Consider the following 72,089-nt stretch of genomic DNA (forward strand, 5'->3'; position numbering starts at 1 on the left):
AAGTTCATCTCGCTGCTATTGTAGAAGTTTTCACTGCACACGGTCCAATGGGCACTCAAGTGGTACGGCTTAAAATACCACCCGATGCTAGTTGGCAAAGTTGTATGGAATAGGGTGAGGTGGAAACGTCCAGGCACTTTCTTCTCCACTGTCCGGCTTTTGCAAGGCTGAGACTGAAACTTCTCGTCAATTACCCTTTCGGCGGACCACAAGATTTGGCCGCAACTGATATTGGCCATCTCAACAAGTTTTTCATAGACACAAAGCGCTTTTTCGACATATAAGGGTCTTTTGATCCAGCCTTAGTTTTTAGGTACCACAACGAACCGGCGTTTCAGCTGTCTAAATGTGATCCTTCATAGGATCGACCTCCTAACCTAACCTAGTCTAACTGATCTACTAGTCCAAATATCCCCGGATATTTATTTTGATGATGAAATTGATGAGTGGCTAAATAACGACACGATGATCAGATTGAAGAAGTCGATTCGTCAGGAGCAGCCAAGATAAAAATGAACAAGAAAGCGTTTAACACTTGTTAAATACGCTAAAGAGCTGTAAATTCTCGTTCGTGAAACTTTGAAACTTGTAAACCTAAGATATGTTGCATACAAAAAGAAAAATGAGAAAAAACTTCGTCAAAAAAAGATTACAAATTTCTTTGAAAAAAATTAAAATTATTCATAAAATGTATAAAATAAAATTTTGAAGTGAAATGAAATAGTCTATTTTTATTTAGAAGTTGTTTTCCGAGTTTTTTTCCACATTTCGGTAATCCGGACATTTCAATATTTCGGATACTGCTTGGTTTACAATTGGAATATCGAGATTATACTGTACCAACAGATTTTAATGATCCCGAAGGCATTTTCATATGCGCAACACATTAGTTTATGCTCCAACATTTTCGCCATCATAATAGAAATCAAAACTAATGTCCAGTTTCCCTTTCGTGAGTAATAACTTTTTCCGTTAATTTTCTATTTAAAAGATTTTAAGTGATTAGCACATATATCTGTCAAATCCTCACTTTTTAAGTTTGGCAGCATCAATGAATTTCGACTGAAACTAGTTGAAGTTCGTAATACCAAAAGATTTTTGGGTTTCACCCATTTGTGCAGTGTCTAATAGGAATTGGGTAATCTCAAACACCAAATTTGGTTGAAATCGGTCGAATAGTTCCTGAGATATAGGATTTGCATATTAATTTGCGGCTTAGTTATGGCACTTTAAAAGTTTTCGTTTAATGGCATTTTGTGGGCTCCAATTCCGCGCATTTGCAATACCAACCTCCCTTGGGTGCCAAGGACTATGTGTACCAAGTTTCATCAAGAGATCTTAATTTTTACTCAAGTTATCGCTTACACGGACAGACAAAACTATTATACTCTGTGGCAACATCTTTCAAGAGTACAAAAATGTTTGACGAAACTGAATGGTTTACAATCAAATTTTTACCTTATTAACTTATATTATTGGTCATAGATTAAATTAGTTTTATAACTATATTTTACTTATTTTATCTTAATTTTAATTTTTCCCTCATTATATAAATGTTTTTCAAAATGTATTATTTCTTTTTGTTATTCCAAAGAACATCTGCGCATACATATATATATTAGGCGTTCCTTTATAAGGTGGTGAAAATTTGCTTGGTACCTTCTTAGAGTGGTGTATTTTGTTGAGTTCGCTTATAAAAAGGGGGGGGTTTCTTTTTGACGTGGTGTAATTTAATTTTCGAATTTGCGCATTTTCGATGTTTCCTTTTAATAACTTACATTTTATCACAGCTAACATTTGCGCCTTCTCTATTTATTAATTCTCTACTATTGGCATATACTTCCTCTAGCAGAGAATGTTAATAAATTTTTTATATATATATAATTAACATTCTCTGGTTTCGGTAAAAGTTTTAACAATTTTAAAGCAAAATTTAATGTTGGCTCTTTGTTCGAAGCTCATTTTCGCACCGATGACAAAAACATACTGACACTTAAAACGCAATAACGTCACTTCCAATAGATGAAATGTCATGAAATTTTTACTGAAAGTCGATAAAGGATAGCAGATTCCAACGCACTAGTCGACATATAGTTGGCGCCACTTTACTTTGTTACTTTGTTACTTTTTTACTGTTTACTTTGGAACGCACCTTGTATTACACCTCAAAGCTTTATATGACATTATAAATTCATTTATTTGGTTTTCCTATAAAAATCTGGACAACGTTCACAAAAAATACAATCACTTACATGATCTATTGGTTCGGTCCAAATCGTTGGTATAGAAAATGGCATATATCTGGGTTCTTGTTTAGCCTCACACACGTTACACAACAATTATGTGGAACCCAGGACTTGTTTTAATTTCTCACAGAAAATCTGAAATAGTCTGTTCAATTAATGACGTGAAATTACGGCACAGAGATTTAAAAGTTAATTCTACACCCACAAAACAAAAACTGTCGGAATTGTTAGAACATTTTCGTGCCATGTTTACGATGTAACAAACGTATAGGTATATGATGTAAGTTAGTCGAATGCAATAGTTATACAGTCGAATAAATGAAGTCATTTAAAAAGAGACACGTATATGAGGTTACAAATGAATATGTAGCTGTCACTAGTTGTGATTGAAACAAAATTATTATATATTGTTAATGAGAGTACATCCACATAAACAAAAATCACCACAACGTTCGTGTGACAAAAATAGTGTTTTCCAGTAAAGTTTATGAAAATGTGTGTTACATATTTCCCTTAATTGGTACCGTTATATGGGGAGTGGGCGGGCTTGTCACCCAATTTCATCCATTTTCACAATGTCGATGGAGATGCTAAAAATAAAAATTAACTGCAGATGCCCCTCCCTAATGTAATCCTGTATACCAAATATCAGCCGTAGTTATGGCAATTTATTTGTTTTTGATTAATGGCGTTTTGTGGGCGTGGCAGTGGTCCGATTACTCCCATCTGCAATACCAACCGTCTTACGGTACCAAGAAACATGTTGATACACATATTCATAAAGATATCTCAATTTTTACTTAAGTTACATCTTGCACAGACGGATGGACGGAAGGACGGACAGACAGTCACCAGGATTTCAACTCGTCTCTTCATCCTCATTTTTATATATATAAGCCTATGTCTAACTCGATTAGTTTTAGGTGATACAAACAACCGTTAGGTGAACAAAACTCTTATACTCTGTAGCAACAGGTTGCGAGAGTGTAACAATATAAAACCGCCTTTAGATCTTGAGTGCAGCGTTTTTTTTTCTATTTAAGAGTCTTAAAAATCATTGTATATTGCTTCATAATAGCTTGTTTCCGACTTTGCGACAATTCATTGCTAATTGGCTTGATATTTAGTAAGTACGATTTAAAAAGGAGTATCTAGAGAAACCGTAAGAATCTTACAATATTACTTATTTCAGAAATATTCAGTAGATTTGGGAAAAAATTAAAATTTTTTTCTTCAATTGCCCAACAAATATATAAATACCTAAAATACCTATACTTTTTACAATAACCTTATACATATAAAGATATCGACCTTTTTCTCATTGTTTGGTTTATATTATTATTCCTATATTTAAACACTTTATGTATACAGCGTCACAGACACTCTTTGTAACTAAATAATCCGGTTAACTTAAACCAGTAAGTAACCGACACAAAACCATGAATTTTTCTAGGATATGTAATTTCCATATCTAATGAACATATGTATGTAACCAAAAACACACCAGGTTATCCTATAACTGATTTCGAGTTGTTAAAATAAAACATTAGAGGACACTTAGTATAATATATTAATATGTGCATATGTATATACATATGTATATTTAGTAAAAATAATGACGTTTTGTGAAATAAATTAGAATTGAAATTCGTTGATCTTTGTAGAGTGATTGAACCCTTTATGGAAGGTTTAAAGACTGAGTATGGAGTCTCTCCGCTATATAATAAGCTTGGTATAATTGATTACCTATATATAAAAATAGTGGTCATTGATTTTCTGAGGTCCCATTCCAAAAATGTAATAATTTCCAGCCGTTAAAATGGTATAACTGTTATTAATTTTTAAGAGCATCTACAAGTATTGTTCCTTTATGACTACTGCCAAAATGTGCCTTTGAATAATCATTGAAAAATCAAAAAATAAAAGAAAGCTGTTTTACAGCGTGTCGAATTATATTTTTCCTTTTTTGTTATTCTCAGATTTCAGCTTCTAAACTGCATCTGCTGCAAAGAATACCATACGAACTCATGTTAAGAACATAATGTTACTCATACGCCATGTTGAATGTTAATTTTCTTCTTACCAATGTTAATATAACGATTAAATATATCTTCGGTTTATTAAAATTTCTCTCCCGCTTTATTGCATCCGTACATTATGACTGCCATAGATAAGATTGGCGGAAAGTAAAATTGTACAGAGCCGACGTTAACTCTGGCAAAATAAACTAATTTTCAACAATTCAGTGTATAGTTGTTGCTGAATAAAAACGTAGCTCGTTGCGATCCGAGTTTAAAAGTGACAAATTATCAAATACAAGTTCTGGTCAGCTATTGATATCGAAAAAATATACTAAAATTGATAAAAACCCAAAGCGTACTTTCTTTCTTTATATAGCAAATTGATATTCATTATGAGTCCGACGTATTTTGTAGCTGGCGGTGTTGCTTCTGTAGGCGCCGTATGCTTTACCCATCCACTAGAGGTGAAAAGGATTAACGTTTTTCAAATATTAAACTGTATTCAAAGCTAAAAGCAATTTCACAGGTTGTTAAGATACGCATGCAACTACAGGGCGAATTAGCGGCGCCCGGTACCTATGCCGTCCCCTACAAGAACACTATGCATGCGCTCGTGACGATTTTTAAAAACGAAGGTTGGACTGGGTTGCAAAAAGGACTCGTGCCAGCAACGTATTTTCAGTTTATTTTGAATTCAATACGGTAGTATCAGTTAAATACAGTGGCATCACAAATATTAACATTACTTACAGGCTGGGCTTTTACCACACAGCTGTTCGAAATCAGTGGACTAGCAATGAAAGCGGTGGAGAATCCTTTGGCAAGAACCTGTTATTAGCCATATCGGCTGGAGCTGTGGGAGCCTACCTTTCAAGTCCATTTTTCATGGTTTGTTAACCCATATATTTTTTTTTTTGTTGAAGCTTGTATTCCATATTACATACAAGTACATACCATAAATACGATAATCATCTGACACTTTCTTTTCATGACAAACAACTGAATATTGGCAGATAAAGACACAAATGCAGTCGGAAGCTCCTTCAAAACTGGCCGTTGGCTATCAACATCACCACACTGGTATGTTCAATGCCATGCGAAAGATTTATGTGAAGAATGGGATTGCCGGATTATGGCGTGGTTCCTTCGCCTCCATACCGCGTGTTACAGTTGGTTCGGGCGCACAAATTGCGACCTTTGCCGAGATGAAGGCATTGCTGCGTGAGCACAATTTAGTGGTACAACCTTCATTGAATACAGTGTGTGGAGGTTTCTTAGCTGGCGTGGTAGTTTCAATGACCATTACACCGCCAGATGTAATTGCAACACGTCTCTATAATCAGGGTGTGGATGCACATGGTAGAGGCTTATTCTATAACGGGTGGTTGGATTGTGCTTCAAAAATTCTACGAAAGGAGGGTATTTTGGGACTATATAAAGGCTTCTGGACGACTTACATACGATTGACCCCGCAATCAATATTGGTTTTGCTGTTTTTCGATGAACTAATTGCTCTAAAAAATAGGTTGTAGCATCTATTTTCAACTGTTGGAAATGCTATATAATTTTTTGTAACTGTGTAGAATTATAAAGGAAATATACAATTTCAATAAAAAGTTTACGATTACCCAACCGAATAATATCTACAAAACAAAATTCTTATAAACTTATATCGACAGTTAAGAACTATCGAATTATAGAATCAGCTCTAGTCGTATGTTTCCCACTGGAAGTTAAATTTTTCTCACCTTATTACAATAACAAAAACGTAGCGTATTATATTTATTATGCTTCAATTCAACAACTTTTTTTGCCTCCATTGTGTCGATACCCTCCTAATTTGGTTCAAATTTTTGCCCGTCGAGTGATTTTGAAATGTTTAGAAACAAAGTAAAGTCACACGGAGCCAAATCTGGATAGTACAGTCGATGGCAGTTCGTACTCTTTTTTGACCAATTTTTTCCTTCGCCAAATGGCGAGTCCAGGAGTGGCTTTACAAAAACCTATGTGCGATCAAATTGAAACTCGTTTCTCCAATTTTTGAAAGTCACTTTCTTTGATTTCGTTGAGTAATCTCGTTTCCGAAAATAAGAGTTGAATCTCAGACCGCGGAAACTAACTCTTTCACTTCGAGTCTGATTAGAATGAAATTTTACAGTAATCGTCTACGAGAATGTACCACACCATAAATTATTACTGTTGGGATAGTGGCGCTTTCGGTGGGTGAGGCTAAGCCAATATCGGAGCGCCCTCGTATGTTGATAAGCTAGTATGAAGTTCTTGAAGATTCTTGATTGTTGAGGACATGTTATAAATTCTAAAATATGTTCTCTAATCTTCATAATGGCAACTACACTTGAAAATGTGTTTATAAGGAATGACTAGAAGTTGCAAGATTTTATATATAGGTAATTAAAAAATGCTTGCAGGATTTGGACCTAAAACTCTCTACGGAAGACTTTCTCTGGAAATTTAACCACATTCCTATCACGCAGTATTTGAAGGCAGAGGCAGAGCCCAAACTCCAACTCCTGTGGGTAGATTGTAATTTACTAAAACTATGTCAAATTGGGCCGAAGATTTCCTACATAAGTATACCTCGATTAAGTTAAAATATTAGTGGATGAACAAACACATCGACCAAATAAGGTATTTTTTGATGAAAAATATATCATTTTCATATAATATCACAGAGCACCGTTACAGCTATAGTCCAATCTACATACATATGTATGTATATAACTAGAAAGAAGCCGGTTGTATATCCGGCAAAATATTTTTTTTCGGTAGATCCAAAATTATTGTTTTACATTATCGCAACAAACACGATCAATCCGTTTCGGACAGGGTAATTTCTAACTAACGCTAATTAGCTTGAATTGTCTATATAATTTTTATAGAAATTAAATTATATTGGTCTACATAAACTTTTAAATATGTGGCTTATGAGAGTGTGCACTTGTTATAAAATAACTATTTATTATACTTAAATAAATGTACTAATTTATATTGGATATATTTTCATTTTAATTGTAATGTGCACACATATTTGTTCTACACAAAGATAATTCATTTATTATCAATTGCCTGCCTAACTATTATTTGTCATTTACTGATTTTCATATTACGCTTGTTTTACAGCTGCGAGTAGCTAGCTGTAGGAAGAACATAAATGTTTAAAATTGCTTGTTTACACGTACGTTTATATGTTTAAAAGCCGCAGCTAGTTGCTCCTAGCTGAATCTAGCAGTTCTTTCTGCTTCTTACATTCTCAATTTGTGTCCTCGTCTGGCAATTTTTTGGGCTGAGAAACGCATTTCCAGCAGAAACTCGGCTAGCTAGTGATAGATAGCGGTTATGAAATAAACCTATTTGATAATTTTCACATTCATAGATAACAGCTGTTGCTTATAACTTCTACATTATGTTGATTGCAATTAATGGAATTATATAGTAGGTAAATATACATAATGGTTGGCTGATTACGACGATTCAAATTAGGGTAATATTATTTTAGATTTTATTTAAAAAAAAATTATATTTAGTTTATTTGATAGTGACGCCCTGTAACAATAAAAAATATGGATATCTCTGACTTCATGATTGGAGGTTTTGCAGCTATGGGTGCGATCTGCTTCACCAACCCACTCGAGGTACAAATGTTGATTTTTGTTGATTCATTTTTTTGCGTTTGCGTTTTTGTTGTATATGCGTATGCGTTTTTATATTTGCTTATTCAAAGTATACAAATATGTACCCTTCCGAACGGACCCGGATTTTTTTCCGGCCAAGGACTATCAACTCGGCAGAATTCTGCCGTTACAACAACAACAACAATATACAAATGAAGACAGGGATTGCAAGATAAATGCAAATACATTGTAAATATAAGCATACGTCATGCATTTTTTATATAAATTTTATATATGTATGTATAATATATACATATGTACATCTATTTCAAAGGCAAATAGATACTAAAACTAAAAGATTCAAAACTGGTGTTAGCAGAACTATGCTGTTTTTACGCTGTTAAAGCAACTGTTGATGCTTTATATTTTCAGGTAATAAAAACACGTTTACAATTGCAAGGTGAATTAGCTGTACGAGGATCATATGTAGAGCCTTACAAGGGAATTTTCGACGCTCTAATCACTGTGATAAGATGTGATGGTTGGTCTGCTTTAGAGAAAGGGCTTGTGCCCGCGTTAAATTTCCAGTTCATATTAAATTCAGTTCGGTGAGTTTTTATCGCAAATGATATCACGCAACTCGTTAAATATTTTAACCAGCAGCATCACAATAAAAACTCAACTTTCCCTAGATTAGGTGTATACAAAACTGCTATGAATAACAAATGGATTCATAATAGAAATGGTGATGTTTCCTTTTTTCGCGGTATGCTATGGGGTGCCGCCGGTGGTATTACTGGCTCATTTTGTGCAAGTCCATTTTATATGGTTTGTAACCCGTAAATATTTACGCACATAGCTTGGTATTAAACAACTTGATTTTTATTGTTTATAATTGCAGGTGAAAATTCAATTACAAGCCCGCTCTAATAGCAAAATTGTTGTTGGTTACCAACACAAACATACTGGGATTATAAATGCATTTCAAAACATTGTAAAAGAAAGTGGGTTTTTTGGTCTATGGCGTGGCGCCACCGGAATGTTGCCCCGAGTTGCGATCGGATCAAGCACGCAAATTGCAACTTTTGGCAAAACAAAATCAATGCTGCGGGAGTATGAAATTGTCACGCAACCCATTCTGAATACATTAATAGCTGCATTTGGAGCGGGCAGTGTGGTGGCTTTGGCGATTACACCACCTGATGTAATTTCAACAAGGCTGTATAATCAAGGCACTGACTCATTCGGTAAAGGTATATTTTATAAAGGGTGGTGGGACTGTGCCCACAAAGTATTCAGATTCGAGGGAGTACAAGGCCTATATAAAGGATTTTGGGCCAACTATTTGAGACAGGCCCCACATTCAACACTTGTATTATTGTTTTTTGATTTACTTATCTCGGCTAGAGACAAATATCAAACTAGCTAAAGCATTCAGTGACAATGTTAAACAAAACGCAATTGATTTGATTATTTAAATCATATTATTTTGCAAAATTATTGATATATTCTATATATTAAATTAAATACTTATTACAGTGTTTTCGATGTGTTTTAATGTAACAAAAATATATGTATGAATGTTTGTGATGAATCGGAAAATCATGCTAACTATTAGATTATACTCCTCCATAACTCGAACATCGATGTCACACTTTCAATAGAGTTCTATAAAAGAAAATTGGTAGCACATGTCATTGCCTTCCTTACAAGAAAACAGGACACACAACAAAATATATAACCGCACATTAGGAACACCTCAAAAAGTCGATGCTTTTAGCAACACATTTCCCTTAACATATTTCAGTTTCGCCGTCACCGTCCTCATCAGTTATCCTTATAGGCACGCAGTGTGCGGACGATGAACTAACGAAACAAATCTCCATGCGAATTGCTTACTGAGTTTCCCCTTGTACACGTACAAAGCGATTCAGTATTGCCAATATGCCGGCCATAGCATTAACACGGCTGTCGGTGGGCAGACGCCGTAATTGTTCTACCAAGTGTGCAGCAAATGCTGTATTATCCTCAAAGTCGGTCAATTCCAATTGCAGAGATTTATGTGCACGATAAGCAGCTGTAAGTGCGTTCTTTTTTGCCTCAGTCATTATTGTGTGTATATTCCTTCAAAGAATGAGGAGAAGTCCAGAAACTAAACTATAAGAATGTATAACAAGTGTACACCAGTAAGATGAATCTATTTAAATGAAAAATAGGTTAACAACAATAGTAAAATCAAATTATATTATTCACCTTTTAATAAATATATTACTTTATTTTATTGGATATTTAATATTTTTCCTTGCTTTGTAACAATTGTTCAAACGAGCAAAAACTGGCAAACTTTTTTTTTAACAATCCTTCAATTACGAATAGGAACGTAAACAAAAAGTGACGTTTTGGAAATGAAGCAAATGACGGAACAAAAGTGCTGCCAGGACGTTCCTTTCTATAAATTTTTAAGTAAACACCTGCAAAGACTAGGCAAAGTTGTGTTTGTCCAAATAATATATAAGCTCGATTCAATTAGATTTGGTGTTACTTAATGGAGTACTTCTTCTCACGAACATATTATTTAAAGCATAAGTCGTATACACTTTTTTTGTTTTTCTTATGAATTTCTTGTTTACATTTTGATGATCTCTAACCTATTCGTATTCAGTTACAAGTCAAAAACGCATTATTAGTCATAATAAAAGCAAAGCAATTTATCTGGTTTTGACATTATGTGCTCGGTATCCGTTAGTTTCGGTTAGAATTGTCAATTAGGCCCTAAGAAACTCATAGAATCTTTGAGTAAAATCTCTGATAGCGCGGTCGGCAATTTAACCGCTGGAACGTGCTTCCTGTTACGCAAAATTTTTTTTAATCCATATTGTCAAAATTTTTTTTCTGTTTTTCTCATAAATTTACTGTTTAAATTTTGATGAATTTGTATGATGTACACTCTATTCGTCTTCAGTTATCAATCAAAAACCATATTTTCATTGGTAACAATCTTTGAAATTTTTATTTATTTTGGAACATAAAAACACAAAAAAACGGCTAACATCGACATTAAGAATTAAAACAATTTTGACAAATTGTTGTTTTTGGGTTATCGTAACAACCTTATATTATTTAATCATGTGTAGAGATGGATTCCAAAAAAAAATGTTATGTTTGCCACGATAACATAATAGTCAGTCTGATATAGAACAAGTAAGGAAGGGTATAATCTCGCAATGTCCGAATAAATTCTTTCCAAATTTCAATAAAAAATATCTGAAATGTTGACCAATATTTTCGGTAAAAATTTCACAATAAAAACTGGGGATTGAATAGTTTTGGTTCGATCTGGACAATTTTTGGTCATAAAAGCACTATTCGTGGAAAATTGTATCCGGGTACATTGATTGGTTCTTGAACTGTATACTGGAAAGTGAAAAATCAGAGGGAATTTAAAATTGAATTGAATAGGAAATAGGAGTTTTTTTGTCTGATTACGCCAATTTTTGCACTGCGACAATATTTACACTGAGCGAATATGGCTATTAAAGTCAATTGGTTGTTAGAGAACATGTGTACCAAGTTTCATAAATATATATCAATTTGTACTCAAATTATCGATTGTACGGATGAACAAATGGACGCACGGGCAGACGGACGGATGAAGAGACAGAAATTCGGAAATTCATAACTCAATATATATGTGCCTCGATTAGTTTAAGGTGATACAATCAACCTTTGGGTGAACAAAACTATTATACTCTGTAGCAACTTGATGCAAGAGTAAAGAATATTCATAAACTATTCGCAAAAACAATATAATTGAGATTCGTGTATTGTTTTCTCAGCCTTTTCTAAGAACACCAGTGTAGTTCTTCATCATTGATATTATTTCACCGTGGCAACTACCAGAAGCAAGTGTCTAAAACAAAATTGAATTGCAACATATGACAATGAAAGGATAAATGAGAATTATAAAGAAATAAACTGAGTAAAACAAGGGAAAATTAATAAATAGCTCTTGTAAAACAATGTTGTATCAACAGAATTTGAAAACATAATTATAACGTCTTTGAGTGTAGTAAATGTGTGCACAAAATGAAAACAAAACCAAATCTTTCAATACCCTATTGGGCCATTTTGCTCATGAACGCTTGTAGTTTATGTGAATGCTATAAAAACAGTAAGTATAAATTTCAATATTGGAAACCAAAACAATTTATATTTATTTCTTTTTGAAATAGTTATCCTAAAGGACTATCTATGTGCGGACAAATTTTTGTTAGATATTCAAAGGTCCCTTCATGTTCATCCCGCATTTACTCTAACTGAAGATCGAGATTCTGCAGCCATCATAACCCAGGTGTGGAATACAACGTTACCTGGCTATTACTCGTCTAACAAGTTAAAATACGATTGTTATTTTCGCGTACAAACACCTCATCGACCACCGCGCGGAATTTACACTGTCATCACACGTCTTAAATTTCGACGTGATCCTGTTAATAATGCCTGTATAGATTATATTCAATTTGTTGGTGGTAATCGTCCGGCATCGGAAAAGATATGCAACGAAATAGCAATAGATGGACCGGGTCGGTTAATATTTGATGAACGTAATCGTGAAGTTAATATTCACATTTACATTGATAAACGTGTTTCGATAAAGGAACCACTCGAATTGCGAATGGTGATGACAGCACACTCTGAATGTAAATACACTGGAGATTTTCTTTGTGATCCGAAAGACCAGTACTCGTGTATTTCCCGTCATTTTGTGCGCGATAATATAACAAATTGTATGTATCCATGTCGAGATGAAATATCATGCTTTCATGATGCACCTACTTCAGTGGAAGCTGACACCACCTATGTAGCACTCTCAGCGCTAACTTCGTTAATTTTTACAATGTTGGGCGTTGGTTTCTGCATATGGGTCTGTTGGAAATATTGGAATTGCATAACAGTACAGCAACATGCACACGAAGCTTCAGCGGCTGCACATCGTAGGGGGCAAAGGGTTAGTACATATTGTAGTAAGCTTTTAACGAATTACTTTATGTTCTTAATGAGTAATCATTCTTTTGTGATTCTGTGTGTGATTGTGTGTGATACCTTCATAATTAAGTAATTATTAATTACAGGAAACCCCCGCAGTTGAGATACAAACGGTACCGTCTTTTAGTGATGCTATTACTTCGAGTATTGGATACGAACAAGACAATCAACATCATCGACCACAATCACCAAAAGATCTACCGCCAAGCTATGAATCATTATTTCCAGAAAGATAAGCGGTAGTGTCGGCGTTGTAGTCAAATTATTTAAAAATGTTACTGCTAGACGCAAGCCAAACAATTATTATCTACATGTTTAAGGAATCTCTTTTTACAAATGAATCAAATGTGGGTGATCCAGTTTTGTGAATTAATTAACACCAAAGTGTCAAACTTGTGCCAGCAGCTTTTTGTATTTTATTATGATTTTTGTTCTTTTAAATTTTTTGTTTTTGTTATGTTATAAGTCGATCAAATGAATGTCTATAGTGCCGTCGATGTACAGTTAAAATTGTACAACTGCATTTAGTACTGATATCATTTGACAATTTACCAACTCGAATAAGATGTATCTATTGAAAATTGTAACTGCCTCAAAATATGACCATTCAATTATAAAATGTTAGAAATCAATGTCAACCAACACAAAGTCAATACAATATACAACATACATGTAAGATACTTATTTATAGAAGCTCGTAATATATGTATCCTCCATCGTAACAATGTATTACAATATTAAAAAACACGAAACAACAGTATTTCCCACACCGTTTGGTGTAAATTAAATTTGATTAAGTATCATAAAACAACCGAATATGAATATGAAAATTTAAAATGTGTACAAAGAATCTTACTGTCTTCAAAACTCAGTTTTTATTTATATATATGTATATATGTAAGTATGACTGTAAACAAAATGCAAATTATAGCCAGTTGGTAAAGCAGCTGTGTTGAAAAAATGTAATGTAATCCCAACTTAAAAAAGTCAACTAACCCTTAAATGCTTATTATTTACCCTTAAAATAATATTATTCTATTTTTAAATTTCGAATATTTTGTATTTACTTACTGACTAATTTACTATTTATCATTCTATGTTCCTTGTTCTAAGTCTATAAAGTTTCTAGCTGTCTAAATGCACACGAATTTTAAAATCTTATCATATTTGATTTATATGTGTTATAATATCTAATTGTTTACTATATTTTCTACTAATATAAGAAAACCTTATTGGTATTAAATTAATAGTAATAATGTGAAGTTAAAATTGTGTCACTTGGTTAGTGTGAATTTACCTGCATTACAATTTATTTTATATTGAATGTAAGAAGAAAAAATCGGTAATAAAAAAATTAGAAAGACAAACTTAATAAATTTAGCGGATTGCAAACAACTCTTCTTTGCATTTGTTGATGCAAATCTTAGGTCGCTGTAGTTGTAGTAGCATAAAGCATTCCTCATACAGCTAGTAAATGCCAGAATTATGGTAATTATTACTGTTAATTATTAAACCTTAATAATACTTGCATGGTGGAAGGTGCTTTGCTTTCGGTTTATTTGTGACTATGTAACAAATTAAGTGGAGTGGGCGCGAAAAGTGGTCTTTAGTGTCAAAAAGGGATTATTTCTTTAGTCTAGATATTTAGAAGTTTTATATACTATAATATTATCAACGTAACTGCGAGAGCTCCTAATTAATATTAATTTTTTTGAAGCTAAATAAATAGTTTATTAATTAGTAGATGCGTAGCGCTTCAGTACGGTCCGTCGGAATTTAGTAATTTTTAATCGTAAAGTTTTGTTCGTGGTGATCTTTTTTTCATCAATTTGTTGCTGTTAACTGTGATTTAGTATTGTGAAGTAAGACTTTATTCTTGTACATGAAAATATGTACTTTAAAATAGCAATTTCTTTTTTATTTTATTTTTATCTTACGAGTGTTCTCCAGGTTAAGATTTTTCAGTTACCGTTAAAAGAACCTCAATTTAAAAAATAGAAGTATTTCTAAAAAGAAGTTAGCCCTTGTCATGTAAAATTTTTATTGCCACCACACTACCTTGTCGAATGGATGGTAAACTATAAACAATAAAATTGTCCTCGACCCTTCATATTTTTTTTCAGTTCCAAAGGAGTAAGTACATAAATAGTTTTAAGGATTTCTCAGTTGTATTATGAAGTCATCTTTAAATTTCAAAATGTGGTTGTTATGGATGGAATATGAAGCAATATAAAGGAAAATTTGAAAACAGTCAAATGCCAATATTGTTGAGATTGGCTATCTCGGCAATGATCAAAGTAAAAGGGTAGTATGACAAAATCCAACATTAAGCTCAGTAAGATTCTGTCGATCTTTCCGAGCAAGATTCATATGTGAGATAATAGATGGGGCAAAAGAAAAAATCACCTACAATGAGAATAATGTCGAAAACTCAAATAAACTAAATGTAAATCTTTGGAACAATGGCATTAAAGTAATGGACTCTTTATTACTTACTGTGGTGGACTGGAAATTCTGTAATGTAGCTACAAATATAGGTCAGAAATAAACACTCCTGAAGATAGAGTAGCAAAGATATCCTAATAAATTTACCACGATTTTATTGAGATGAGTTGAAATCCGGTTTACTGTCTGTCCGTTCGTCTGTCTGTGGAAACTGTAACTAGAGTAAAAATTGAGATATTATCACAAAACTTTGTACAGGTGTTCCTTGGTCAAATCAGGAGGACCAGTTCGTCGGACAAGACGTCGAACCACTGCCACGCCCACAAAACGCCATTAATCGAAAACCTATAAATTGCCATAACTAAGCCACAAATGAATATACGAAACTGTAATTTGATACAACGAATCAAAGTCGCTAGGGACACCTGTAGTTTGAAAATTTTTAAAAAGTGGGTGTGCCCCTGCCCTCTAATAGGTTTAATTTAAATATATATCTCCAAAATGGTTCAAACTATATCACCCAAATTTGCACAGGACAATTCTTTTCGACACTGCGAAAGTATGAAAAAAGCTGAAATCGGTTGATAACCACGCTCACTCCCCATATAACGGTTTTGATAAAAACTACTAAACGTGCGATTACTCAATATTTTAATGCATCGGATACATTAAATTTTATATCCAGGATGGCACAAGAGGGCTTTATAGGAGCAGGTGTCAAAATTCATCAAATCAAAATCATGTGACACAACTTTAAATTCCATCTGATTTTTTCACTTTCTATATACAAATCAAGCACGAATTAATATATCGGGATACAAATTTGGACGAATATTTACCTTAAGGTATGCCATCTCAGCTTAAAAAGTTTTCAAAAACGAACCAAAACTATTCAACCCCCCCGATACCAGAAATGCGGACCCAGAGACTATGGCTGACTTTTTATCGAAGATATCGGGCAATGTGTGAGATATATAATTGAAATTAGGAGAGAATCCTTTCCTAATAATACAATAGTTTGTCAAAAAAATGGATTGAATCTTAGCCTGCATTTACTTAATAGAACGTTTTTTGAACTTCCGTCTAACTTTATGCCCATATGGAGTCGTTTAATATGTGAGTTATCTTAATTATATTGAGTGAGCATGTTTTCCTCTTAACGGTGCATCTCTATGGCTAAAATGGATATAATCGTGGGAAAACCATATAACTAATATCAGCATTTTCAAACATCCGGTCTTTACTTCTCATATATTGGTGATGGTATGAGAGATACATTAATGGAACTCAGAGAGCATCTTTTCTGTTAATAATATTTAGTTATGCCAAAATAGATTATTTCAAGTCAATACTACGCCTATCTCCCATACACCTAATACAAGATTTTCAAACTTCCGGTTGGCTTTATACCGTATATAGGTATAAGTCTAAACGTAAGATATCTTAGCAAAACTAACTGTACGTATAATATTGGATATACCATAGTTTAATACCAAAAATATTCAACTCCCATATACTACAATTAATGATTTTCGTTATTTTAACAAACCTTATGCCGAATATGCCGGTCAGTGTGTGAGTTATATATTTAAAGAATTGCTTAAAAATATTTTCTCGAGTATACCTGAGTAATATAAAAAATTTGTGCAATCAGCCCGGACCTTTTCTGTCACCAATATACTCTATACAGTGATTTCCGACTTCCCACATGTCTTTAAACCGTTTAGTTTGGCAAAATATATAATATTAGTATATGAAGATATTTCCACGGCTTTGATTCTGGCATCATTCCACATTTTTGTCAAATTGCTGATCGATCCTGAGAATGATGTTATTCTGATTTTCACAGGTTATTTACTCATAGTTATCTTCTTTGCAGCTATTTGTTTATGTCGTCTACGTGATGCTACATCATTAATCTAAAATATGATTGGAAGGAAGCGGTTGTGTGTTGCTTATTTGTCAGTTCACCAATACAGTTTTGATAGTGTGATGCAGGTTGCGTCGCCTATGTACATACTTGTATATAAAGTTATTAAATATCTTAAGAAAACGATGTAAGCGGGACTTGACTATATGTTATATATTTTGTCGCCATCAGTCCTGTACATTTTAAGAGAACACACCAAGTACTGAGTTATTGATAAGACAAAAATAATAATGTTTTTAGCAGTATACAAGTTCATTAGATACCACCGGCTTTTGTTTTCAGATGTCCAGGAAGGCAGGAAGTGACCAGATGAACGCGAATTTTTTCCCTCTAAACATCAACACTGTGTAACTTTGGGAAAATTTTTATTAAACTCGATATATTAATATTATAAATATGCGTATCGGAATACAAATACACATACATACATATGTATGTATATAATTTATATCACCCCCTAGTATTTCATCATAATTGTTTTGTTTTTTATTGCTGACATTGCTTAATTTAGAAAACTTAAAAGTCAATGATAAATACTGGTACTGGTCAAAAATACTTGCATATGCTTGCGGACTTGTTTATAAATAAAAATTCGCATTAACACAATTAAACAAAAGAAGATATGCTTGTTATCGTCCACGTGAGTGCACTGACCAATAAATCGATTGTTGCTGAAAACGTTACACATTTTGGATTATCAGCCAGCTTGATCGGACGCAGGCACCTTGCGTAATGTATTTATATAGCAATATAGTATTGTATATGTAAAAACAATTGTGTTGACAAAATATTATTTAAAAGTCCCTAGAACGCAATAACCAGAAGGGGCTTACAATTAAGGTGAAGAACTTGCAATCGTTATGTATAACTAACTATTAAACTGTTACCTCGAGTTATATTCTTGTTTCAATCAAAATTGAAAATGTTGGTTCTAAAATTATTTCTTATGCAGAAAAAACTATACATAAACGATAAAATTGTCGCAGAGGAGTAATATAACATTATATTAATTTTTGTCTATGTACAAGTAGATTTTGCGTCATGAAATTCGACTTTATTTCGGAAATACTTATGGGTGTGTGGCTATGATTACAAGCTGTACAAGATTGAGTAAAAACTAAAGCGGAATCTATGGGTTCTGTGACTCCACCGAACAACTTATCGATTTTATAAGAAACTTTTCTATGCCGGCAGCTCTTACCTTAGTATCGAAACACTCATTTCTGATCTAAAACAGCATTAAAAAACTATTGCTTCATTATTCCCCCGAATCCTTCGAAACACTCAAAAATATCATCAATAGCAATTTTTTTAAATTAAATATAATAGTAATAGTATTCAAACATAACAATATCTATTAGAAATAAATGATGATAATTCTTTTACACAAAAAAGCAGAAGGCACCTTTTAATAAGATTATTTACATTATCGAAGGGCATATGTCTAATTGAAAGTCTAAGGAAGTGTTTTTTTCCGGATATGTTTGCGAAGAGGCATTTTTCTTTAAAACAATTTAATGTACTTTAAGACCCAAATCGTATTATAAAATATTGAGTTCTCTGCCTATAGTCCTATAATTTCCTGAAAATTCTCACTTAAAAGCAGGATTGCAAGTAATGAAATTTTGTTTGTTCTCACTTAAGGATTTTTTCTTATGATTCAAAGATTTTCTAGAAGCAATGCCGTCAAGAAATCGACGCGCTAATATATGTATATACAATATGATAAAGTTATATCACCATTGACGACAATGTACTCAGGGGTATAAAAATAATGTTTTTGAACTTTTCAATTAATGAGTTCAATTAAAGTAACGCATACTACCGGCTTCATGCAGCTTGTTAATGACCGTGCTTGTTATTAGTTGTGTGTCGCGTTTGTTCAAGCATTTCGAAAGGTACTTGAATTCTCATGCTTTCAGACAAAATTTAATAAGGAAATGATTATTATTGTGAATAAGAGAGTATTTATTGATATTTTAAGTAATTTGCTATCTATACAGATCTGTAGACTCATGGAAACAGCCAAATCAGTTTACTCCCTCTAATATATATGCTTATGTCTATAAATAAAATTCACGGTTTTCAGCAAAAAACTGCGATGATGAAGAAATAATTAGGGTATTAAAGAATATGGCCGAAACTGTCCTCAATAGCAAATATAAAATAATTATTTTTATGGCAGCGGTGATTCTTTATAAAGAAAAAGTTTAATTGGAAAGTAGTTTGTTTATATATTTTATTTATATTAGAGTGGGTCAATTTCGCATGGCACCCTGAAAAATAGGACACCTCTAAGAAGTCTTTCTAAAAGTTATAGACTAAATTAGTTTTATAACTATATTTTATTTCGCGCTAGCGAAAATTATATTAAAATCATCCTCAAATAAGACATCTTTGACATAAACTCAATCGAAGAGGCCCCTTAATTTCACTAAAATTTATCACATTTTGACCAACCTAAACTGTTTAAAGGGAAGTGGGAAATTACTATACAGAGCATATTAATTTTATATATTTTTGGCATTACTACATATTATTAACAGAAAAAGAGACATTCTGAGTTTCATTAAGGTATCTCACCTACCATCACCAATCATATGGAGTAAAGTCAACAAGATGTTTGAAAATCCTGATAATATTTATATGGGGTCTAGAGAAAGTTTTCACCAGATTTTATTTATTTTGTGCACAAAAATACATCTTTATTGGAAAAATACGCTATCTCAATTTAATTAAGATAATTTAAATGTAAATTTTTTCGATAAAAATTTGACAATAGGAACTGAGTTCCATATATTTGGTTCCTGGGGGCTTGGAAATTTTTAGTCTGTTTTGATTTTTTGGACATAAGCTGGCACATTTTAAAGACAATATTCGTGCAAAGTTTTTTCCCGATACATTTATTGGACCCTCTCCCATGATTTCAGAACCGTTATATGGGGAGTGGGCGTACTTATTATTTCATCCATTAAATGTCTTAGGGACGAGGCCAGGCCGAGTTTTTTAAATTTTTAGCTCACAGGTGCCCTTTGCTACTGCGGTCACTTGTGCCAAATTTTATACGTTTTAGTTTAATAATGTTTTGTGGACGTGACAGTAGTCCGATTACGCCCATCTACGAACTCCTCCTCCATTTTTGGCAGAGGAACACATGTACCCTGCTTTACGATATCTCACATTTTATTCAAGTTACAACTTGTACAGACGAACGGACGGACGAACGGACAGAGAGTCACCCGAATTTCAACTCGTCTCTTCATCCTGATCATTTATATAACCTTATATATATCTCGATTAGTTTTAGATGAACAAATAACCGTTATGCGAACAAAACTATTATACAACATGTGGCAACATGTTGCAAGAGTATACAAAAATGTTTAACCCTTAATATCTTTTAAGCGGTTAGGTTTACGAAAAAAGAGCATTCAAATTTCCTACAAAATCTATGAAACGAGATATTTTTTCAAGCAGTTGGAAGCGAGATTTGAACTTTTCTATCCGATAATAAAAAAAAATAGAAAACTCATACTTGGAGAGACTTTCTTAGAGGTGTCTAAGAATCTACTCTAGATGTACCAAGCGGAAAAAATTGGTTTTTTGACCCAACCAAATATATATATATTTATACATTTTTTAGTCTGAGGTACATCGCAAGAAGTTTGCTTTTAGCCTTCAGTGAGGTAGTTTTTCCTAGTTGTAAGGGTTTTAACTGGTCATTGACCAATGAATACCGATTAATGTTGTAAGTAAAACCTTAGAGAACCCCAGTCTTAATAGTTGTTTGCAAGAAGTGGTAATAAGTTCGTCTCAATACTTCCTATAATTATCGCCCGCACCATCAGCCATCCAGGAAAACTGAAATAGGGAAATGGGAAATAGGGCCTAACTTAACTTAGGAACGAGGCGATTTTTCCTTTCGGAAGCCGATTTCATATGTTTATTCAAAAACTTATAAAAAATATACATATCTCTAAGCTGTAAGCTAATTTCCCGTTGCCGGGAAGAAAGGTGAACTTTATCTTTTCTGACCCTTGTTTTTATTTGTACATCTTTGCAGCGAATTGGGGTAGCTCTAGATTTTTATGATAGTAATATACTAAAATAACGCATTTTTAAAAAGTACAAAACAAATGTAACAAAGAACAAAAATTATTGAAAGTCCAAGCCAATTAGCTGGTGGAAGTTAACGGTAAACTACAATTAAGTTGAAATATTACAATATATAATCTATAGACTTTAAGGTAAATAAGTAATAAAAACTTAAATTAGGAGAATTTTTTCACTGGTTTTAAAATGCGCTTTTTGGAAAAAAAAGATTTTAAGTGTTTTATTAATTACATTTTTATTTTGTAAATAAATACGAACTCAAAGTAAAATTAAATTAGTCTCTAAATCCATTGTTCCACTGACTTGATCTATAAAACATAAACTTAGTTGTCAAATCTTTTTCTGTAGTTCCTTTAGCTTGGGAGGCAAAAGTTCAAATTATATTTGAGAATTTTATAAAACAACCTAGTGTAAATATAGCAAAAAACAAATAAACTGTATTCGAACATGTGTCAGTGTGTTCCCTAACAAGGTAACTGCCATACAAAACATACAAAAGGCAAAAAATAACTATGCACTACGCGATACGCCTGATATACAGCTTCTCGTAATTAACAGACTAAGGTGATCGAATTTGAATTAAATAAAAATTGATGAAATTTAAAGTTTCTTTCGAAATTCTTTAATTAAAAGCGAACGAAATTATATTTAATATAACTCTTGTCTCTTAAACTACTCACTTAACTTATTTTCTGGCGGGAATTGTTTCATAATTGAACAAAAATAGTGTGCACGGTGTAAGTATACATTTTGGCTGGGAATACATAATACTTCTTTCTAAATATAATATTACCACGATGTTTGTAAGACCCGAAATGAAACGTTGGAGACTTTATAAAGTATCGATCTGAGGTTTTGTACAGGGCCATTTTTCCCCAAGAAGCTACTCATTTGTCAGAACCGTTAATATCGAACTACTATAGCATATAGCTGCCATTCAAACTGAACGATTATAATCAAGTGCTTGCTTGGAAAACATTTTGTTTTGTGAAGGGTATTATAGCTTCGGTGCTATCGAAGTTAACGGATTTTCTTTTATTTGCTTTGCTTCGCACACCAATGCAAAGCATAGTATTCTCTTTTATTGTATGAATCCTTACAAATAATACAAAAATTATTTAAAACAAAATGATTTGAAACGGTCTTTGGAGTTTGTAAATACAAGTTTGATTTACTTGAATTAAAAGCATACAAAAATGCTTGCTTCTAGTTGCACATCCGACAACCCTATTGCGTGCTGCTTGGAGATCGCCACTTCCACTGACAGCTGAGTGAACATCTGAGCTCGACTTGCCGTTGCGGGCTTGGTCATTCTAAAGCGTGACTCCACTTAAAGCGGGTGTGTCGTAGAAAAGTACCCACAAGTACGCTAATAGCAAAGTAAATGATATTCGGCTGACCGCGTGTGAGCATATCGGTAAATTTACGCAAATTGCGCAAACGAAAATTGGTGCATTGGCAACGTTAAGCGAAATCAAATAATTAAATTTAAAATATAAATAATTGTTTTTTTCATCCACATTTAAAAAGTGATAGGAGAACTCGTGTGTGTGCCTAGTAAATAATGCAAAAAAATATTTACATTGGAAATCTCTCATAAATAATTTGTATTGCTAACATATTTTACAATTATTCTTTTTATTATATACTATACTATGAATATATATATCCACATGCATAAATAATTCTGCTAATTGAACTGATGCATATTGTTTGATATACACATGTCATTAGTGTGTTGCTAATGATAAGATTTCACGGTGTTTAGCTGGATTGCATCCAGGCTCGTGCCAAGATATTTACATATAATATTTACTCGAACAAATGCGTTCATAAAGCAATCAGACGTATGACTATAACCGATCGCAACAAACACAAAAAAATTATAATCGCCAATAACTATTGCAAGCAACAACAAATAATATAAATATAATATATAATTTACTGTATAAAAGCTATAAAACGGCAGTTAAGCTATGTATATAATATATATATATATATATGCATGTGTGTGTGTGTGTGTGTGCAGTTGAGCCACGCACCTTTGACCGATCGATCCCAAGCCGCGAACAATTTTTCTGTTTATAATGAGCGCGATTTTCTATTCTAATGCATCCATTCAAGGCGTGTGCACACGTACTTGTATGTAAAAGTGTTAACTTCGACTCAAAAATCTTTGAAAGTATGCTAATATATAAACATCATTAGTCACTCGGATTTTTCGTACGTTTTTCTAAAGAAAAGGCTAAGTTTCGTCAGAGCCGCCGTGGTTTTCTCACAAGTGATTCAGTTTACATTTCAGGAATTCCTAAACATCACTGCATTGAGTTCGCCACGCTTGGCTGAGGGAGGTCCCCTCAACTGCCCTTTTACTGTTGCGCTGTACACTGCCGAAGCTCCCGCGCATGCAATGAATCGTTAGCGGCGCGAGATGACCAACCGAACTACCGCTTTGTATTGATCTCTCAGCCGGTTTCGTAACTATTCGCATTTCAGTCGCTCACTGTAATTGTCATGTGTCGCTCATGACCAATATTTTAAGCTTGTTTGCTTTTTGAGTTGCGCGTGAGTGCGCCAAGTATTAACAAATGAATTAAGCAAATTAAATTGTACATAAAAATTATAATTTTGTAATTAAAAATAATTTATATTGTATTTGTATCACGAGCAGTGTAGTTGTGCGCGTCGATCGATTCGGTGTTCGAACGAGTGATCATTTTGAGCGTAACGAAAACTAGAAGTAATCTGCATCAGTTGATTAATATAAGTGCAGCTTACACAAACTGAAACTAGACCATTAACAACAACAACAACAACAAATAGCAAAGATGCCAACGCACGCCGAAAATAATCATAAATATCTTCTGAATCTAATCACAGGTAAGAACCGACAGCAAATTCAGACAAAGCTTCTACTTATGGCTAAGTACACAGGCATACATACTAACATTAAGATCATACATATAACACTAATTTGGTGATTAATATTGCATCATATACTTAAAGTGAAATCCCTTTAATCTGGGCAATCAACCCAACGAACGATAAGGGCTGAGTTGATTACTTAATAAATGAAATAACTAATTATCTGTATTAACCCAGTCTAGACAAAAATGATTTTGTAAATGTTCTTGTTCAAATTAAAACCAGGAAAAAACGTTAACATCGGCTGCACCTTCACAGGTTCAAGTTTTCTTTCTAGAGCTTGATTTTGATTGGTCAGTTAGTATGTCAGCTATATGCTATAGTGGTCCGATCTGTATATTTTTATCGCATATTGTATTATTGTAGGCAACAAATAATAATGCATGTCAAATTTTGTGAATATACCGCGGGAAATAAAAAAATGTTCCATACAAGAACTTGATCTTGGTCGTTCAGTTTGTATGACAGCTATACGCTATAGTAGTTCGGTATCGGTGGTTCCGAAAAATAAGCAGAATCTTGGTGCGAAAAGGAGGAACTATGTAGATTGCGTATTTACTGACAGACAGACAGACGGACATAGCTAAATATATTCGTCTCGTAACACTGATTATTTGTACAAGTATAGTAAGTATATATTTTATACGGTCTCCAACATTTCCTTCTGGATGTTAGAAACTTCGTGGCAGACTAAGTATACTCTGTTCAGGGTATAAAAAAAACGCTACTCATTTTCGGAAAAATATAAGTCGTGTGCTATTTACATGCAATAAGTGCCATTATATAGATAAGCAGGACTTTTCTAAGTAGACACTTTTATTAAATTTTTAATTAGTTCTCTTGCTAATATAATATTTGTAGTGTCATTGATGTAGCTCTACTCTACACATGCCTCCATACATATCTACACCTTCTTCAATTGATTGCAGTGTGAGAGTAGTTTCGGTTGAAATTTCCAAGTAGTAATGCATCTAAGGATGAGCTAACCGGCAATTTTCATGCGAATGTTATGATTTTACGGAAATATTAAATAATTTTTAATTAACATACAGACATTATGTTTAAAGAAATGTGAGTAAGCGTAGAAAGCAGAGGCTTTTCCAAAGAAAAATTTAGCCGTTTATCGTAAAAACTTTAAAAGGTCGACAAATATTCTGATCCCGAATGAGCATTATTAGAGAGATATTCATTATTGTTGTTATAGCTGCACAAAACAATCTGGAATAGTGGCGAATAAAAAAGAATTATTTAAAATTTTGATCTACGTTCAATTGTGTTACCTAAATTCTACTAAGTGTTGGTTGAAAAGACCGTTATAAATTAACATAGTATTTAGAGCCTGTCACAAATTTGTTGAGGTACCTAATATATGGATATTTCCACTTCACCTTCCTCGATACAGCCTTACCGCTTGTACGTCTGTTGGACAAAGTCTAGGAAGAAATCTTACGACTACGGCATGATGAACCTTGTTAAGAGTACTTCAGTGGATCTCCTGCGTTATTCTACCAGAAGGATCTGGTAGTCATACAGGAGTTAGTTGTTGACCAACGCCTGCAAAGCTCACGCGACATCTAAATATACAGCGCTAGAACGCAAGAGGACAACGGAGACCCAGCTTGTTCCCAATCTGATGTAATTGGGACAAAGGTGCTCTCTAGAATGGTTAATCCAAAATCGACAAATTTGCTTTTTTATAATGGAGATAGATATATATAATAATCTGGATGACGAGATTATATGATTTCCGGATATCTGTCTATCTGTCCCTCTGTCCGTGCAAGCAATAACTTTAGTAAAAATTTAAATATATGCATTTAAGTATTTGTATTTAAGGCACACATTATGCAAGATTTCGTACATTTAAGGTTTGAGAAACCAAGGTGAAATGTATCTTTCCTCTAATGACCCCTATTTTGTGTAAGAACACTTTTAAGTCCGTTTTATGAGATCCTAGTTATCTAAGTGATAACCGGCGTTTGGTTTTTAACGTTATGTCGACCAAATAGAATGCTTACAATATGTTCAGTCTCATTTTTTCACTTTTTATTGATGATTTCTTATAAGTCTTGGTGATCTTGAACTTAAAATACTTACAATAAACTTCCCAAAACTTCGTATACTTCTGTCACATGAATTTCATGAATTTCGGGAGTATTGGATGTTCCGACATTGTTCTCACCAAAGGGTGTCTTGTGATTTTGAGCTCTCTCTAGTCGGTATTTTGCATCGTTCGAGAAGCATTAGAAAAATATTTTTGAATTCTTTCGCGAGATTGCTCTTGCCTTATTCTCTGGTTCCCTTCACCAATTTTGTATTTTGTATGAATTTGTACTACGGCGATTGTAATTTGAATAATCAACAATTAACTTCCTTATAAAATGTTGACAATGAAATTTATAAGAGTGTCAATGAGTTATAAACAAACTTTGTGGAATGAAATGGTTTACAAATATGCACATACCGATTTAAATAATCAAAAGTAAAGCTGAATGTCAATATAGTTGAGTATACATTTTGTATAAAAATATTTACAAAGATGAAGTGTTGTTTTGTTATAAAAGTACACTCAGTTTATAATTTCGTCAGTTCTCAAAGATGTTTCCATATATTGTACATATTTATCTATATACTTAGGTATCTAAGTGCGGCAATTGGAAAATGAAAACATTAATTTGACGCATTTGGAGCTATCTCCTGCGGGCACGGCTAACAGTTCTAAGCGTTTCTACTAAGTATAACTGGAATTCGGCGCAATTATTATTATTATACCTGCATTGTGCTAATTACGAATTCAGACACTTTATGAACTCCTCGGTGCTTATGTATGTACCTATTTATGAATCTACATGTTTCTCCTTATGTATTCATGTATATGTGTATTTTCCTTATATGTTTCGTCCAGTAAAACGATAATTGCTTAGATAAACAAACAAACCAAATGAAACGGAGCAAGCCGTACCACACCGAGATAATAAAAAAAGTACATATATAAGTTGAAAGTCAGTTATATACATACATACATATCTACATGTGAAGCGATATAATCTAGTATGTAAATCATGTTTGTCATATATTTTATATGGCAATTAACGGCAGTTGTTGGCACCAAACCAACCGTTTGTTGACACCATCAACAGATACTGTCAAACGATCAACAGATACTGTCAAACGATCATGTGATGAACAATTGCTCGAAAGTGGTATGCTGTTGATAATTGTAAACAACCCCAACATTAAAGTTTAAGTGCAACTCTAGAAATTACGTACTTCTTAGATCTTCGACTGCTCTTGACAGCTCCATCACTTGAGAGTTATCATTAGCGCAGCTTTCAAGGCGACATCAACATTTGTGTAAGTGTTTCAGTAAATATGCGTTAACTTAAGGAAAGTTTTAAAAGTTCTCAACTTTAACTTAAACTTGATTCGCAAATTGATCTCAAATATTTGTTTTGAATAGTCCAATTTTCATTTAAGGCTCTTCGCATCGCTGAAAACTTCGCATCGATCCAAAGGGAGCAAACTACTAGAATTTACAAGAAATGTTAGTATTGGTAATTGAATAAAAAGGTATTTCGTGTTTTAATGAAACACTAATTTTTGACGATAAAAATTCTGGTGATACCAAAATCAAGCCATGAGTTTTATTTCATCTCTGCGCCAGGCGAAGCGACCATTCGTACCATAAGTGGCTTGCTAAATTCCATAAAGACCGTATGAGCATTGAAGTGGATGAAGGCAGTGGGCGTCCTAAAGTGGACGAAAATATAAAAATTTCCAAAATTATCTTGGATGACCATAAAATAAGATTTATCGGAATAGCCGAAACTTTAAAGATATCAAAGGAATAGCTTGGACTAATCGTGCATGATAATTTGCATATTCGAAATCTCTGTGCAAAGTAAGGGCAGCGTGAACTCATAAATTACCTCAGTGTCACATATCAATGAAAAAGAGGTCCACCATATTTTGAAGCGAATAAAAATTGTATTGTATGGTATCTAACAGTTGGATGCTCGGTATAGTTGAATTGGGTATATTAAGTATGCCACGACCTATTGTGACTTATAAAATACGACGAGGTGAGTCGTCTGTAGGTATATACGCGAACTAGTCTCTCAGTTTTTGAGATATCGATCTGAAATTGTTCTCACCTTTTTTTCCCTCCAAGAAGCTGCTCATACGTCGAAACTGTTGATATCGGACTTTAGCATATTGCTGCCTTACAAACTGAACGATCGAAAAAATTAAGTTCTTGTAAGAAAATTTTAACATGTGAAGAGTAGCTTCGGTTGCGAAGCTAGAAAATAAAAAATAGTTAAAATATGGCCTTAAATTTCATTTTAAATTTTAAATATAATTCATTGACCAACAAGATTCAAATTTTTGTGCCTTTCATATTGTTGCCGAGTGTATATACTATCTTTAATAATATTATCGTATTCCGAAGGTATTTCCATAACAATTTTCCACTCGACACTAATGTTTTTTTATAGAAAATTAATAAGAAAATCCAATTTGATGTCTGGATGACAGCGTGCCCCATTAATTTAACATTATATATAATTTATAAATTTTGTACATACATATATAATAATAAAAAATATATACTCCAATTTTCTGGAGAGATAACTGCCATTTTAATCTGCCACATATATTATTTTTGGTTCAAAGTTATATCGATACGATGATCTTCATAAGACCCAGTCGCGGTAGTTATTTCCGGAAAACATAAAAAAATAATGTTGATTGTATTTTAAATAAAATAAAAGTTTTTTAACACTAAAACCAAAAAAGGTGGCCGAAGCTATACCCCCATCATAGGTGTATTTCTTATAGCATAAAAGGGTATAAAAAGATGTTTATCATAATTTTGATCGGTCAGTTTAAATGGGAGCTATATGCCTTGGTAGTCTGATCTAAACAATATGTTCGGAGATTGTTGCGATGCCTTGGATAAGAATATATGTAAAATTTCTTCAAGATACCTTGTCAAGCAAAAAAGTTTTCAATACAAGGATTTGAATATGACCGGCCAGTTTGTATGGCAGCTATACGCTATAGTTGTCCGATATCGGTGGTATCGACAAATGAGAAAGCTGCTGTTTTTCAAATCGATATCTTACAAACAGAAGGACTAGTTCGCGTATATACTGACGGACAGACAGACGGATATGTCTATATCGACTCAGCTTGTCACGCTGATAATTTATAAATATACTTTAGGATATTACAAACATAGTGGCAAACTTAATCCGTGGCGAAGTAGCAAACCTAACCCCGTTCAGGAAGTAATGTGAGTGTTTAGATTTCATCTACTGCTCTCTCATTCTAAAAATCATTATGTCACCGCTATTTAGGTTGCGCAATCTTATATCCGTCGTTATTGATACTAACTAAAAAATATGAAGATGATCAGTTGAAAATGTAATGAATATAAAGTGATTTGTCAAAATCAGTTGGGGTATCAAGTTTTCGATCTTGTATTCCAAGAAGTTAGCACATAAAATATATAATTGTAAACTGACAATAATCTCTCACGAAATCACGGCGACTAATTTGCATATTTGTGGATTTTTAAAAGAACCATTAAAAAAAAATCCCAGTAAGGGATCGTTTGCTTCATTACCAAATACTGTTATACTTACTGCATTTCATAGTAGAGAATCATTAGATAGTATCCATTACCTCAATCAATATACTCGTAAATTAGCTTGATAACAAGTATCGAGCAACTTATTTTATTTGTGACGAAATAGCCAACTGATTACCCTCAGCAAATCGTAGTAAATTGAAGTGTTTTATTTGCCTTTAATGTGTCAATACAATTAGCTATAAATGCATGCATCACTTACTAAAATTATTTATCTTGCTAATGTTGTTTTCTTTTGTAGAAAAGTTGTTACTATGAATGTTGCGCTTTACCCGCTTTACATTATTATTTTTTTTTTCTTAATTTAAGTGGAAATATTTGGTGAGACCTTAGAACATACATATGTACTTATACAGCTTTTTACAGACTTTTTTTTATCAGGTTGAGGGTTGTTATCTCTTGAGTATAATATAATATAAGGCCAGCTTTGGTTAGGCTCTTGATCATTAGCCTATAGAATGCGGTTAACATGATTCATGTCTAATAACTTTGAATTCGGATAATATTTTTGTTTCGATACCTTTTGGCTCGTTATCTGTTCGTTATTATATACTAATCTTCAATCTAGTGCAGTATACAAAGTTTAAACACGGTAACTTCGAATCGCACTTAACGGAACCTACAGATGTACTGTACTTACATATTTGGGTACGTACGTACCTACTCAAGCATTGCCAATTTGCATCTGCTGCGATTCGTGATGGGCGCGCTATGTTTACCTTTCTTATCACAACGAAATTGTTCGTGTTTGCTATCGAAAGAGCTGGCTAAGCAGGTGCGGAACATACTAGCACTAGTTAGCTGAACACATTGCCCGCGCTGACACAGTTCACCCAGACACGTCAATCCAGAACGGCTGCGTCATATTGTCGATAGCCGATTATATCAGAAGAACCTTTGCAAGCGTTCTATTTTTTCGCATAGATACAAAAAAGTGTAGGTTTCTGATAGTAAACCTGATGGAGACAAGAAGACTGCAGTTGCGACACTAGTACAGCACAGTTGTAGTTCAAATGAGCATATTATTATTGTAAATTTGTATTACATTTTAACACATGCTTATATTATAGTATTATGTCTCTGCCGTAAATGGCGTTTATTCACCACCCAGCCATTGATACCGTTTTTCTTTGTTTTAATTTAAAATCCACCTCAACATGCATATCATTGTGCATAAGCATTATAATATACATACATACAGACTTTTTTTATCATTATTTTTATTTTGTTATCATCTTTTTTCATGAGTTTTTAATATTGATTTTCGATATGCTATTTCATTTCAGTTTTAACTGTTCTAGTGCAAGGAACGTGTGGTCAATCGTTTTTGCTCAGTTTGGGACAAAATCAGCGAAACTTTTTTTCGGAAGGCAATTCACATGAGACGTTTTTGAATCAACCACTTAACGAACGTCTAAATTATACGGATACAGTATCAAACATACATTTTGAAACCCGTGAAGAGTTTGACGATAACAACACCACGATAATTGTTATTAAGAGTAGTGAGTATCAGTGCCTAAAAGTACCACTTTAGTTTGCGGAAATGGGTTAAAACGATTGCAGTGCAACTACCGTTAAATTTAAATTAATTAAGAAATATTGACAATGTACTATTTAAAGTTTTAAATTTAAAATTGCACTTTCGCTTTGTTTTGATAGCTGTTTGTGTTATCGTTCTGTGTAGATGCACGGCAGAAAGCTACATACATATGTATATCGCATACGTGAAATAAAGAACGACGCCATTTCCTATTAATAAACCGTAATCAATAATATATGTATTATCAGAATTAGCTACTAATATTATTGATGAGAGTGTGTAATTTTTGAAAGAGCTAAATCAATATGATTTGAAAATGTTTTATTATGTCTTGAACAGGGTATATTTAGTTTGCCCCGAAGTGTATAACACCCAGAAGGAAACGTCGGACACCCTATAAAAAATATATATAAATCATATATATCAGTGTGACGAACTGAGTCGATTTAGCCAAATCCGTCTGTATACCATATAGCCGAAAGAGTCCCTTAGTTTTTGAGATAGCGATCTGAAATTTTCCACGCGTCCTTTTCTCCGCAAGAAACTGCTCATTTGTCGGACTTACCGTCGATATCGCATCACTATATCATATAGCTGCCATACAAACTTAACGACCAAAATTAAGTTCTTGTATAGAAAATTTTTTTATTTGACAAAATATCTTCACGAACTTGGCATGTACATATTATTGTTCAAGAAAACGGCGTAATCTCCGAAGTAATTGTTAGTTTTGAAAAATCTTTTTGTTGAAACTTGTTTATTTGTGAAGGGTATAATAACTTCGGTACAACCGAACGTTTTTATTGTTTTTTTCCTGAAAATGCAGCATAATTACATTTTGTCTAAATAAATTCCTCTTAACTTTTATTTCTTTCGAGAATAAACAGCCGATTTGATTACGAATTCGGTTTCACGGAATTTGAACGAAATTATTCAAACCTTATGTTTGTTTATTAATAACTCTCTAGGTAACCAGTAAATATTTATATGATCACTTTTATTTATATTATGAAGTCACAACATATTTTGTACCATTATGTGTTAGGTGGTCTTTATCAACGAAAACTTTTACCCATTTCACCTTTATAGGTATAGTGCTAAAATATATTAAGGACAGATTAGATTAGAGTATGAGAAAGCGGGCGGTCATTTAACATGTTGGCATCATTATTTTACATAAGTACAATATAATATATAATATATATGTATATAAAGCTTGAATTTTCGCTCTGCCAATAAAACATTCAATTTGAAACTCAATCATTTTTAGCGCCTGTCACTCGTTCCATATTTATCGCGCTTATATCAATTCGCAATCAATCGTGTTTTTGAAACAAAGATATAAAAAATGTTTATGCTTAATTAGTTTTTAAATTTCTCATTCGTTTTTTACAAAATGTCAGAAGAAAACTGAAGAAAAGCGGCTATGTCTTTGAAAAAAAAAATCAAAGACAGCTTTGGTATACAAAATATGCTAAACGTTCAATATTGAACGCGCGACCCATAATCCGCTATTTGGATTTCAAAATATTTAAATATCAATCAATATTGCATATTTAACTAATAAATATCGTGATCCTGGATCGCAGTATATATTGAAAGTGTAGCAGTCACCTTTCCCTAGTTGGATTACAAACTACTCCATGTGATATGACATTTAATTAATTGTGATTAAAAGATAAGCGCCTAGTTCTATAATTATTGAAATTTAAAAATATTCTTATCAAACGGTAAATCGCGGTTTTAGGTACTTCGCACAGTACAATGACCTTCACGAGTGGACCATATATGTCAGCATACGTTAACACGCCTTTTAAAAGTCTGAAACGAGAAAAAAACCGTTGAACCATAAGTATATGCATCCGCCGTATTTTCCCTGTAACCAGTTGTGAAACTCTTGTTAGAACTAACAAAAAAAAAATAATAATAATTCAAGTGCGGCTTATGGTATTTACAGTAGAGAGTAATTTTAGCCAGTCAGCGCGCGCTTCGTTTTCAATTTCACAATAACGGATTAATAGTAATCACTAACTCGTTTTCCAACTTGCGATTCACGAGTCAAGTCATTATGGGTCGTAGTGTGAATTCCAATGTACACCTGAACTTGTACTTGTTTTTACACAGCTTCTATAATTAAATTTGACTAATTATTTACTATACTTTTTATATAAACCCTTTAATAATAAACTTGTTTTTGTGTTTACTTTCCAGCAGTACACGAACAATCCAACGAATTGTCACAAACTGCCATGGACATCATAACCATTGTTTGGTATGTGGCCACATTTCTGGCGCTGGCGGCTTTCTTCTTGCTCATGGCCTGCTCGGACAGACGCTGCACAGAGAACAGAGGCAATGTGCTGCGCAACGAAGTGCCCATTGCACCGCCCACACCCTCCCCATCGTACAGCGAATTTGCACCGCCCAGCTACGAGACAGTGATCAAAATGCAACACGACGCCAAAACCAGCGTGTTCGTTATACCTTTCGCGCCCATCGATCCATCAGCGAACAAAGATGTGAGCAATAACAGTAATGGTGGCGGCGTTCACACACCGCAGACACCAACAACGCCAGCAATAAATTTCTACACAGTGAATGAGTTGGAGAAATTCAGTTGTTAGTTGGACAGATGGACTAACGGTCGCCAATATGTACACATGTATATGCATTTAATCGATTTAAATGTGACAGCATGTGTCAGTATGAATCACACCAGGCGCACGTAAGGACACACTTAAGAACAACGTAATGTAACGTAAAGCGTTTTCTTATATGACAAAGTCAATTTGTGCCGTGATAGCGCTATCTGGTAGCTACTTACTTGGAGCATATATATATATATTTACATATTTACAACGTAAAACGAATAAATTTTTCTCAAAAGAACTGTGATATTAGTTAAAGTTGCGTCTAATTGTATTTTTTAATACATATTTAAGCAAGCTCTGTTATTATTATGGATTGCAAGTGAGTGGGAATAGCAAAAACAACAAAAATAACAATAGCCATAAGTGCACATATGTATATAATTACAATACTTTTATAAATGAAAAGATAGACAGCACATGTACATATATATTTCTTTGTAAATAATATGCTTACAGATGCATCGTTTCTATTTGCGTAGCGTCAATTACGTTACATAATACCATGAAATCGCTAACTATGTGTATACATAAAACGACTTAGAATTACTTAGATTTGTAAGTATGTAAGCAAAAGACTGAATTATTTGCGAAGATATGCAAAAACCATATTTTTCACTATAATTAGTCGGTGCTTTAAGTTTTGCTATTTATAAAAGTGTTTATTTGAAATGAAAAAACAAATATGTTAAACAAATAATAATTTTTACTTTTTGTATTTAATGCAATTATGTGCACAAGGTGCGAACAAGTATTATGTAGTATTTTAAGAAAAGATAATGAAATGAATTAAATTGTATATAAATAAATTGAATGATAATTAAAGATGGCATATTTTTGTTTTGTTATGGCTGAATATCGGTGAATGGTTTTATGTAGGCATTCTTTCCCTTTTAGTGGGGGTTAAAAACTTACGGATATAATTGATCTGAAACTACACATTACTTATTCATTCATAAATAAGAACTATCTGTGCTACATATTAATACGAATTAAATCGTATGATTCATGAAGGTCTAATAAGTTTGGTATATTGAAAGATATACCGAAAAGATCTGGTAAAATCCATCTATTAAAATATCAAATTACTTACATAAGTTAAGATAACTTTTTAGCCCGTTTTATAGCTACTACTCTTAAATATAACATGTTTTTGTATTCTAGCACCATTTTGCATAAGAGTGTTACTTAACGTACATATATTTAAAACAGATTAAAATAATAGAAAATACTCGATAGAATTCGATATATCAAAATAATCAAAAATTGAACTATAGACGTGTGAATACACTTCTAAATCAAACTTCAGATGCTGAAGCTACTTTTTCAGAGCTTTCTTAGTGAAGTTTGAACAACGACGAAATTTGATCACAACCATGCTTATTTCCTATTGAAAACAGGTTTCCGTTCCATTAAAATATTCGACTATACCACATATAAGTCAAGCATCAAAAAAGATATTGAAACAAAATAATTATTTGACATTCGGCAATTATTTTATGGTAATAGGCGGAACCGATGCTTATATTCTCTTAGACGGCCATAATGTCTGTTCCTAGCAGCCAAATAACGGGTGTTTTTTTAAGACTTGTTGTTTTTAATGAGGCAATATTTTTTTGGAGTTGCTCTTTTTGGGGCTGTTACTTGATTTATACTCAGTTCAATTGGCCATTTCATAATAAACATACTAGAGAACAACGTTTGCAAATCGTGGAAATTTCCTACCAAAATCGGTTCGCGGGTCGCATTTTATTCAGCAATGAAGCACACGTTTGGTTGAATGGGTACGTTAATAAGCCAACTTATCGCATTTGGTGAGATGCCTTACATCCTCAAAAAGTCACTGTTTGGTGTGATCTATGGGCAGAGAAAATCATTGGTCTATATTTCTTCATTAATGAAGACGGCCATAATGTTACGGTCAATAAGGAACGCTATAGAGCTTTTTTGTGATGTGGACACCCTTTGGTTCCAACAAGACGGCACTGCGGAACAATCAATTTACTGAAGGAAACTTTTGGAGAGCGCATTATCTCGCGACGTGGGGTTTTTTGGGGTTATGTGCAATCGCTTGTCTATGCAGATAAGCTGAAAATGTTTGACGTCTTGGAAGATAACGTTCCGAGCGCTATTATCGACATACGGCCTATTTGCTGAAAAAAGTGATCGAAAATTGGGCCACTCAGCTGGAACTTATTCGAGCCAGCAGCGACTTTATCTTTATAATATATAACTCATTTAAAGGAGAGTTAATTTCGGGAAGAACATTAATTACACACTCTCGGCCGATTTGATTTATGAGTAGTGTTCACAAAGTAACGGTTTCGTTTTTTGAAAAATGTTTTTACTCATTTGTCTCACATACATGCATTAATGTTGTCGCTTTCAAAATATTCCCCATTCGATATTATGCGCATATTTTTTGAACACACATCTTATTGGCAGTAATGGAACTCGTACATTCCTTGTTTGAGTATCGACCGATTTAGTTTAGATTATAAGGCGATACATACTTGTAGATAGCAGGGTTGCGAATTTTATAATTAAAAAATTTGAGATTAAAAATTAGAATTAAATTTTTTAATCCCAGATGTTTGGGATTAAAAATTGAAAATATTAATCTTTTATTCTTCTTGAACATAAAAATAAAAATATGTTAATTCAAAAACAAATAATTTTTGTAATTCTTAATTATATGCTTAAGATTGAAATTTTTTTTATTTTTCAATCCGGTAGTTGGAATTAAAAATAATATTTTACTTTTTAATAAAAAAGAAAAATTTCTGTCTTAAGCATATAATTAAGAATTAATAAAATAATTTGGCTTAGGATTAACATTTTTTTGAGTTCATTCAAATCAAAAACTAATATTTTTAATTTTTAATCACAAATATCTTGGATTAAAAAGTGAAAATCTAATTTTAATTAAAAATATATGACTTGATTTCAGGGACAAGGGTACCTACTTTTTTTTATAAAAAAAAATAATGATAATAATAGATCTGTAAATCTGCACAATAGGTTAAGATTGGTGACGTGAGAACGTATTTATATAATTTCTCCTTGTTATTGTATAGGGGCACTTTTAAATACTTTTCCAGTTTATCTTGAACTGAATTCATTATCACGTAAGGATATAAAAGGGCTAATTTATCATATATTTTTTACTGTCATCTACTTGATGTTTGTTTATAATTTTCAATAGCTTCCAGATTCTTATATATGTAGCACAACTGTGAATTAAAATACTTTGCACATAAATGAAAACGATCCAAAATTTCAATGTTACTGGGCGTAGGTGATTATTGCCTTAATAAAGTAATTAGTTTGGGTTATTAGACTGATATTTGCTTAGTGAGAAAAGTGACAGCTCCATAAAATAACCTGAATATAACCAAAAACATGAATTGTTTTTGTTTATTCATTCACCGCCCAATTTAGATTAAATTTCATATGTGTGTTCATATTTGTAAGACAGATGCAAATTGTCTTGCTGATAAGATTATGATTTGAAACTGAAGCTATTTGGCTTGTTATAATGGTAATAAAGCACACCTTACTTTTCGAAAACTTTGCGGTAAATGGGGGAAGGAAAATAATATGATAGAGACTCACAAGTTTTCATGACCCCTGACATGTAAAAATTTTTAAATTACAAAACATTAAACGTTGAAAATTCGGCCGAACGAAAATATAAAAGTGCCCCTTCGACAGGCACTATCAAATTCGGAAGTACATTTATGCAATAACGTCCTTGTCCTTTTCTTATAAAATGTTATCTAAAGAGTGTCACTTTCAATCTCACCGGAATACTCTCAAAATAATATATATATATTCCTAGAACAGCTGTTACATGCAATTGATCTAAACTTAATTTAGTCACCTCGGTAATTTGGAGTCCAAGATATTATAATATGTTTGTTAAAAACAATTTTTATACTCTCGCAATATGGTGTTACAGAGTATAAAAGTTTCGTTCACTTTACGATATCACCTAAAACTAACCGAGATAAATATAGAGTCATTTATACATATTTAAATGATCAGGATGACTAGACGAGTTGAAATCCAAATGACTATATGTCTGTAAGCCCACATTTTTTAGGTGAAAACGCATATCTCGGGACCTACTCGACCGATTTCAACCATATACGATAAGTAATATTATCCAAACATTTCTACATCACTGTGCATAAATGGGGGAAATCAGACCAAATCCACGCCTACTTCGCATATAACACAATTTTAAATTCCATCTGATTCTTTTACTTTCCAGTATAGAAATCAAGAACCAATCAATGTAAACTGATAAAAATTTGCACGAATAGTACCTTTGAAGTGTGTCACCTTCTGACCAAGTCAAACCAAAACTATTCATTCCCAGATACCGAATATGTAGACGTCAGTTTCTTTCCAAATTTTTTACCGAAAATATCGGTCAACCTTTCAGATATATTATTGAAATTAGAATACCCCAACTTTGATCCTTGCAAATTGCGAGAGTATAGAATATTCCATCCCGAATTTAGCCCTTCCCTACTTGTTAATATAAGGTTTTGACAACACTTGAAAGTATTTCCTCGGCTTTGATCCTTGCGAAAGTATAAAATGTTCGGTTACACTCCAATTTAGCACTTCCTCACTTGTTTTAGGCTGTTTCCTTTAAAAAAATGTAGGCTAATGTTCTCATTATAATATTCATTATTTTACAAATTGGGTGAATTTTATTAAACTTCCTACTCTTGTCAGTCTTAGTGCAAATTAATTAATTTCAAGTCCACTAATTCTTTTTATACCCTTAACAGGGCATATTAATTTTGCCACGAAGTTTGTAACACCCAGAAGGAAACGTCGGAGACCATATAAAGTATATATATAAATGATCACCGTGACGAGCTGAGTTGATTTAGCCATGTCCGTCTGTCTGTCCGTCCGTCTGTATATACGCGAACTAGACCCTCAGTTTTTGAGATATCGATCTGAAATTTTGCACCTGTACTTTTCTCACAAAGAAGCTGCTCATTTGTCGGAACCGCCGATATCGGATCACTATAGCATATAGCTGCCATACAAACTGAACAATCGGAATCAAGTGCTTGTATGGAAAACTCTTTCATTTGACGAGGTATCTTCACGAAATTTGGCACGGATTATTAGTTAAGGCAGCAATGTAATCTCCGAAGAAATTATTCAGATCGGATGACTATAGCATATAGCTGCCATACAAACTGAACAATCGGAATGAAGTGCTTGTATGGAAAACTCTTTAATTTGACGAGGTATCTTCTCGAAATTTGGCATGTATTATTATTTAAAGCATTAATCTAATCTCCGAAGAAATTGTATGGATCGGATGACTATAGCATATAGCTGCCATATTAACTGAACGATCGGAGTAAAGTGCTTGCATGGAACATTTTTTTATTTGACGAGATATCTTCACGAAATAAGGCACGAGTTATTGCTTAAGACAACAAATTATTCTCCACAGAAATTGGTCAGATCAGATCACTATATCATATAGCTGTCATACAAATTGAACGTTCGGAATCAAGTTCTTGTATGGGGCCTTTGTTTTTGTGAAGGGTATTATAGCTTCGGCGCAACAGAAGTTAACGTTTTTTCTTGTTTAATATACATAAGTTAAACTTAACGGACCAGTTCTATAACTGAGTATCGTTAGATCTCGGAGCTTGCCTATCGCGGTTCGAGCTAAATTAAATTAAATTACGTACGTATGTCAGTCGTTGAGAATAATATTGAATAATATTCATTACTATCATGTTAAAATTATTAATATTATTCATAAATTCAATATTAGACAGTTTTGATATTTTGGTATACTTAGATACTGTGATTCAATACTATAATGGACTTGAACAATTTTTTAAAAAGATCATTACGAAAACACTGTATTATTTGTATTATAAATCGTACCATTCTTACGGTCTACTACATTTACAAAATTTGTTGTACAGTATTCCGTTGAAAGTTTAGTTGGGATGAACAACACCCTATATGGAATATGGTGGTGATTATTACCCTCAATGTGTGTTATATTATGTAACTATGTATATGAACTCAATAATGCATTGTTCTCATATATTATAATGTAATCATTAGTGATTTATTCTTAATTAAAAGTTATTATGTTTTTTTAATAAGCACATGGTGTTATATGTTTGCGGCTTTGGAATTAATAGAGTTTATAGAACCAGTTGAACTTGAAATTAAATGCAGTTCAATTTGCGTTAAATTAATTTTCCATTATTATTGGCTTTACTAGATTCAAGATCGAACAGTAGTTAGTGAATTTACATATTTGCTATGTTTGCTTTGTGTGTAAATTCTAAGTTATTAAAACGTGTTGTTTACAATAGAGGTTTTAAATCTACTAATTTTTCTAAATTACTACACTTTTTAAAAGACATTCTGCTTCTGCTACCAAAGAGAAAGAATGGATTCTTTCTAAATTTTAGATACGGGTTTCCCATTGTATTAGAAACAACTAAATTCGAAACTGAAAATACTATAGGAATATATTGCTGACAATTCCAGCTTTCCAACTTTTTATGCTGTGACCATATTAACCATTATAATCAAATAATTATCGACTCCTTTAGTTTGAAGAGCCTGAACCAGCTACAATAAAACATGCGTGGGGAAACTGTAAATATTTAAAACTTTTTTAAATTGCACCAAACGATACTAATTTATGACAGCTGCTGTTGAGTTTGTCCTCGAGCGCAAAACCAAGCATTGTAAGTTTTCAGAAGAGTTTCTTATATGAATTATTGTTTATCTTGAAGGAGAAGCCTTAATATTTATATATATATATATCAAGTTATTTAAAAAAGATAGTTAATGAAAAATAGCAAAATACTCTTGTCAACATGTTGCGAATGTATTTTGTTTATATAAAAAGAGAGAATGTAAATGAATAGAGAAGGAGCAAATGTTAAATGAGATGAGGGAACATCGAAAAATATAACTTCGAAAAAGAAAAATACACCACACTATATGCGAAATGCTATAAATAACGAATATTCCTATATGAAAAATCATTGCGCATACCTATTTAGATTTATGTTTTCAATTTCTATGATATGACAAATTTATAATTATGAAAAGCCTTCTGAATTAAAAATCTGTATTATCGGTAAAAACCCCAGAATTCATAATAAAATAAACATTTAATAGGCTAGTTTTCCAACTTATGTATGTGCGTTGAGTGAGTAATTGCTTATTGAACAAAAGATAACAATAAAACGGTGGCTAAGCGCCCACGTTTCCTTTTATATTGTGGCTTAAGTCGTAGGCGTGAAGGAGTTAAGCTCAATCCGAATACGAGCATATACGTTCGAATCGTAAAATACGTAAAATTGAAATCTTATTTAATTTTTTTATTTTATTAATTGGAATTATTTAGCATATCTCAATTCAAGTACTTAAATAGCATATTTTACTTTCAGGGATAATTAAAATATTTTAGTAAAATATGTTCATATGTTTAGGTTTATTGAATATTCATTAACATTCTCTGGTTAAACTTACCGATATTTTTTCTCCGCGGGCCATCAAAGCTATCGTCACAGCAACGGTATGTGCCACTTGCTCTGCTCCGTATAAAAAAACGCTGATGGTTGTCGAGGATTAAGAGGTTCCTCTTTTCTTAAGTGTAGTCTTCTATTTTAGCCATTACAGCTTTCCTGCGAAGTGCTTGTTTTGTACCCAGAAAATTAATCTTAATATACATATGTACATAGTTATGATCAGGTATATTTGGGACTTTTTCGTAAATCTGAATGGGGTCTTATTCTTATTTGAAGAAAAATAAGGAGCCGATCAAATAATTTAGATCCCAGAAGAGGATTTAATTTTTAATTCTGGAAAGTGAGTGGTAGCTTACCATTGCCAACAGCAGTGGAAATCGTTGTGCGATGGATAAGTGCGGAGGGGGCGGCAGGAAATGCAAGGTCGGGGGCAGCTGCCTAACAGAGAAATTAGTGCTGCTACTTTCAATTTTTAACCAAATATGTTACCGCCAGGAAGAGAGTGAGTAATGTGAAAGCCAGTGCAGCGGCAGTGTAGCAAGAGCCTCAAAACATTAACGCATGCAGAGGAGTTTTATAACTGCTTTAATAACATTTCTGGAAAGAACTAAAGACAGAAAAAAAAAATCATTTCGACAAATGCTAGACGGACTTTTACAAAAGGAACCAGAGGAAGTAGAGGAAAAGTTGAAAATAGAAATCCTACATCACATTCACAACTCTTAACTCTATTTTAAACCTTTCCTGGCCTTCCTCTGGTTTCTAGATATTAAAATATTTGTTTTTTGTAATTTTTGTCGTTGGATGATGCATTTATTTGAAGCTTTGTTTTTTATAATTGTCATTTAATGTATAAAAGAGTGATTATAAATTTGTGTCATTAGATTTAAATTTTGACTATAAAATATGTATTACAATGTAAAATTGGGACTGGGAAATAAATGTGATGTAATGTTAATATATATTAATGCATTGTTTCGAGTAATAATATATAAAAATTTTATTCATCACAAAAAATATGCATACATACTATGTTCATCATTTCATTTAAATAATAATTATTTTTAAAGCGGATTCTTACATTTAGTACAACCATTCTAGTCCATAAAATTTAAAAACTTCCCATTTTTCCGTTGTATGGAAAAAATTCTATTCGAGATCAAAGGTCAAAAATATGATTTTTTTTTGATTTTTTGTGATTTTCAGCAAAACGGTAAGTTTTATCATAAAAATATCTCAGACCAAAATTGTAGATTATAAAATTATCTATAAACAAGTAAGAAAGTTCTAAGTTCGGGTGTTGGCTAAATTTTATATTGAAGGAAGTATTGATCCGATTCAACCCATTTTTTACACAAAGGCGTACTATTATCGAGAGTTTTATTTATTGATTTTATTATATAAATTTCAATTATATATCCTAGACATTGACCGATATTTTCAGTAAGAAGTCAACTATAGGTATTGGGATCCACATATTCAGTACCTAGGGGCTTGTACAATTTTTGTCCGCTTTAGACAATTTTGGTCACAAGGTAGCATACTTTAAATGAATTATTGACGCAAAGTTTTACCCCGATACAATCATTGTTGCTTGATTTGCATAGTGGAAAGTGAAAGAATCAGATGGAATTTAAAACAGTCCTATATGGGAATTAGGCGTGGTTGTAATCTGATTTCGCCCATTTTTGCACTATAACATAGAGATATGAGAAGAATTTGATTGAAATCTGTTGAGCAGATCCCATGATATAGGTTTTCACCTAAGTGGGCGGTGCCCACTGTCTAATTTTGAAAGTGCTTCTTATAAAGTCATCTAATACCATCCCAGAGATAAAATTTAATGTCTCTGGCGTGTATAGTGCTTGATTTATCGCGCTTTTAGTAGTTTTCAACAGTATCGTTATATGGGGAGTTGGTGGGCTTGTCACCTGATTTCATCCATTTTCACACTGTCGATAGAAGTGCTAAAAATATTTATTCTCAGTGAATTTTGTTATTATAGCTTTAGCGGTTTTGGAGACATTAACATTAAATCTATTTAGGGGCGGGACCACACCCACTTTGAAAAAAATTTTGAAGCTGAATATGCCCCTCCCTAGTGTGATCACAGTCTTGCATTTTATTGTGGAACTTAGTTACGGCAATTTATTTGTTTTTGATTAATGGCGTTTTGTGGGCGTGGCAGTGGATAGATTACGCTAATCTGCAATACCAACCGTCTTACGCTACCAAAAAACACGTGTACCAAGTTTCATATTTTTACTCAAGTTACAGCTTGCACAGACGGACGGAAGGAATGACGGGCAGACAGTTACCCGGATTTCAACTCGTCTATTCATTTATATATATGTTTATTTCGATTAGTTTTAGGTGATAAAAACAACCGTAAGGTGAACAAAACTAGTATACTCTGTAGCAATAGGTTGCGAGAGTATAAAAATGTATCAATTCTTTTCCTACGAGCCACTGTTTCGGAGATATAACGATTCAAAAATTTAGAAAAGTTGTAATCTTTATAAGATACGGCTCGTATATACATCTGCAGAGTTGTAATACAGTAGAACCTCGGTAAGTTGAAGTCCAAAGGAAACCCAAAATATTTTAAGGTATAGAGGTTTTAAGTTATCAAGGGTGTATGTAAAGGATAGGTTTATATAAAAGTAGGTACGTACATATGTATGTATGTTCCCTTGTTCCTATTTTTACTCGAATGCCGCAGAAGGATTGATTCAATAAAGTGAGTGTTGTTTGTTTTCTTTTTGAACTAATTTTAAGCCAGTTTTATCACACAGTGGGTAAAGCTATGTTTCCAGGACAATGATCAAAAACTTATGATTATGATCCAAGTAAGTTGTTGTCTCAAGGCTAACCACCGCAAAGCTTTAAAGAATTTCGAAGAAGCAAACAATAGGTGACATATGTATTGTTTACGTTACACCTAAAATATTAGATATACTTAAGCTATAATTATAAGAATATCAGGTAGAAAGAAACCCAGTCATTTAAGTTATACGCCATTGTGACCCTCAGAAAACTTCTGTCTCCTGTTCAACAGTATGCGGGCTATCTTATACCTACTATGACAAATGAAATACCGTCAGCCTTGGAAACTACGCTCTAGTGATAACAAGTGCTTATTCTAACCTAAATCCTTAGTTTTTTGCCGTCGAATCAGCCAAGTAAGCACATTTGAATTTAAAAATTTACTTCTGAAAGTGGCTAAGAGACGATCCTGCAGCAAAAGCTATTCTTGCTCGAATCGAATTTGAAAATGATTTAGTTGCAGTTGAAGCCAAGTATCATCATTGATTGCTATATTTCTCTCACCAACAGTGGAGGATTTGTTTGATTTCAATGAGGTGACATGCGATCCATCGGTATTGACACAATTTATTTGCACCCAGCATGCAGATGAAGAACAAGAACAAAAAGAAGATAGAAGATCAAGAAAAATAATTTGACGGCTACTAATCAGACGAATATACTTCACTACTTTGTTTTGACTTACATCGCTTTTATCATTTGCAGTCTTTGCCAATTTTCGATATTTTGCAATAATTTCAAATTAAACAGGATCAAAATGGACAGGTGGAATATGCCTACTGGGGAAACCACGTTAAAAAAAGCGCTAAGTACACTACCTCATAGGTAGCGTGGAAACGTGTGCATATTATTACAATTACAACTTTTCTAAATTGTTGAATCGTTATATCTCCGAAACAGTGGCTTGTAGGAAAAAAAGTATTGATAACTTTTTTATAGCTAATTTTATAATCTACTATATGAGATATTTTTATAATAAAACTTACCGTTTTGCTGAAAATCACAAAAAATCGCAAAAAAATCATATATTTTACCTTGGATAGAAGTTTTTTTTCCATATAGGGGAAAGATGGGGAACTTTGAAAAGTTATTTACATATACACATATTATACTATAAAACTGCTGTTTTAAAGTTGTCTTACAGGACATACATACATGTGTGTTCGGTTGGTATGTCCGCAAGTGAGATTTACTCGCGTATGGGCTTGTGTACATATGTACGAATGTTGGCGGAATTTTATCGATTTTTTACGATCGGTGTGCACAGAAGGATGTTGTGTATGCCTTGTTTGTGAACAATTGCTCATTTGAAAAAAAACAAAATTGACAAATATAATTAAAAGAAAAAATAAATGCTAGGAAAATTTATTGTATACATAAAGTCAAATACAATATTGAATATTGCCCAGTGATAAGATATTTTGTTTGTCCTCACCTTCAAAACTCACCGTAGAATTTTGGGCTGGTGAATTTAAACGTGTTCGTACTAGGCTTGAAGACGATCCAGTCGGTCCGCAACTACACCAGAAATCATTGAGCATGTTCATAATATTGTTAGTGAAGATTCAAGTTTGACTAAGCGTGAAATTGCTAATCCACAGGCATCTCAGACGAACGAGTACTTCATATTTTACATGGAGAATTACATATAAAAATGCTGTTTGGAAAGTTAGTGCCACACACGTTAGCAATTCAACAAAAACTGGATCGAAAACAAATTTGTCAGCATAATTAGGAGCGTTTTAAGCAGAATTAAACCGATTTCTTGCGTCGTTTTATAAATAAGGATCTACTACCATGATCCTAAATTGAAATAAGAACGTTTACAGTGGACGGAAGATGGTTGTTCAGCTCCAAAGCAAGTGAAGTCACAACGATCAGCAAAGAAGGTTATGCATCAGTTTTTTGGGATGCAAAAGGAGTTTTGTTGATTGATTATCTGCAGAAAGGTAAAACAATCAACTCTGAATATTTTTGCGCAGCCTTTTGGATCAGCTGGGTGAAGGTGAGATGGTTAGCAGCACAAAAAAATCCTTTTTCATCAAGACATCAAGACGTATTCGCCAAATTGGCTACTACCTCTTCAGAAACCTGAAAAAATTCCTTCGTGGAAAGCGTTTTTCGTCGAAAGAAGAAGCTATTACAGTCGTAGACGGGTATTTGCAGTGCTTCCGGAAATTCATTATAGGAATAGCATAAAATTATTGGAGGATCATTGGAATAAGTTTATGGAAGTTAATGGAGATTATATTGAATTAAAAAAAAATTTCGTGCCAAAAGCAGTTTTTTATTTCGCACAAACTTTTCAACCAACCTGTACATAAAGATACGTATTTTCTGCAGATGTTGGATGCATATGCTTTGGAGACAGCAAAATTCAGCAAATGGAGTAATTCTCTTGATAATTATAATATAGGGAACCGGAGTTAGGATGATATTTGATACGAATATGCTTGTCGTCGATTGTTCCGTATTGCTTGAAAGTCTTTAGCAATTCATTTAAACTCATGCTTGTTTAGAACTGAGAAACAAATGTTGCGGAGCTCATTCCACAAAACGGTACATGTACATACATATACTTGTATTTCAGAAATAATACTGTTCACCGTCGATCATCCCAGAGAATGGAGACATTTCCTTCAAAACATTTGAACTTACACACTCATTATGAAATACTTACGTGAGAGTGAGATAAAGTCTGCATTTGGCAGCAATCGATAGTCTGTTTGAATGCTTTGTTAATTTTTCCTTAATAAGAGCAGCAAATAGCGAAATTAGCAGTTTATTATAACGAGAAGGCGCAAGTTTTATTTAAGCCACTATTCGATGGAGAGCTACATGACTCGCGACCAACTTTGGACATCCGATTAAAGAAACCAAGGTATTTTTTAAAAAAGCTAGTCAACATAAGAAAAAATGCTTTTGCCAACATGTTGCGAAAATATAAAAAGCTTACACACCGTTTTATACGCTCAGTAATTCTTATAGACGTATGTATATATGAATCAGAAAGCTTTCTGAAAAGTTTATCTCTTCAAAAATGACACAAACCGGAAGTTGGCAAACATGTAACTTATCCAAAAGTTCGAGACATTTTTAAAAGCTCTTTTATTAAGCTCCCCTGATTTTAAGTAAAGTATGAACAAATTTATAGAAAAATTTTAAAATAATGTAAATTGTTTCATCTAAATTAAATGAGTTATAGGGCTATTAAAGTTTTGCTCATAAAAAAATTTGAAAGAAAGAAAATCATTTTCGAAATACATATGTATGTAGTGGTGCCATTAGGCCAATTTTAGAAGCGAGCAAAGCGAGCTAGTCATAGCTTGTGTAAACTATGTTTAGATTCCGGTCTTAAGCAAATTAACGAGTCTTTGCAAGATTCCAATTAGCTTTGTTAATATGTTATTTACTAAGCAAAACTAAGAAATAGTGCCAGATTAGAACATTCAACTTACGTCAGAGAATGTTAATGCACGAAAAGTGCCTTTAAAGTATGTCATCTCAAGTCAAAAAATTGTCAAAAAGCCTCCAGGTACCAGGAATATAAACCCCAGAGCCTATATATCGGTCAATTTGTGAGATATACCATTAATATATATAATCGAAATTAGGAGAGACTCCTTTCGTGATAATAGTATGTCTATGTGTCAAAACTGGGTTGCAACGGGTCAATATTTTCCTTAGCCCTCATATACTTAATAGAAATATTTTCGAACTTTCGCCTGACTTTATAATTGAGCAGGCGTGCTTTTCTAACGACGGTGCATCTTTTTCCTGTAGTGGATAAAATCGGTTGAAAACTTGCGCTAGCCCCCATATAACTAATATCAGGAGTTTCAAACATCCGGTTGACTTTACTCCTAACCATATATACGAGTACTGTTGAAGGTATGTGAGGTACCTTAATAAAACTCGAGACCATCTGTTTCGGTTAATATTGTACATACTACATATAAGTAGTAATGCAATGTGCCAGCTTATGACCAAAAATATCCGAATCGGACTAAAACTGTTTAAGCCCCCAGGTACCGAATATATGGACCCAGTTCCAATTGCGAGCTTGTTGTCGAAAATATCGGTCAATCTGAGAGATATATTATAAAAACTCAGAGAGAACTTTATCTGATTATAATATGCCCGTGTGCCAAAAATGGGTTGAATTGGATCAATAATTCCTTAGTTCCCATATACCTAATAGAAAAATTTTCGAACTTCCGGGGGATTTATACCGCAAATATCGGTCAATATGTGATTAATCTTAATGAAATTGAAAAGGTGTGCAACATCCGGCTGACTTTATCCCGCATATATTAGTAACGGTAAAGTACATATACTACATATAATGATTGTTGTGTGAGTTATAATTTATAAAATTGCTTGAAAATATGCTCTTTAATATACCTGAGTAATGTCAAAAATTAGTGAAATCAGCACAGATCTTTATTGTCCCCAATATACCCTATATAACGATTTCCGACTTTTCACTTATTTTTAAACTGTTTAGGTTGGTCAAAATGTGTGATATTTCAATAAATTTAAATTAACAAGCTTTCTTAAAAATTATGTGGTTTAGTGCTGAATATGAATGGAATTGAGTTAGACCTTGGTCCAAACTTCATATTCCTAATATATTCGACTCCGATCCTCTGAATGACGTTTTGAATATCAACTCAGTATATAACATTTAACATTTTCGGTTGAGCTTATGTCAGATATACATATCTCATTTGAAGATGATTTCAATATAATTTTCGCTGATGGGAGTAAAATATAGTTATAAAACTAATTGAATCTATGATTAATAATATAAGTTAATAAGATACAAATTTGGTTGTAAACCGTTCAGTTTCACCGAACAAAGAATGTTGAATTCTTTCGCAACATTTTTAAAATAAAATTTTGCCATCACCTGATGGTATTTCCCCGGCTTTGATACTTGTAAGCTGTATAAGCTGTATTTTCGGTTACACCCGAATTTAGCCGTTCCTTAATTGTTTTTTATAGGATGATGTCCTGTAGTTGTACCAGCAAGATGTTTTAGGCGGCGTGGTAAAGCAGTTAAACAATATTCTCTTCACCTAGCGGTGGCTATTGGACTACCGTTTGTGGTCAGAGTTGAGAGAACATAGCCTGTCGAATACTCCACAGAAATTTGAAGAGTCTATTGAAATCTTTTAATATACTCTATAAAATTAACTCTATTAAAAACACAGAACTTATGGAAGGACTTGCCTGTATCTTAACCCGATGGCAAAAATATTGTTGTTTGTTTTAAAGACATAATTATAATTCATATGATTTTAATTTTCGAAACACAGTTAATTGGAAAAATATATAGGTATAGGTTTATTTGAAAGCCGAGACTACATACTTGTATTTGCACTTGCTCTAGTATGTACGAATATATTATATGTATGTTATTTATTGTGGTTTGGTATATAGTATATTATGGAAATACCGCCACAAAATAATTCGTATGCATGTTGCATACATAATCGCTCCATTGGTGGTGTATTCGCCACCAAAACAAATCCGCTTAGTAAATGGCATTATGGGTCTACTTGACGAGTCAGTGTGTAAACACTTTGACGTGATTGTTTAGTGACTGTGAATGGTCAGCGGTGTGTATGTACATATGTACATGACCATAAATTGTTCGTGTGCAATAAAAGATGCAAATATTATTGCACGGCGATATTAAAAGTTATTAATAGATAATTACAGCTCTTATAAAAGAGTACAATAACTGCAAATTTATAACACATTCCAATCATTTCAATAGTTTCTTGAACTTTCCAAGCAAACATACATTTACTAATGTATCTAATTTATACATACATTGTACATGTGCATTGTATTATGAGTATATGTTATATAATAAATGTTTATGTGTCTTATGTCGACTAAAAAATACTCCCTCCATTTTGTTGTTATTGCTTTTGTTCTTTAGCTGTTCAATTAAAACCCAATATAACCGGAACTCTTCCTTGTCTGCTGAGCTGAGCTGCTCTCGAACTATTGGCAGCGCTATTGGTTAAGGCCACGTGATGGCTTTGGTCTTATGACACAAACATTGAATTAATGAAAAATTAATGAAAAAATATCGGTAACGTTACGCCTTCAATTGCAAATAATAATCGCATATTTTTATGACACACATATCTACAAAAAACATACACGCGAGTTGTTGTGACATCTGCAATTAAATAAGAAACTCTAACTGGAAGAAAACAAAATATAGTGAAGAAGAATAAAATATAGCATAATTTTAATTTTTGTTGATCTTCAGCCAACATCAAAAGGAGCAAGAGTTCACGAGACACACACATTCGTGCAAATTGTGCCATGCGCTCCCAAGAGTGGCGCTCTCTTTGGCATTGGCGATCGCCAATTTTGCGAATCACGCGAGTGTCAAGCGCCAGCGGCAACACTTACTATTCATTTGAACTGAGAAAAAATTCATTCATCGAATTGCAACGAACCGCGAAAGAGCGTTCTTTCTTTCTCGCTAAGCAACAAAAACAAATGAAAAATAGAAAATTGTGCTAACCAATAATTAATCAAATAAAATATTATAGAGCAGTGACCACACATACAAACCGACTTACATTCATATATATGTATATAAGTAAATATATTTATAGTGCACAAACACATACAAAACTATCGCATAAACAAAACGTTCAATACTAGCGAGCCATTAAATGTTTGTTGTTAATTTGGAGATTTGTTTAAAAGGAAACATCGCATAATTTAGAACATTCAGTTGTGAACGAACTGGTGCGCAGTCAAGTGTGGCAAAAATAGAAATTGAAATTTTTGGAAGATCGTGTATACTTAAAGTGTTATTGTAATTACATTAGAAATCTTTACATTCGTGCTGATATAAATAAAAGTGTCAAGTGCATAAAAACTTCAGAGTTTTGCGTTCGAGAAGTGCATTGCAAAGAGTCTCCAGAAGCATTGAGATTCAGATTGCCAAGCTAAGCTATAAGCAAAATTAAGTAAACAAAAGAAATTATTATGTCCTGCAAAGTGTTTTCATATCTGCTAAGTGTTCTACTTATTGCACAGATACCGATAAACGGCATCAGTGCCGGTACGGATGATAACGAGATCGACAATGCGCCAGAATATTACTGTGAGTGCTCACTTTAACTCATTCCTTGGTTTTATTTAATTAGAAAAAAATATTGGAAGTTGCGAGTGTATGAAAAATTATCTAACGAAATTTTAATCTCCGAGGTTTATAAAATATTATACAAAATATTTATTATAAAAATATTTCAAAATCGAACATTCCTGAACAGTTATCAGCTACAAACTCGTGAACTAAATGAATTTTGTTTGTTTTGTAAAAATATTCTGCGTTTGTTAATGATTTATGAAAACATCGTGCTTTAAACACCAAAATAAATCTCAAGTATATATAATGCACGAAACTGTATGCGTGAAACTAGAAAATTTGATAAGCGTAATTTCACACAAAAATATGGTTAACCATATTGATGATTTTAATTGAATTAAATAAATAATTAATTTGAGAATTCAAAAACTATAAATGTTTATTTTTCCTTAATCATACTTCAGTTTCATGAATGAAAATTCCGAGATTTAAGGAAATAAATATATATATATTTTTTATTACAAAATCTTAAGAAATTTGTCTCTATAGTAAAATTCGTCATTTTAATGGAAAATTTTCACTAAAACAGAAAAATGCTGAAAGAATACGTTTGTTGATTGCTTGAAAATGTTTCATAGTAAGGAATGACGAAATTATTTTATTTTGAAATTTAACAATTATATGAGAATAGAAATTTTTTGCCTAACAATCGCTAATTTATATGATTATTATATCATTTTTGTTTTATAATAATTTTAAAAATATTGGCAGAATAAAAAGTTTGTTTGATAAAAAAATTTCGTAATTTAAATGCAAAATTTTCATTAAAAATACAGAACAATGTTAAAAATTTACATGAGTCGGTTGTTTGTTTGAACATTTTTTAGACAAATGAGCTTTTACGAATGTGTTTTTTGTTTTGAAACTTACAAAATAATAGAGAATAAAAATTGTTTGCTTTTATGTCATTAAATAAGTATTTTATTTTTATTTAAAATCACTTTTACAAACATATTGTAATACTATAAGCAGTTACTAAAAAAGAATTAAATATTGAAAATTCTCAAATTGTTTGATTTTTGAAAATATACAGAAAAAATAAAAAATAAAAGAAGTAAGTACTAAAACTATCAATTTATTTGATTACTTGAAAAAAATCAGAAGAATGAGGTTTGGAATATAAGTTTTTAAAACATGATTTAAATAAAAAAATATGATATTTGGAAAAAAAATTTCGATGTAATGATTTTAATATAACCCTAAAATAATTTTTTTTTTTTTTTTAAATAAAAATGTATATATAATTTGAAATGCTTTTTAGTAAATTGAGCCTTTAAAATTTATTTTATTTTATTTATTTAAAAATGTTTAAAAAAAGTGTAGATAATAAGTTATTTAATTTGTATAATTTATTTATTAAAAATAATAATTTGAAAATATATTTGCAATGAAGTTGGTTGACTGTAAAAAATTGCTTAATATAAGTACAAAAATAATTGAATTTAAAATACTTGTAACTGATACAAATAATTATTATTTACTAACTTATAATTTTGTTAAAAAATAATAATTAATATTCAGTGAAATTAGTAGTAGAAATTTCAAAATATGCTTAGAAATAAAGCTTTATATGCATTTCGAAGCAAGTTAATATTTTATTTCAAATTATTTATAAATTTAAAACTAAAATAACAATAAATATATTTAAATTTTAACTGTTTCATAAATAAGGAAAACCATAATATATGATTGCAAATTAATTAAATAAAAAAATGTTTGCAAAAAAAAAGAAGAGAAATAATTTACAACTTTTTCAAAAATGTCATTATTGTGATAATATATTTAACTCGTATCAAATTTTTGCTTCACAATGCGGCAAAAAAAATATTGCATAATATAAATTGTTTGAGATGGCAAAAAAAAATGTATCACTTATGTCAAGCATATAGGCGACGATCAGGTATTATTGAAAGTATGGCTAAATTAGGTCAACACCTTTTACCTACAGCCACAACTGTTGTTTACAAGTGCCATATACGAGTACATGCGTGTACCCATTAAGCACATTTTTAATTGTTGTAAATAAGAAAAAGATATGGAACTGAAACATTTTTAAGAAAAGGTGAACAAATTTAAATTAAAGATCGATTATTCCTTATTTAATTTTTTGTCACTTGAGGTTTAACAAATTTTTATATCGACATTAACAGCTTAAACTCGTATATAGGCATTACATTTGTTTCTTTGAAATACATATATACGTAAATAAATTGGTTCTGTTACTCTGCCGTCAGCCTTTAGATTTTTCTGTTCGGGTCTTTGGCCTTCTTATTGCAACTTATTTAACTTTATATGTACATGTAATATGCATATTAGAAATAAAAGTTGCTACTTCATACCTCAATTGTTTGAATATATAGAAACATCATTTGTTATTAAAAAAATTAACTTATGTCGATTTTATATTACATGTTTTATTATTCAGAATAATAAAGTAATAAAATTATATAAATACTTGCTGTTTCTTACAACGAAATTTATTAACATAAATTCGCGTTTCATTCTCAGTGTTGCAGGGCGTGAAGGTTTATCCCGCCGACCGTGAGTGCGCCTTGCTTGGCGGTTTGTGTGTGCACAACAGCGATTGCTTGGAGCCGACTACGAATCGCGGATTATGCCCATCCAACAAACACCGTGGTGTGGAATGTTGCTATGAACGTAAGTATATGATGCTCACTTTAGACTTCTGATGGGGACATAACTAACATTTACATAATTTTCGACAGTAAATCCTGAAAATCTCTAAACAAATCACATAAAAACTCCCAAAATCTGTATTCCTCTACAAAAACTATACATGTATATCTATGCTTAATCCCATTGTGTTGGCTCCACACTAATTGTAAACTAATAAAATTATAATCGGTATATCACTGTCACTAATCCACTATAATATTTATATTCTTCTTCATTGTTATCCTTACTGTCGCCTTCACCTGCCACCACCTTCTACTATATTACCACACTATCCAAAATCCAACAAATTCCTATGATGATGATTTTTTGTATCGCAATCTAATCGAAAACATTCAACATTCGTCCGCAATCGCTACCGCGCATCCGTCGATTTGAATGCATTCCGTAACTGAACTCATTCACCACGCTCATCGACGACATCCACCCGAATACCTTGCATCACTGCATCAACACAATCACGTCATTTCCGCATTTTGCATACTGAGTAGTGCCACTGAGGCCCGCACCGTGTGAGCAGCATTTGGGCATCTGCATGAACACTTGTGCCGAGTACCTACAACGACCCGGCACCGATTGCCAAGGCGGACAGGTCTGTTGTGTCTTAGTCTAAGCCTAAAGAAGGTTCTCACATCTATCGGACGTGTGCGTATATTATTAATAATACGAATATAACTAAAATATTTTGTTTACATTTAATAATATTTAATATACTGTACTCAAGTGAGTATGTCATATTAAACTAAACTAAGCTTTAACAAAGATTGTTCAAGCCATTCGTTCGATTGAGAGAAAAGTAGGAGGATGCATCATATGCAACTCATTTGCTCGTTCAAGTAATTACTGAATGTATTGTAATTTATTTGTCCTTTATTTTACTTTTTATGATGAGTTTGTAGTTTTTTTGGTTTAATTTTAAGTTAATTAATGGCAATTGCTTATCTCCCACTTGTTTCGCAACTCGAAGCCCATGTGGGTTGACTTGCATTTATGACACACTAATTATATATAATATGTATGTATAAAGAACAATTTACTTTGACAGCAGCTAAAGAAAGAAAAAAATTGCAAAATGTCTGTAAATAAAAATGTTGTATTTAATTATAAAAAGCTTTGTGTTCTGATTTATCTGGTTGGTTTGCAGGTACAAAAGAATATTATCAAAGGAAAATAACAGGTAGGTTTGAGAAGCAATGTGTTTGATGAATTGTCAAAGAAAGCGTTTTCTCTTTACTCGTAATGTAAACCTGGGTCACTTTGTGAGTCTGCGCCTGAGTACCCATATGTCTTGTACCGCCTTTCAATAAAAAACAAAGAAAATGGAATGGAGACCACAGCCAACTTTAAATATTTCCAATACCATTTCTTAAAGTAAAAATGTTGGAGATTGTAGATTACACATAATGAATGCCTCTGTTATGGTTTAACAGTCAACTTTACTTAAGTTGAAAATTTTCAACTCGGTATTATCAATAACAACCCAACCTGTTAAAACATTTAAAGTTAAGTTGTTATCGTATTTAATTTTTCAGCAATATTTATTTTAAAATTCAACTGATGAATTATCTGTTAAATCGCTATTTTTTATAGCAATATTAATACAGCTTTAACTTAAGTTGGTAGTTCCAAAATATATTTTAGTTGTTTTAAAGTTAAGTTTTATCAATTTCAATTCAAAATTAAGATATTCAATTACTTTCTTATTGTAAAAAAAAAAGTTTTTAATTATATAAAAATCCTTATAATCACTCATTTTACTCTCTTTTTCTCACACGTACTATATATTCTTCGATAGAAAAGTGTTCTGATTCCAAAAATATACATATATATATATTATATATAAAATAAAAAAATCTCACGAAGACTGGAGTTTGGGTTAACTTCTTCGAATGAAGGAAACAATATATGTAGTAACGGTAATTTATTAAATACCATTTTGTTCTTTTGAATTTATGTCCGAACACTGTAAATATTGGGTTTTTGAGTAAACTTGGTATACTTGGTAACCGTGGAAAATGACAACATGGCGTTAAGGTACAATACTTGAATTCTGCATCAAGAAGATCATAATAGGGAGCGGCATCTGTGGTTTGAAAATGTTCAAAGGTAGGCATGGCCCAGCGTATCTTATCTTATTTTTCCTAATACCCTGAACCCGAAAAAAAAACCTGGTTGCCTATAACTGACTTTCTACCAAAAATCTCGGTCATATTAAATCAATTCATTACGAATATATCGGTTTCCACACTATCTATCTTTAGTTATGCTGGTGTATGCGATGGTATTGGAACCACCAACATACTACTTGATTTTAAGAAAACGCTAAACAAATCGGATGTGGGTCAATGTCATCGACTGGAAGTTCTCAATAAACTAGGGCAATATACACTAATTCAGTAATGTAAATAAATCCATATTTGCACGGATAAAATACAGGCGCAAATCGAAGATATAGCCTCTGTGCTTTAAACATTGTACAATTCTGTAGATACGCAAGTACATAGTAAAAACATATTTATGCATGTATTTCGAGCTGACATCATTACGCTAAATATTGGATTTAGGCAGTGTGCGCACAACATGTGATGGTGTTTAAGTATTTTTTTCCTCAGTTAATACTGTAAAGATTATAAACAAAAATACATGAAATTTCTGGGAATCCTACTCAAAAAAATACAAAAGTCTAAACTATGATCTACTTCTCTAATTCATTGTTCTAGGCATTGAAAGAGTGGGATATTTTGTTCCGAACAACTGTCCTATATAAGTATAAATTAACCCAATGACCAATTTTTTATACTTTCTGATTTCATGCAAAATTGATTAGTTTTATTTATGGGATATAAATAAATATGCTTACATACTTATTCATGCCCGTAAGTGCTTAAGTTCAATGTCAAGTTCATCTTTATTGTCTCCATGAGCGTCACCACTTCGATTCGACAACCAGACCGAGTGAGTATGTGTACATGTGTATATATCGGAATCAACCAAATTAAAATGATAGTACAGCAAGTATATATAAGTATTTTTATATATGTATATGCATGTATGAGGGGCTATGAATATATTTAATAAATAGACGCGAGTTGTTATTGAGGCAGCAAAAATCAAATGCGTCTCAATTTGTGAAGTAAACAAAATTATATTTCGAACTATCGGTATATTTATTTTTGTATAACCTACTGACTGACTAAAGCATGAATCTTCTGGAATATTTCAAATATTTTATTTTATACATAGTTAAAAGATATTACAAGTACTAAGGCTTTGTTATAATTCAAATGTTGATTTTTAAAAGTTTTCCGAAATATTATTTTTTCAAGTACATACGACATATAAACTGCTTAAGTACATTGAACTACATGTCTTCTAGCGTATTGGTCGCATCTGTCTAGTGACCTTAAGATATGGAAATAAACGACCTCGTAAAATATTTCGAAAATGCTCCAAAACGAATTAACACGTTTTTGTTTTTTTAGTATGAAAGTGAGTGTTGAAAAGAGCGGTGATACTCATAAACATCATACTATACTCATACATGAGTATGCAAATAGTTTTCGTTTTCGTTTACGTTTAGATATCATGTATAAAAATAGCTCGCGCAGCGGTCACACTTTCTAATGGTTTGAAATTTAAAATATGATTATTACAACCGTCTATTTTTGTGTCTAAGATAATTTTAACTTACCGATTCTAATGACAGCAGCTCTCCTTGTAAAAATCAAGTGGGAACATTTCCAATCTTCAAAGCAACATGAAAAAAGGACGGTATTTTTAAGTCGAATCGTATGCCTTTTCCTGTCTTTAGAACTCATTATATTGAAATAGTTCTCAGGAAGTTACGATAAAGGTAGAAAACCGATTTCTTTCAAATAACAAACGGTATACATCTAAGTCACACATATGTATCTGGCTCTATTTTATAATTATATCGGCACCCTTTATAACCTACGAAACCCGAGAAAAGAATTGGGATATGGAGTGTCTCTCTATATAGATATGATGTCATTGAGCACGACACAGGTAAAAACGAGAGAGACCAAAATGGCTCGATGTTTTTTAGACGTGTGATTTGCAATGAGATAACATTTTTTTGGGAGTTGGTGTTTTTGACAGCTGCTATATGATTTATAGTCAGTTTGGTTTGTCATTTCATAAAGAATAGACTTTTTCCCAAACAACGTTTGCAAATCACGCAAATTTTTGACCAAAATAAAAATAAATGCTGCTGCAAGGCAGATTATCGAAAAAGACCCGAATTTGTTCATTCACCATCGCCCGCAAGAATTGGAGCTATGCCCATCCACTTTATGGAAGAGTTTGCGGAAGGATCTTGGTTTCCGGGCTTACAAACTTCAACTCGTGCAAGGAATGAATCCGACCAACTATCAAGCGCTTCGCACATTCAGTGAATGGGCTCAAATCAGAGATAGCCATCATTCCCGATTTTTACAACAAAATTTTGTTCAGCAATGAAGCTCACTTTTGATTGAATGGGTATGTTTGGTTTTGGTGTGCTCTGTGAGCAGGGGAAACCATGTTTTTATATATAATGTTAATAATGTTGAAGTAAATAGGGAACTCTACAGAGCCTAAATTAATGACTGTTTTGTGCCTAAATTGGATGATTTTGATGTGGACGACCCAATAAAACTTTGCTGAGCGCATTATCTGGCGTCGTGCGACTTAATATCGCTTGTCTGTCTACGCAGATAACATCGAGACGACTAATGGTTTGGAAGAGAATGTTTGTCGAGTTAATGCTGAATGGAATTTATTCGATAAAGAAAATATCTTTGCCATAACATTAAATTACTTGCGTTTTAATTCTTCTAGAAAACCATATGTGAAAAAAATACCGTTTATGTGAGAAGAGTTTGAAATGTTTGGGAACAGGATTTATTCCAAAAATCCTATCAAAATTTACATGACTTAAGAATGTTGTCTAAAATAAGTAAAGTCTTAGAATAAAAGGTGTAACTAAATGAGGAAGATAATAAGAATTTAAATTCCAGAGCATAATTAAACACAAAATATCCTTTCAATAAAGCGCATGTATCCATCTTCCATCCAGAATATGATTAAATGCATAGCTGCCTGTCTGTAGTTTTCTCTCTCTCTCTCTTCTCTCTTAAATCAGATACAAAAGTGAAAAGAAAAACTTGTATTCCTGAATTTGTAGACAACTAATACTAGAATCATGTGTGTTTCGAAATCCACGTTAGAGATTGGCTCTTATTATGAACTACATTTGATATTCGCTGGTAGTCAATAATTTACGATCTTATGTCAAATTCCTCTTGTCCGTTTTGCAGCCCTTGCCCTGATGCATTTTGCTTTAGATTTTGCTGTAACATTGAGTAAAAGAGTTGATAAAAATTAAAGTGAAGAGCAAACATCCCATGTACACATATATGGATAAAGAAGGAATTACAGTTCACTAAAGGACTGCGACAATTCTCCACGAAAGTATATAAAGAGTCATCCACAAATTATTCTACTTCGTCGTTCTTGATAAATCTCAGCAAATATTAAATACAAATTTACATATTCCTACACATCATTGCGCAATTGATGGAAGACACAGCCGCATACAATAAATATTAAACTAAATAAATTATATAACACCGAAGTAGGGAAAAGTGCATTCTACCGGATGCAGCTGATTCATTGCTCATAGACTTGGGATTGTACTTGAATTTGCGCGTTGCAAAATAAAGCTGAAAGTAAAACAACTACACTTGAGTAGAAACAGTTTAGAGCAAATAATTAGAGAATAAATAAATAGAAGAGAACAAAATGTGCCATAGATTACTTTATTTATATTAAATAATTAATTGAAATGTGTATATAAATATATTAAAACATATAAATACTCATATGGCCTCAGAGATACAATTGTAAACCGACCTCTTGTAGCATTTGTGACTGTGTGGTTGTGTGTGTGCTTAAGTCATTTTGACAGTTGGCAACTCAGTTGCCTCTAACCATACCGCGTCGCCCATTTTCGTGCTATCACGTGCCCATGTCGACGTTCATGTGATTTTATGCCATAAGGTTTGAGGCCGAAGAGCAAGTGATAAGCGAAAAACGCACTCGTACACAATTCACAATAATTGCAAGTTTTAAGAGCAGTATGTATAAAAATATATGTAACAAGTCTGTATAAAACAATGCGAGAACGTGGAACAGCGCATTAAAGATAAAGATCGATTCTATTTATTTATATGCACACTTTTAAATATGAGTCAAAATGCGTGAAGAAATTTAAGAAATGCAAGAACTTTCGAGCTGATATATTTATATGCATTTTTTAGAGCCGCAGAATTCTAAATTCAAATTTCCAAGATGCGGCAAATAATAGGGTTTAACAAGATGATGAATAGAAGTGAGATCTTTATTAACAATGGTGAAAAAAGTACTGAAAGGCGAATGCAATTATGTGTTACTCTAACATCTATCACTGTTGACGAGATTCAGATATGATTTCTTTCGAAGACTCCGTACCTCTTATATAGAATACTCGCATATCATTTATCTATGATGTTTTTAAACATTATTGTTTTAAGAAAAAGTCTTTACATACATTTTTGATCGGATTGAGTCCGGCAATGGTCCATTCAAACACTCTTTTGACATTAATAGAGAATATTTTCTTTGGCACTTTGCTTCTGAAAGACCCAAATAAAATATATTTTTTTGCTTGCATCGGGTGGCATATTATGTTGAGCTAATAAGGAGTTCATTATTTCCTTAATCCAATGTGATTGCGTTACGTCACATTTTGTTGGCTATTTTTTGTGGTCGACAGAGTGCATCAATTTTTGGTAAATATTTCAGTACAATTCGTATCATTTCAGCTTCGCAACCGATAATATTTTGCACTTTCTTGTAAATCTTGTCGAAATTAATTATTTTATCAATCTTTTTAGGAGGCCGTGGATAGTAGGTAATTTTTTTCAAATATCATTCAAAAACTCATTAAAAATTGAAGTGGCTGGAAATTTTTCTTCATAAAGTGCACTCTAGGCGGAATGGTAAGAATTGTGCTTTGATAAAAATTTTTTGAAATTTTCTGATTCTCTAGAAATATATATGTGTATATAAATTATTATGTTTGTTGCTAAAATATATTGTAAAGGATTTCTCGATAAATCGTCTACCTTGTAACTCACTCTTGAGTTCGATCACTGGATTGTTATATAAAAGTCCCAATTTAATGGCTTTTTAACTAGAACTGTCTGTGCTGCACAATCCGGCAGCCCTTATATAGTACATCTTTAATAAAACTTCGCCTCTAGAACATTATGGCAACTACGAGTTCGCTGTCTAGTTGCTTCTGGCAATTTATCGTCGGTTCGATTTTGTCCTATCATCCATGTTCGTCACAATATCTATATATTTTTCTTCTTTTTCCTCTCCTTCTTTTTTACTTCTGTATCAAGTTCATGTGAAGCGCTGTCGAAATTGAAAACTTGTTTTGAGTCAGCGCCCTATTAATTTGAGATACTTGGAACAAATTGTTTTTTTAAGATCTCTTTGACGTTTGACGTGCTATTATCTTTATACCACTGGAATATCACATTCTCTGTGAATATCTATATACATATATGTATATCTTTTTGCCCTAAGCAGATTATATTAAATTTATCACGGTTATTGTACCAAAATATCCTAAAAGAAAACGTCAAAAACCCTATCATAAATATATATATTTAAAATCAGCATGATGGGCTGAGTCGATTTAGCCATGTCCATCTGTCTGTCCGTCCGATTGTCTGTAATAACTCAAGTTTTGAGATGTCGATTTGAAATTTTGCATGCGTCCAAAAAGCAGGTAATTTCTCCGAACCGCCGATATCGGAAAACTATATCATATAGGCGCCATACAAACTGCCCGATCAAACTGAAGTCATTGTTTGGAAAACAGTTTTTATTTGTCAAGAATTCTTTATCGAACCACTGTTCATATAATTGCCATAGAATCTAGCCGGTCAGAATCAAGATAAAGATTTTTTATACCCTTTTATGTTATCAGAAATGCTGCTGTGAAGGGTATTATAATTTTGGTACAGCCGAAATTAATATGTTTTCATGTGTTTTTAACACTTGACTATAGACATGGGAATATACGTCTGTAATCTCGAATTTAGGAACAAAATTAAAATTACCATAATTCTCTTATACTTCCTACGCTGATTCGCAATAAAAGAGAACGTCATTAAAGTGAAAACAAAATTCAGTCTTTTTAAAGCGCTAATCGAAAAGCTATTCAAAAGTAAGATATAAGTATGTAGAAAAGTAGTATGTGTGAATATGCAAATCGAGCAGCGAAAAGCGAGTGGCAAGTGGCGGGCTGGAAGTACGTTCACTAACTCTTGACCGACTATTTTACATACACACATATATACATATGTACATCAATTACTTTGGTTGTGTAATAACAAAAAATAAAGCAATTGAGTTTTATTGTCTTGTCATCCATTCCACAGTGTGTTTGGTCACATCATTATTTGTGTGACTATTAGTACCGCCAGCAATTTGCACATTCATTTAACCTCAAACAATGCCAAGCAAATGTGATGAATAACCTTGTTGGAGATCGCGCATTTTTAGTTTCAGAAAATAATAGCTTGCATTGGAGCGATCTTTAAGTAAGCGTTCAAGTACACACACAAACAGAGCGTGGAAAGACACTTGCAATTTCTATTAAATCTAAATGCTTCACCTAGAATGCAGGGTTTTTCAAATCGAAAGAGCAATAATGTGGGAGCGCAAGCTCGGTGTATTAGAATTATGGTCACTACTGGACCAACCAAATGGTCACACTACTATTATAAATTAAATAAAAAAATATTTTTTTAAGGGAAATTGTTTTAAGTTGGATACTAAAACTAAACTATTGTAGAAAAAAGGTTAACTTCGGTTGCACCGAAACTATAATACCCTTCACAAATAAAAAAGTTTCCATACTTGGTTACGATCGCTTAGTTTGTATAACAGCTATATGCTATAGTGTTCTGATCTGAACAATTTCTTTGAAGATTACCGTTTTTTCGAGTAATAAGGCATGCAAAATTTCGTGAAAGAGTTTTTCATACAAGGGCTTGATTCCGATCGTTCAGTTTGTATGATAGATATATACTATAGTGATCCGATATTGGCGATTTCTACAAATGAGAAAGATTAAGATCGATATCTTAAAAACTGTGGGACCACAAGTAGTTCGCATATACATATGTAGACATACAGACGGACATGCCTTTATTTTATTTATATATATTATGAGGTCTCCGACCTTTACTTCTGGGTGTTACAAACTTCGTGGGTAACTTAATATACTCGGTTTAGGGCATAAAATGGAGTATGAAAAAAGAAAAGTGGAAATTTGAATGCCTAAAGTGTGGTCTTGGGATGTGTCCAGAGACCTATGGTAGCGTCACCATTACAGAACAATTAAGTAATCTACATATTTTACAGTGTCGTAAAGGCGAATTACTAAGTTCGCCTTTAATTTAGTAATTTACTTATTTGGTTAACAGCATTTCTTCCGTTTTCTTTTAGTTAGTATACATAGAATATATGGAATTCGAAAACATGTCTAATATGATGGGTGGTAAGGTAGTAATTTAAGTCGACTAGCGCAATTTCTATAGTAATTTGAAAACATGCGTTCTGAACGCATCATTCGCCTCTTCAGGAGTCGAAAAACGTTGACCTTTCAGTTTATTTTTTACGTACGGATATAAAAACAAGTCATTCCGTGCCATGTCAGGACTATACGGAGTATGACTTATCAAATCGACGTTTTGAGTGCTCAAAAATGCTGTTGATTCAGTCGATGTGTGAGAACTCGCATTGTTTTCCTGATTTCTTGAAAGTAAACTAGAAAATAAATAGTTGTGTACCACTCAGAATTTACTGTACTACGTTGTTCTAGTGGTACGGTTGCGACATGTCCAGTTTTTCAAAAAAAAACAGGCAACCATTTGCTTGGAAGTGCTTCGTGTGTGAACAACTTTTGTTAGATTCGGCTCATCTGGAAACACCCATACCCTCGACTGCTGCTGAACAAATTTTCTTACAGTCATGCAATATTGAAAATAAGTTAGTCCCACTATTGTTGCCTCAATCTCACCTATAATAATATTCGACCTCGATTGAATTCACCATATCATCGATAAACACTGTTCCTTGATGAAGCTTCATCGCTAAAAATTGAATTAAGTTCATCAATGCACTGTTGTTGAGTTAATTCACGTCGAATGTTCTGAGTTGACAGATGGCTACCGTAGAGTTGCCAAATCCCGAAATATAAAAAGCAACTCACGTAAAAACCGCGTAAGTCTTTTTTGGTGTATTTCTCTTGTGCGAGATTATCTTTCGTTGGGGCGTAAACACAGCATTTTTTATACTCTCGCAAGATGTTGCTACAGAGTATAATAGTTTTGTTCACCTAACGGTTGTTTGTATCACCTAAAACTAATCGAGTTAGATATAGGGTTATGTATATATAAATGATCAGGATGAAGAGACGAGTTGAAATCCGGGTGACTGTCTGTCCGTCTGTCCGTCCGTCCGGGCAAGCTGTAACTTGAGTAAAAATTGAGATATCTTTATGAAACTTGGTACACATATTTCTTGGTACAGTAAGACGGTTGGTATTGTAGATGGGCGTAATCGGACCACTGCCACGCCCACAAAACGCCATTAATCAAAAACAAATAAATTCTCATAACTAAGCTCCGCAATAAGATACAAGACTGTTATTTGGTACACGAGATCACATTAAGGAGGGGCATCTGCAGTTAAAATTTTTTTTTTAAGGGGGCGTGGTCCCGCCACTAATAGGTTTAATGTGCATATCTCCTAAACTTCTAAAGCCATAATAACAAAATTCACTTGAAGCAAATATTTTTAGCACCTCTACCTACGGTGTGAAAATGGGTGAAATCAGGTGACAACCCCGCCCACTCCCCATATAACGGTACTGTTAAAAACTACTAAAAGCGCGATAAATCAATCACTAATCACGCCAGAGACATTAAATTTTATCTCAGGGATGGTATGAGATGACTTTATAGGAACTGCGTTCAAAATTAGACAGTGGGCGTGACACCGCCCACTTTTAGGTGAAAACCCATATCTTGGAATCTGGTCAACCGATTTCAACCAAATTTGGTACATAACATTCTTTTTATATTTCTATGTTATGGTGCGACAATGGGCAAAATCGGATTACATTATTGTGTAAGATATATAATTGAAATTCATATAATAGAATAAAAAAATGAAACTATCGATAATAGTATGTCTTTGTTTCAAAAATGGGTTGAATCGGATCAATAGTTCTTGTAGCTTTCATATATTATATCTAATATAAATATTTTTGAACCTCCGCGTGACTTTATACCGCATATGTGAGTTATCTCAATGAAAATGAGAGAGCGTGTTTTAATCATAACAAGATCAAATCGGGTGAATATTTTCCTTAGCCCCCATCTAACTAATATCAGGATTTTCGAACATTCGTCTGACTTTACTCCATTTGATTGGTAATGGTATGTGAGGTACCTTAATGAAACAGTGGGAGCATTTTATTAGTCTGTAGCATGTTAGTAGTATGTGGTATTGGAAACAATTAATAAAATCGGGTTAATACTACCCTCGAATTCCATATACTACTTATAATGCTTTTCGTTATTCTAACCAGTTTAATGCCGAATATTTCGGTCAGTGAGTATTAATATTTTTTTTTATATATAAAATTGCTTCATAATATGATCTCGAGTATAGCTGAGCAATGTCAAAATTAATATATTTCTCTATCCCAAATATATATATGATTTCCGTCTTTCCACCTGACTTTACACCGTTCCGGTTGATCAACGTGATATTTAAACGAAATTAAGTGGAAAAGATTTCTTAAAAATTATGTGGTTTGACGCTGAATTAGAATGAAATTAGTATATACTAAGTCTAAACCTCACACCTTCATATAATGAATTCCGATTCTCTGGTTGACGTTTGCCACCTAAGCTTATAATATAAAATTTAGCCACTTTGGTGGAGTTAATATCACATTCATACTTATGTACTTGTATCTCACTTCAAGCAATAAAACTGAGACTAAGAAGATACCAAATTTGATTGTAATTTAATCACGATATCATTTAATAATGGATGTTTAATTCAACATTTTTTAATATACGGTTTGGAGGAATTTTCTGGTCTTTGATTTTCCCAGCTCACATGTACTACTTATGGCATAATTTTTTTCGTCAATTTGATAATTTAATGAAATTAAATGGACAGTTTTTCTTAAAAATAATGTATATCGCTGCATATGAATGAAGTTGGTCTAGACTTAGCTTAAAGCTTTTAACCCTAATATACTGATTTCCGCTCCTCTGGTACAACAGCAACCTCATATACCCCACATATTAAATCTAACCCCTTTGGTTCAGTTTATATCACATATACCATGTTTGAGTTAAATATCTTCTTTTTATAAAAGTTAACATTTCGGAGAAAAAAAAGTATTGACACAAAATAAATATATGATCAATAACATAAGTTAATAAGATACCAAATAATAATCGAGTAATGAATAATGAATTCTTTCGCAACATTTTTATACTTTCGCAACATGTTGCAACAGAGCGTAGTTTTGTTCACCAAAGAGTTGTTTGCATCACCTAAAGTGATAGATATAGATTTCTATATACATATATTTCTTTTAATATTTGGTGATAATCAGTGGTTAGGTATATTTTCTCAGCCATCATGTTGAACTTATTATAAAATATACCAGACAACAATGCTAAAAAAGTTTCTTAGAGTGCTGGACTTTGTATAGAGCAAAAAAATCTTTCTACAAAAAATTGCATGAAATAAATATTAGTAATGTAGTATCAAAAGGGCTAAAGACCCTTTTTATGTGGTTATAGATAAACTGCGACCCCATCGGTTTACATGCTACTGTTTATTATTTCAGTTTTACGACACATTTTAATATGAAGGTCATGAGGTGAACTGTAAACTCAAGAAAATTACATTTTTACCTAGCAACGTTGGCAGCTTATGAAAGGTTTAGATATTAAGACAGAAAGATATATATATATATATACCATACTTAATTATATGTAAGTTATTGTTAATTAAGCCTTCATGGGTAGGCCCTTCAAAATAGGTACCATAGATCCCCTTGTTTTAGAAAGCGTTTAACAAAAGTAATTTACGGAGGGGTTTTCCGAGAACTCAATTTCAATACAATGAAATAAACTACTAATTTCTAAAATATAAATTTAACTAAATATTATGTATTATTATGTTAGTGAATAGCTAAGTAATACAAAAGTACGTAAGCTGTACCAACATGTTGCAAGAGTATAATAAATATCAGTGCACTGTGTTTGTAGTTTCAGTCTCACTAGATGTCTTTACCAGCAAAGTGCTTTATTCAAACTAATTTTAGTGTATTAGTTATATAGTGTTTAAAGTATTATTATATACAGTGACGAGCAAAACCGTGTTATATACAGTGGCGAGCAAATACATATACATATGTGCACCAGTATACCATAGTACCTATACACGGAACAGGAAAGGAGTCATAGCAAGGACTTACAAGGAATTACAGTGAAAGAGAGCAGCACCTAGGATCAAACTTTTAACACTCGGACGGACTGAATTATATAAGTATTATCTATAAGTATTTTATATATTAATCCATTTATTTTTAATTATGCTTAGATTAAGTAGAAAATCTGTAATACTAAGTCGTCTTCAAAATAGAAGACGTATGAGAGTTCTTCGTGCAAACTCTTTATATAGAGATAGACACAAAATACTGTAAGTCAAGCTAATCGTAGGTTAGATTCCGATGTACGTCTATCCGAACAAATTAACAATACAAATCAACATAGTGCCAGGCGGGAAAATCTCGAGGTACGGTCTTTTGAACAAAATTTTTATACTCTTCAACATAAGGCAAGACGTCTAAATACCCAAATCTGCTCTGACATAATCTCGGGGACATAGATTTCGGCGCGAAAATCCCGAGGTTCGATATGTTGAGCAAGTTGTAAATACTGTTCAACATAGAACAAGGCGGCAAGATCCACAAATTCGCTCTGAAGAGCAAATAAGAAATACTCGAGGTCATAGATCTCGTTGAGAAAATCCCGAGGTACGTTATCATGAGCAAAATAGGAACACTAGGGATCACAGAGAACTTCGCGCAAGAAATCCTGAGTATAGGAATTTAGAGCGCATTCGTGATCAAATGCAAAGAGAACATGCAAGAAGAAATCCTGAAATAAGGAGAGAGGATCGTGATAGAGAAACACAACGGCGATAGCTTAGTAGGAGAGGTATGAGGGAAGAAATTTTGAATCAGAGACTTCTTAGACAAAGTCAGGTTTGCCTTCGTAGAGATAACCCAGTCAATAGGCAAATTGAAAACCAAAGGCAGTCCTAACGAATCCGATTAACGAGAGAAAATAATGTTATAGGAACTGATAATAGTGGCAATTTAACAGATTTCAAAAACATTTATTTCCAAAATATAAATAAATGCTGCGGCGGGTTATGGTTTTCACACCAAGCTCGCAAATTAAATTTCGAAACTATTGCGCAAGGTCACCCGAATGCTGCATCCGCCTTCTTTTAAATGCAAAAATTTCCTTCAGAAGATGGAAATTACAATTTTTGTGCTACTTGCAAAAATGCGATTGTTAAAAAGAACGTTCCAAAAATATGTTTAGCTAACGGTCTAGACTTTCCTGAAATACCGGATTGTATGAAAGGTTTAACCTTAATTGAAGAACGTCTCATAATGCTTAGATTAATATAAATTCACTTAAGAAGGCGTTTGGAATACAATCATGATGGTTTGGAATACAATCACATGATCGATACCATACAAAGATTATGGAAGGTTTTCATTTCATAGTGAATACCCCTCTGTATCGTGAGCACAATATACATATTAATGAGAACTGGATTTCAGAAGAATAATAACCAAGAAGAAATTCCGTTTGTTGCATTTGCAGAGGATTCCCGATTGGTTCAATCTTTTCATGTGGCACAAACTTCTCATGATAATCCCTCAGGTAATAATATTCCCACGGATCTTTTACCTATAGAGCTAAATCCAGGCGGTCAAGAAACTCTTTTGGACAATATTCCTGTAGAAAACTTGAACTGTAACCGTTTAGTCATAGCACCAGGTGAAAGGCAAAGACCAATTGACATAATTCAAGATTATAATTCAGAAGAGTTGTCAATCGGAACAATATACGTTGGGCAGAAGCGTACATGCTCTGAAACGTATAGCAAGATAATACGTTCTGAAATTCGCCGTTTTGACAGAAGAGCGTGTACCATTCCAAAGTTGTTCTATGATTACAAAAAATTAGAACTGCTACAAATTAAGAATAGTACATCCATTTGCCTTAGAAAGTTTTCAGGTCGCAACCGAGTTACGGCCAAAATCTATTAAACGAAAAGTTTGTTCAAAACTTGATTCAACACGATGATGGTTACAAGGTTTTGAATGGCGTTAGATCCTCACCTGCGCACTGGGAAGCTGAGAAGAAAAAGGCAATCGCTATGATTCGCCAATTTGGGCTTCCAACCATCTTTATCACTTTATCGGCTGCATAATCTCAGTGGGTTGAGCTTTTGGTCATCCTCTCTAAAACTGTTGATTCTAAAGATATTTCGGAAGAGGAAGCCACTAGTTTAACAACCCAAGATAGATATCGCTTAATTCGGTCAGACGCGGTTACTTGTGCTAGATATTTTGACTACCGCTATCGACAAATTCTTAAGCTTTTTAAAGATAACGCCGGCATTTTTGGAGAACATTTTTTTATAGAAATGAAATAGTATAAGGAAAAAAGAAATATAATTTGGATATATGTATAATAATCTCTACAAAAATTTATGTTTAATATTGAAAATATTATATACAAATTAATATAATAATATTATATCATTTTTAAAGTTGTTAATATTTATTATTTTTAAGCTAAACATGTATAATAATATCGATATAATAAATAAAAAATGTTATTCATTGTTTAAAAACGATTTCTTTTCATACTTCTCAATACAGTTGTAATGCATTCTATATAAAATCAATTATAAGCGTACACAAAAAGCACAAGAACAATTTCTTATAATTTGAGTAAATTTAGTTTACAAATTGCTCTAATTATTTTCACTGTGAGTGAAAAGTAAATAACTAAGGCAACAGATCCTAATTCTAATTATTTAAATATATAAAGAAGTCTTAAACGAATATACCAGTTAACTTAGCGAGAGTATAAAATGTTCGGTTACATCCGAACTTAGCCCTTCCTTGTTTATTCTTATTTTTTCACAATAACAGATCCTAGCTATTTCCTAGCATAAAAGGTTCTGCTGATCACTGCCCTGTTATTAGTCAATAACTTATTTGAGAATCGTCTCTTTGAGTCGACTACGTCAAACTGTCAAAATAATCAGATATTAAGCAGAACAGAATGTTTTTGTTTTGGTGCGCAATCGGTTGTTCTTGAGTATATATTGTACATAAAGCCACATACATTTGTATATACCTATAGGTATACTAATTCAAAGGGAATTCTAGATTCCTCATTTAATTCAGCAACTGCGTCTTAGATTTACATGATCTCATGTTTATTCATAATTAACCAATAACGAAAGTGACTTCTTGCCAGCTAGTGTAACCTCTTATTAATTATTTTGCTCTATTGCATAAATTCCACGACCGCAAATTCCTGGAAAAATTGTATAGTATTTTGCTTATCAATTTCACTTTTTCTTGTTTACATATTTGCATATTTAATTACATATACGAGGACGATCCGATAATGTCTTAGTCTCATCAACCGATAGCGCCACTATCGCTAGAAAAATTTGCTAAGTAGATGGCTTGATAAGTAAGAGCGGGTCGGCGATTCGTTTATATGCTTACTTTTCTCCTTTGACTGTAAAAAATTATATAAACGAGTTTCAAATAGTGATAATGTGATAAGCGAGCACGTCCTTATATTTACAGAGTGCATATGTAACGTGCGCGTGAAATTGATACAGTAGGCATCTCAAAAGTCTATTGGGGCTTAATAAATCTATCGACGGGATGTGTGCCCTGTTTGCTCACTCTGGATAACAATATGGATAGGGTAAGGAACAGTTCACCCGTAAACCTACTCCAAAGAAGGCGATCACTACCTATCGGATGGAAGGGCGATGGGCATCGTTTTCTGGGATTCATAGATGTGAGGGTCCGCCGTCGCAATGGTCAAATTGGTCGAACTAGTCCACGAACTCCTGCTTCATCCGCCGTTTTCCTCGCCGCTCCTTGCGTCTTCTTATTTATTTCCAAACGTGAAAATATCACTCGCCAGGCAGAATTTTTTTTCTAAAGGAGAGGTAATCGCCAAGGGGGTATATCTTGAAGACCTCCAGAAAACTTATATTTCAGCTGGAGAATTTCCTAGGCAAGCTAAAAGGATACTACATTGAGAAATATATCAAAAAATTTCGTTTTTCTACTGTAGAATAAATAATTATTTAACCGCGCTCTTATATGTACGTTTGTATTACATA

At 32.8% G+C, this 72,089-nt stretch overlaps 5 protein-coding genes and 1 long non-coding RNA gene across 12 annotated transcripts; 5 read left to right on the forward strand and 1 right to left on the reverse strand.

Moving 5' to 3' along the window:
* The first annotated feature begins 4,295 nt into the window (after positions 1-4,295).
* LOC106615534 (solute carrier family 25 member 35) lies at positions 4,296-5,923 on the forward strand. Its single transcript, XM_014231789.3, has 5 exons — positions 4,296-4,571; positions 4,644-4,731; positions 4,794-4,969; positions 5,020-5,155; positions 5,281-5,923. Exons 2-5 carry the CDS (start codon positions 4,660-4,662, stop codon positions 5,797-5,799), a joined length of 903 nt encoding a protein of 300 aa, XP_014087264.1. The 5' UTR covers positions 4,296-4,571; positions 4,644-4,659; the 3' UTR covers positions 5,800-5,923.
* A 1,603-nt stretch (positions 5,924-7,526) lies between these two features.
* On the forward strand, positions 7,527-10,101 carry LOC106615533 (solute carrier family 25 member 35). 2 transcript variants are annotated; one of them, XM_036362571.2, is made up of 5 exons: positions 7,527-7,724; positions 7,813-7,920; positions 8,332-8,507; positions 8,592-8,727; positions 8,801-10,101. In XM_036362571.2, the coding sequence occupies exons 2-5, from the start codon at positions 7,849-7,851 to the stop codon at positions 9,326-9,328; spliced, it is 912 nt and encodes a 303-aa protein (XP_036218464.1). In that variant the 5' UTR covers positions 7,527-7,724; positions 7,813-7,848; the 3' UTR covers positions 9,329-10,101. The 2 variants fall into 2 exon arrangements, with proteins under 2 accessions (XP_036218464.1, XP_014087263.1); XM_014231788.3 differs by having other exon boundaries at positions 7,530-7,769; positions 7,825-7,920.
* On the reverse strand, positions 9,365-26,887 carry LOC106615541 (uncharacterized). 2 transcript variants are annotated; one of them, XR_011395996.1, is made up of 4 exons: positions 26,823-26,887; positions 26,456-26,692; positions 10,153-10,379; positions 9,365-10,096 (listed from the first exon to the last, which is right to left on the reverse strand). It is a non-coding gene; the product is annotated as an uncharacterized lncRNA (long non-coding RNA). The 2 variants fall into 2 exon arrangements; XR_001330642.3 differs by lacking the exon at positions 26,823-26,887 and having other exon boundaries at positions 26,456-26,763.
* On the forward strand, positions 11,300-14,341 carry LOC106615540 (uncharacterized). The gene is made up of 3 exons (XM_070108338.1): positions 11,300-12,070; positions 12,132-12,907; positions 13,032-14,341. The coding sequence occupies exons 1-3, from the start codon at positions 11,986-11,988 to the stop codon at positions 13,179-13,181; spliced, it is 1,011 nt and encodes a 336-aa protein (XP_069964439.1). The 5' UTR covers positions 11,300-11,985; the 3' UTR covers positions 13,182-14,341.
* LOC106615539 (uncharacterized) lies at positions 22,739-35,027 on the forward strand. 5 transcript variants are annotated; one of them, XM_014231794.3, is made up of 4 exons: positions 22,739-22,850; positions 24,105-24,313; positions 31,298-31,516; positions 33,766-35,027. In XM_014231794.3, the coding sequence occupies exons 2-4, from the start codon at positions 24,262-24,264 to the stop codon at positions 34,176-34,178; spliced, it is 684 nt and encodes a 227-aa protein (XP_014087269.1). In that variant the 5' UTR covers positions 22,739-22,850; positions 24,105-24,261; the 3' UTR covers positions 34,179-35,027. The 5 variants fall into 5 exon arrangements, with proteins under 5 accessions (XP_014087269.1, XP_036218485.1, XP_069964441.1 ...); XM_070108340.1 differs by lacking the exon at positions 22,739-22,850 and adding an exon at positions 23,116-23,656 and having other exon boundaries at positions 23,724-24,313; XM_070108341.1 differs by lacking the exon at positions 22,739-22,850 and adding an exon at positions 23,116-23,656 and having other exon boundaries at positions 23,736-24,313.
* A 16,016-nt stretch (positions 35,028-51,043) lies between these two features.
* LOC106615524 (U-scoloptoxin(19)-Sm1a) lies at positions 51,044-55,574 on the forward strand. Its single transcript, XM_014231774.3, has 3 exons — positions 51,044-51,725; positions 54,279-54,428; positions 54,956-55,574. Exons 1-3 carry the CDS (start codon positions 51,608-51,610, stop codon positions 55,075-55,077), a joined length of 390 nt encoding a protein of 129 aa, XP_014087249.1. The 5' UTR covers positions 51,044-51,607; the 3' UTR covers positions 55,078-55,574.
* Positions 55,575-72,089: the final 16,515 nt, after the last annotated feature.

This window comes from Bactrocera oleae, chromosome 4 (genome assembly GCF_042242935.1).
Source record: "Bactrocera oleae isolate idBacOlea1 chromosome 4, idBacOlea1, whole genome shotgun sequence".
NCBI lineage: Eukaryota > Metazoa > Arthropoda > Insecta > Diptera > Tephritidae > Bactrocera > Bactrocera oleae.

Bases quoted from the DNA above. Each gene is read 5' to 3' on its own strand.
- LOC106615534 (XM_014231789.3), top strand. From the start codon at position 4,660: ATGAGTCCGACGTATTTTGTAGCTGGCGGTGTTGCTTCTGTAGGCGCC. The intron at 4,732-4,793 runs GTGAAAAGGATT...GCAATTTCACAG, and splicing joins GCTTTACCCATCCACTAGAG to GTTGTTAAGATACGCATGCA. The intron at 4,970-5,019 runs GTAGTATCAGTT...CATTACTTACAG, and splicing joins TTTATTTTGAATTCAATACG to GCTGGGCTTTTACCACACAG.
- LOC106615533 (XM_036362571.2), top strand. From the start codon at position 7,849: ATGGATATCTCTGACTTCATGATTGGAGGTTTTGCAGCTATGGGTGCG. The intron at 8,508-8,591 runs GTGAGTTTTTAT...AACTTTCCCTAG, and splicing joins TTCATATTAAATTCAGTTCG to ATTAGGTGTATACAAAACTG. The intron at 8,728-8,800 runs GTTTGTAACCCG...TTATAATTGCAG, and splicing joins GTGCAAGTCCATTTTATATG to GTGAAAATTCAATTACAAGC.
- LOC106615540 (XM_070108338.1), top strand. From the start codon at position 11,986: ATGAAAACAAAACCAAATCTTTCAATACCCTATTGGGCCATTTTGCTC. The intron at 12,071-12,131 runs GTAAGTATAAAT...TTTTTGAAATAG, and splicing joins ATGTGAATGCTATAAAAACA to TTATCCTAAAGGACTATCTA. The intron at 12,908-13,031 runs GTTAGTACATAT...TATTAATTACAG, and splicing joins CACATCGTAGGGGGCAAAGG to GAAACCCCCGCAGTTGAGAT.
- LOC106615539 (XM_014231794.3), top strand. From the start codon at position 24,262: ATGCCAACGCACGCCGAAAATAATCATAAATATCTTCTGAATCTAATC. The intron at 24,314-31,297 runs GTAAGAACCGAC...ATTTCATTTCAG, and splicing joins TCTTCTGAATCTAATCACAG to TTTTAACTGTTCTAGTGCAA. The intron at 31,517-33,765 runs GTGAGTATCAGT...TTTACTTTCCAG, and splicing joins GATAATTGTTATTAAGAGTA to CAGTACACGAACAATCCAAC.
- LOC106615524 (XM_014231774.3), top strand. From the start codon at position 51,608: ATGTCCTGCAAAGTGTTTTCATATCTGCTAAGTGTTCTACTTATTGCA. The intron at 51,726-54,278 runs GTGAGTGCTCAC...TTTCATTCTCAG, and splicing joins CAATGCGCCAGAATATTACT to TGTTGCAGGGCGTGAAGGTT. The intron at 54,429-54,955 runs GTAAGTATATGA...CATACTGAGTAG, and splicing joins TGTGGAATGTTGCTATGAAC to TGCCACTGAGGCCCGCACCG.